This window comes from Crocodylus siamensis, chromosome 15 (genome assembly GCF_052110815.1).
Source record: "Crocodylus siamensis isolate JL-2025a chromosome 15, ASM5211081v1, whole genome shotgun sequence".
NCBI classification, from domain to species: Eukaryota; Metazoa; Chordata; order Crocodylia; family Crocodylidae; genus Crocodylus; species Crocodylus siamensis.
In genome coordinates, this window is record NC_143409.1 from 52,067,644 (window position 1) to 52,136,462 (window position 68,819).

General features: G+C 52.4%; 4 protein-coding genes and 1 pseudogene across 12 annotated transcripts in view; 3 read left to right on the plus strand and 2 right to left on the minus strand.

Annotated features, from left to right (window-relative positions):
- Positions 1 to 4,652: 4,652 nt before the first annotated feature.
- On the plus strand, positions 4,653 to 11,517 carry PATE1 (prostate and testis expressed 1). Its single transcript, XM_090029866.1, has 3 exons — positions 4,653 to 8,952; positions 10,253 to 10,372; positions 11,250 to 11,517. The coding sequence occupies exons 1-3, from the start codon at positions 8,898 to 8,900 to the stop codon at positions 11,414 to 11,416; spliced, it is 342 nt and encodes a 113-aa protein (XP_089885992.1). The 5' UTR covers positions 4,653 to 8,897; the 3' UTR covers positions 11,417 to 11,517.
- An 803-nt stretch (positions 11,518 to 12,320) lies between these two features.
- On the plus strand, positions 12,321 to 39,570 carry TRIM39 (tripartite motif containing 39). Of its 9 annotated transcripts, XM_090029766.1 has the most exons (13): positions 16,052 to 16,460; positions 17,644 to 17,772; positions 18,300 to 18,443; positions 21,648 to 21,727; positions 21,854 to 21,942; positions 27,661 to 27,753; positions 28,682 to 28,828; positions 30,117 to 30,535; positions 33,264 to 33,359; positions 33,989 to 34,219; positions 36,032 to 36,054; positions 36,610 to 36,725; positions 38,090 to 39,570. In XM_090029766.1, exons 8-13 carry the CDS (start codon positions 30,122 to 30,124, stop codon positions 38,635 to 38,637), a joined length of 1,428 nt encoding a protein of 475 aa, XP_089885892.1. In that variant the 5' UTR covers positions 16,052 to 16,460; positions 17,644 to 17,772; positions 18,300 to 18,443; positions 21,648 to 21,727; positions 21,854 to 21,942; positions 27,661 to 27,753; positions 28,682 to 28,828; positions 30,117 to 30,121; the 3' UTR covers positions 38,638 to 39,570. The 9 variants fall into 9 exon arrangements, with proteins under 9 accessions (XP_089885890.1, XP_089885892.1, XP_089885894.1 ...); XM_090029764.1 differs by lacking the exons at positions 16,052 to 16,460; positions 28,682 to 28,828 and adding an exon at positions 12,321 to 12,679; XM_090029763.1 differs by lacking the exon at positions 28,682 to 28,828 and having other exon boundaries at positions 16,056 to 16,460; positions 21,520 to 21,727.
- A 17,478-nt stretch (positions 39,571 to 57,048) lies between these two features.
- On the minus strand, positions 57,049 to 61,053 carry LOC149852809 (acetylcholinesterase pseudogene; annotated as a pseudogene).
- Positions 61,054 to 63,160: 2,107 nt separating this feature from the next.
- On the plus strand, positions 63,161 to 64,952 carry RPP21 (ribonuclease P subunit p21). The gene is made up of 5 exons (XM_090029847.1): positions 63,161 to 63,248; positions 63,350 to 63,450; positions 63,645 to 63,727; positions 64,126 to 64,257; positions 64,479 to 64,952. Exons 1-5 carry the CDS (start codon positions 63,192 to 63,194, stop codon positions 64,634 to 64,636), a joined length of 531 nt encoding a protein of 176 aa, XP_089885973.1. The 5' UTR covers positions 63,161 to 63,191; the 3' UTR covers positions 64,637 to 64,952.
- A 153-nt stretch (positions 64,953 to 65,105) lies between these two features.
- The window catches only part of LOC149852811 (uncharacterized), an 11,635-nt gene continuing 7,921 nt past the window's right edge, over positions 65,106 to 68,819 (minus strand). Inside the window, exon 11 of the mRNA XM_090029825.1 lies at positions 65,106 to 68,819. This exon is cut by the window's right edge and continues 2,223 nt beyond it. The gene's annotated coding sequence lies outside the window, so the exon portion shown is untranslated.

Sequence of the window (68,819 nt, forward strand, 5' to 3'; positions counted from 1 at the left end):
ATGGTTGCCTTCCCCACAAGAGGAGGAAAGTACACCCCCCCCACCATGCAGTGCACCAAATGTCAGCCGGCGTGGAAACAGACCCCGCAACAGTGGGGCACCACTTGTACTGCCCCAAACCTACAAGTATTCACTCCGGAAACTGGTCCATGGCTGCCACTGCCTGTGCTAGCTGCAAAAAATTAATTAAAGCAAATAATTTGTTTGGCATCTGTGTTACATTACGAGCTATCGAACCTGTCATGCACCGAAAGAGCATGGCAATCCCCCTACAGCAACGCATGAATTTCTCCCCCTCCCTCTGGGGGGCCCCCCAAACCCAACCAGCACAAATCCAGGCATTGCCTGGAAGTGACGAGAGGCACATTATAAGCGACTTACCACGTCCTGCACGTTCTTGGGTCTCGGTAACAGTAGGTGATGCAGCTGTCACATGGGTTTCTTCCATCTCCTCTGCTTCATCATCTGTGCTACTCCATGGAGCAGAGGGGCTCAGCAGCACCAAGTGTAAGGTGACCGACGGTGCTTCCCACTGCTCATGGTCAACAGGGAGCAGGGAGTAATCTCCGCACAGCTGAGACATGCTCATGGTTTCACCCCCAAAAGGGGCTGCCGCTGCCACCTCCTCCTCCAGCCCAACTCTGGTACTGAAAGTCCCCAGGGTGTCACCTGCATCCTTGGAGAGAATGACGGACAGCTTGTCATAGAATGGGGGCAATTGTGCCACCTGCCCCAGAATGAGAGTTCGCATCTTTGGCTCCATAAAATGCTGATCTCAGGGACTTGATCTTGCAGTAGACCTGGGTCCAGTCATGATTGTGCCCTCGCACCTGCATGCCTTTTGCAATCTCAACATAAACAGGCTTATTCCTCCTACTTTCCAGCCTGTCTATGATCCTTTCCTCCAACCAAAAGTCAATTAAGTCCTCCATTTTCTCCTGGGTCCAGTTGCGTCCACAGGCGTCGAAGGTATCCTCCTGGGCCATCAGCTCCATACTGTTGGCCTTGACTTTCTGCAACAGGATGAAGCAGCTTGTGGTCAACAGCCCAAGCAATCTGTGAAACGGGGCTAGCAGATTTTTGGGGGGTGCCGTTATACTCAGGCTGTGCTTGCATGAGGGTCTGGGAAAATTCCAAGGATTCTTGAAGTCATTACCTCTGAGTGTCAAAACACCCAAAGGTGATGAAGCACCCAATTATCAACAGAAAAGACCTGGTGATGGGGTAAATAAGGCCATTGTACGTTGGGATGGCTGCTCAATGGCCTGGAATGTCTACCTGCCTGCTTGTGGAAAATCATTTAATTACAGAAGCATAGCCTGTTTTCCCCAAAGGGGCAAAAGTTTTGAGTAGCCTACTACACATTACCAGGAGAGGAGTAGGCAAAACATTTTTTGTTTGCAAACTTGATTACACCAGAACGCCTGCTAAGCTCAGGAGGAAAGGATGTACAAAAAACCCAGTGCCCTGGGGTGCTGGAGTAAAGTGTTGAAAAAGCAGCTACGCCGAGCTCCAGACCACACCAGACCCTGCAGTGCCTACCCCTTGCTTGGTGCAGATGAGTGAGAAGCTGCTACTGATGGAGAGAGGCAAAATGGAGAATGAGGATGAAATACGTGATGATGGGAGGACATGGAGCAGGAAGAGGACATGGAGGAGGAGGAGGTGGCAGTACTGCTTCTGAAAAAGCTGTTTACCTGGCGATTATTGCTGGAACGCTTGAGAAGAATAGGCAATGTGCTACAGTGTTCAATGGCGGACGGTGTTCCTGCTTTAATAGCATTAATGACAATAAGAAGATGATACAGGTACCCAGAGGACTTGGAATAGAAAGAAGAAAGTGAAGAAGTGGAATCTGACTGGGCTCTGTTGAGAAACCAGAGGAGGACGAGAATCTGCATGGTGTGGGCCCACGAGAGCAGCTTGCACTGGTGGGAGCGAATGATCCTGACCACGTGGAACGACCAGCAGTGGCTGGAGATGTTCTGAACAAAAAGGGAGACCTTCTACCATATTGTCTCCACGCTGGGGCCCCACATCGTGAGGCAGGACACTAACATGCATCGGGCCATCCCACCAGATAAGAGGGTTGCAATGGCCATCATGAACTAAGCAGCCCACCCAGCCTCTGCTACATTGCCAACCAGTTCGGCATGGCTGCCTGCACGGTCAGGCTGGCAACTTGTGAGCTTAAGGAGATCGCTGCAAACAAAATCATCTGCCTGGTGAATCCACAGCAAGTCATAAATGGCTTTAATGAGATGGGGTTCCCGAACTGCGTGGGGGCTTTAGACAGCACTCACATCCCAGTGCTGTGCCCTAAGGGGATGGGGGGGACATACACAAACAGGAAAGGATCTTCCTCCATGATCTTGCAAGCTACGGTGGACCACTGGGGCTGGTTCACGAACATTTATACCAGGTGGACCAGCAGCATGCATGATGTGCATATGTTCAGAAACTTCCCTCTGCCTTCCCTTGTGGAGAAAGGACACTACGCACCAGCGTGGAGCAGACAGTGATCCGCGGTGTCACTGTTCCCCCAGTGATATTAGTAGATGCTGCCTACCCCCGAAAGCCCTGGCTCATGAAGGCTTATGGAGGGAGTGTGACTGACCCACAGAAGCTGGCTTTTAACTACTGCCTCAGTGGATGCAAGATGGCCATGGAGCGTGCGTTTGGCTGACTGAAAGGATGATGGAGGGTGCTTACGTGCCAGTGCAAGGTGGAGCAAGAAAATATAATGGCCTTTATTGTGGCAGCCTGCGCGCTGCACAATATCTGTGAGAGCTGCGGAGAGGTTTTCAAGGGCTCGTAGGAAGAAGCGCAACAGGCAGTGGCAAGACAACAATGTGGCAGCAGCTGCAGAACAGGACCAAGGAGATATCCTCAAGGAGAGGCTGGTCAGGCGGCCCTTGTGCGTGGTTGTCTGGCAAGATATACTGCTGACAACAACACCTAGCGCTTTGTTGTAACATACGTTCATTTTTTCACACTTTAAATCTGTATCTGTCTACACAGGCATGTGGTGTTGCTGACGGGGAGCAGAAGGGAGGACGGTCAAGGGGAGGAGGAGGAAATCTGAACTGGGCTAGGGGTTTGCTGCTTCCAGACTGTGAGTGATTTGGGAGAGGGGGGTATTACGCACCATCACCCGCATCTGAATGAGCCTTCCCCCTGCCACACTCATGGTGGGAAGGAAGGATAACTACATTATAGCTCTTGGCAGGCTAGGCAGATGGAAGACCAAGCCGAAGAGCCACCCACATTTTGGAAAACAGTCCAAAAACATGTATAAAACAATTCACAACATGCCTCCAAAACCCGTATGTGGCACTACACAAACAGATGGACGGTGTACCCGGGCCGGGAACGGGAGGTTTCCAATGGGAGCCCCCACTGGAAACCATAGAAAGACCAATGAGCTCGCAAATGCTGGGAAATATAGTCCAAAAAAAAAGCCAGAAGAGCTCGCCACCACCAACATGGATAGCAATCGCCAACCAACCGGGTGGCGACAAACACCCACCCACCCGCTTTCTTAGATCATAGCAGTTATCATAGCAGCTACAGTAAATGAAAAAAACCACACACACATATTTGTAACGTGGTGGGATGGGAAGGGAACGGAATGGGAGGGGAGGATTCACATGGCTTGTCTTTGGGATTGTGTAGTGATGGAGAGAGACCAGACTAACCGAGCACAGTGGATGCAAGTGACAAGGATTTTGGGGTGACCATGCCCGGGGGAGACTCCCAGTGAGAGTCAGGACTGCCCAGTGAGAGTCTGGGGGTGGGGTCTGGGGAGCCCGGGTGGCTCACATGCGCCTCCTGCTGTAATACATTACCAAAGACATTCTAGGGTGTCAATTGGTATTTGACTCCCTCTACTGAAATCTGCGGGGAATGACACACAAGGCTGAACGGGCTCAAAAGCGCCATTCGTGTGAACAACAAACGATGCGTTGTGCAAACAAAAGCACGTTAACATTTTCAGGTGCTCTAAATCAATGCCCGTGTTGTCTACACTTGCCCTCCTCCCCACCCTCACCAAAAAAAAAAAGATGGTGCATTGTTTCTTCCAAATGAAGCAGTTACTGGGTTCAATCTCCAGCACTGGGAAGTCAGCTGAATTAGAGCAGCAGGCTGGGCGCCGGACCGCCTGTGTTGTCTCCTCCTCCCTGGGAAGAGGATAGGGTCCTGTGGGTTAAAGTGGGGGACGGTGGGGATCCATAACTCCTAGGCTAAAAACAGACGACCAGTTTGATGAGACCTTGATTAGGCCTGGATATCTTGGCAACTGTCAACCCTCTAGATCAGGGTGTATGCACAAGAGGTCCATGCAATCATCACACCAAGATCTTACTATCACAGCAAGACCTTCAGTGCATCTGCCTAGGCAAGAACATGGAGGAATGGACACTGCCCTAGACCTACCATCCCCCCTTTAGCCCACTGAGACAGAGTCCAAAGGCCAGACCCAGTCTAGAGGGCCATCACCCCTGCAGTTTTCAACCCGCTGCGCCTTAACACACACAGGGACATCTATGTCACAAGTTTTGCCTGTCAGCAGCTTGAGGTGCAGTTCCCCCCAAAACCCTGCACCTATCATCTTGAAACTTGGCAGGATTTGTGGCCTCACCAGGGACCACCACCCCTGCAGTTTTCATCTCTCCCCCCAACCCCCCCCGTGGTGTAACACACACACATGACATGAGTTTTGCTTTCAAGACTTTGGGGTGCAGTTCCCCCCAAACCCCTGCACCAATCTTCTTGAACCTTGGCAGGCTTCATGCTCTCAGTAGAGGCTGCCATCCCTAGAAGTTACATCCAAAATCATACAAAAAACAACAAAGTTATAAACATTTCATTGATTGCCCATTTTACCCTGTGGCCGGATCTCCGAGGCGGCTCCAAAGCTTTGGAGCCGCTTCAGCCAGATTGAAGTGGGAAACCAATCTGGAGCTCCGGATCGGATCCCTGGCATCTGAAGCGGCCGGATCCGAAGCCGGATCAAAGAGCTGCCTACTCGCACGGGCCTAGCGGACGTAGGTGGCTGAGCGAAGAGATTGAGCAATGGGTGCTTACACAGAGCACTCCCTACCCAGAGGAGATCTCCAGGCACAAAGTGAGCAGTGGGGCCAGGACTGTGGGTTTCATCCTCAACTCTAACATGGGAATGGGATCTAGTTCCAGGGTGGGAAATGGGGCAGGGGTTGGGAGACAGGACTCCTGGGTTCCTTTGCCAGGCTTAGCATACAACCAGTATAGAGTCAGTGGTGAGTCAGATGCAGTTGGGGTCTACATCTCCAGCACAGCATCCTTTAACAGGTCATGGGTTAGTGCTCACAAGCCCATGTCATCTCCACATACAGCGTCCTTTAATATGCCATCTCCAGCACAGCATCCTTTAACATGTCATGGGTCAGTGCTCATCAGCCCACTGAGACTGCCGCCTTGCTCCTTGAGGAAGGAGGCTTTCAAACAATCTCAGGAAAGGATCACACAGAGCCCATTAATATGGGAATAAAGAGCCCGGCCTTAGAAACAAGCTCCTTTGGTTCAGTTCCAAAAGAGAACAGGGGGCAGAAACAGGCTTCACCTTTGTTTGATGATGTAAAATGAAAGAAAACAGAGGCCCATATCTTGTTGCAGCACAAAAGCTCAGGTTTGTGGTTGCAACAGGTAGTAATAAATTGGGCCACCTTGGGCTACTGCATCTCGAGCAGGTCCAGGGAGGTGATCCTCCCCCTCTATGCGGCACTGGTCAGGCCGCAGCTGGAGTACTGCGTCCAGTTCTGGGCGCCGCACTTCAAGAGGGACGTGGACGATATGGAAAGAGTTCAGAGGAGGGCCACTCGTATGATCAGGGGTCAGCAGGGCAGGCCTTATGAGGAGAGGCTTCGGGACCTGAACCTGTTTAGCCTCCACAAGAGAAGGTTAAGGGGGGACCTTGTGGCCTGCTACAAACTGGTCAGGGGGGATCAGCAGGTATTGGGGGAGTCCCTGTTCCCCCGTGCGCTGCCAGGAGTGACCAGGAATAACGGTCACAAGCTGGCAGAGGGTAAGTTTAGATTAGATATTAGGAGGCGCTACTTCACAGTCAGGGCGGCTAGGGCCTGGAACCGGCTTCCAGGGGAAGTGGTGCAGGCTCCTAGCCTGGGGATTTTTAAAAGGAAGTTAGATGAGCACCTTGCCGGGGTCATCTGACCCCGGTGCTCTTTCCTGCCAAGGCAGGGGGTCGGACTAGATGATCTACCTAGGTCCCTTCCGACTCTAGCTACTATGAAACTATTGTAGCCCGTGTCTGTGGCTTATGGTGGGACAACTTGTGCAGGTTGAAACGTGGAGCTGGAAACATGGAGGGGGCGCTCCCTTTGCTTCAGTGCTTGCTGATGCACATGAGAAAATCCCTTGGAAAGGGATTTCTCTACACATGTCTGCAAACATGGAAGGGGGGGGCCCTGTGAAAGTCCTAGCCCCCCACCCCCAGCACTTGCAGACACACATGGAGAAACACCTTGCAGAAGGATTTCCCTGCATGCACGGTGCTAGTGCAGAGTGAGGAACTCCCCAGGGGCCACCTCCCCGACATGGGAGGTGGTGGGGTTTTACCTTGTTTGCAGACATGCCCCAAGTCCAAGCTTCCAAGAGAAGTGGTGCAGGCTCCTACCCTGGGGGTTTTTAAGAGGAGGTTAGATGAACACCTTGCTGGGGTCGTTTGACCCCAGTACTCTTTCCTGCCATGGCAGGGGGTCGGACTAGATGATCTGCTCAGGTCCCTTCCGACCCTAGAAACTATGAAACTATAAGTCAGGGCAGGCAAGGCAACCAGGGACATATACTGTATAGACGTCCATGGAGCGTGATCAGCTGTGCCACAGAGTATCATGGAGCAGCTGATCAGGTTCCACCAACGCCTGTTTGTAGCAGGAGTGTTTACAGCTAACAGTGTGAGGCTAAGTACAGAAAACCTATTTCATGATTAACACAGCTTAGAAACAAAACCCAGGACTCCAGAGTGCCAACTCTCTGCTCTAAAGACACTAGACTCCACCGTCCCTCAAGATCAAGTCCCACCTCCCAGACACCCCTGTTCTGCCTCTATGGACTCAACTCCTGTCCCAGAGCTCAGGATATAACTCCCACTCCCTCTGCCCCATCGAACCCCTCAGTCTTTCCAAAGGCAAAAAGAGGAGGTTGCCCTTGGCAAGGCCGGGAGGCGGGTGGCGCTTACGGTATTCCAGTGGGTCCATGCTTAGGGGATGGCTGTGTCAGTAAGCGACTGCAGGATCCAGAACTGGAGCAATGGTTGTCCATCCACTGGTTCCTCTGCAGCTGCCCTGATCCAGAGTGGCTTTGTCCTCTCCAAATGAGCTGCCAGAGCCTCAGCTCCAAACCTTGCATTACTGTCAAGGTCTTTGTCAGGAAGGACCGACAGCCATTTTGTGTGGGTGGATGGGGTTGCTGAAAGGGGATTGTATTGAGTCCACCTGCACAGGAAATGGAGAGTCCTTGTGGGGTATGTAGGTTCAGTTGAATAAGTCCTGCATAAGTCCTGACAGATTTTGGTTCTGGAGAAATGGAAGCTGGACCTGACCAAAAATGCAGAGGTGCTGCATGCCCCAGGGCTCACACAACTTCCACTGCCCTCTGGGAACAATGCTTCTCATGTGCCTATCACCCACACTGTGGCTTTGCACTACACTGACCTGGAGCCACTTACACCTGCCCTACAGGGAAGTATAAAGCCTGGACTGCAGAGAAAGCACCCCAGCTGGTTAACTGAACAAATACATCAGCTCTATACCCACAATGTCACCAGGCGTTGGGCTCCTGACTATGATGATCACCCACCATTACCACCAATAGGCACCTGTTCCTCACAGGCCATCTCAACCTTGTTCTGTTCAAACACAGCAATAGTCCCATCCCTCACAGGACGCAGATCCACACAGAGGTTATTTACTTAACATAGCATTTCAAAGCATGTTCTCCACAACTGATGCAGCAAGGAGATCCAGCCAGCTCAGAGAAGCAGAATCTTTGCTGGTGTCCAGATGAGTCCTGAACCCAGCTGTGCCCTGGGTGGGCACAACATGTCTGGCTAGTGGACAGATGTATAGAAGGGTAGAGCCATGGTGAGCACACAGCAAAGCAAGGCCTCTTCCATCTTGTATGGAACAATGCTACAGAAACTCATACTGATGTTTTTCTGGTGGTATGTGCCACTACCCCATGCTGGCTACCTTCAGGCCTGCTCTGTTGTCACAGACTCCATACTGCTAAGAGCAAATGGGACAGGCTGCCTTAGTCCCAAATGAATGAGCCATAGGTTGTAAATTTGATGACAGCCCTGGGGAGAGGGAAGCCCCACATTGTGCCTCCCTCACGGGACAAGGCAGAATTGTCATTTTCCCCACAAGAGGGTGAGAACCATTACTGGACCTCCCTCCTAGGTTCCTATTCTAACTGGAACAAATCTGTCTTGACTTTAGGCCTTACTCCCCTCCCAAAGCCAAGGACAGAAACCAGGAGTCCTGCCCCCAGGCCTTCAGCTCTGATCTCCTGGAGCTCATGCTTTTTGTCAGAGTTGGGCATGGAGCCCAAGTGTCTTGACTCCCACCCCACAGTACTGACTCCATGCCTGGGGGGGATCCCTTCTAGGCAGGAACTGTTCTCTGCGTGGGCAGCTCTTGCTCAGTCTCTGTTCAGTCACCTCTGTCCACCCACATTCCCAAGAAGTTACCTGTGGGTGCCAACTCCCAGGGAATTCTGGGAGGATAAAGCTGGTCCATGACTCTCCCTCCCCTTTCACTTCAGACTGCAGTTTCTACCTGCTGGAAGCTGTCTTCTACCCTGCCCCAGCGCCTGCCTGTGACCCAGAGAAGCCCAGCATGGCCCGAGCCCTGCTCCTCACTGCCTGTGCTCTGTTCTATTTCTTGGTTGTAGGTAAGTCCCACCCACAGGAGCTGTACTTGGAGATGAAACACACAGGGCTTGTCCTGCTTTTGAGGCAGGGAGTGGAAGGCAGAGCTTCCGAAGTGGAGCATAAGGTCCAGGAGCTCTGATCCCCAGTTTACGTCCTTCTCGTAGGTGCTGAGTAAATAGGGGCCCAAGGGCTCTGGGCCCCTCAGGAAGAGGGTAGGGTGACCACCCATCCCTAATTGGTGGGACAGTCCTGAAATGGGAACAGTAAGTCCCGACCCCAGGCTGCATGCTTCCAGGACAGCATTTGTCCTGGATTTCCAGTACCATGCTGGGATGCAGCTTTTTCATTCACTGGGGAAAAACATGGGAAACAATAGGTTTCCCCTTGCAGGCTGACAGTTCCAGTCTGCAAGGGGCTGCGGGGAGTGGGACGCAGGGGGCACCACATGCACGTGTGTACATGGCCAGGAATACAGCCCTAGGCAGTGGTGGAGAGCAGCTCCCCCAGTTGCCTGCTGGTAAGTCTACAGCGGGGAGGGACAGATTAAGGACTGCATGGTAAAGGAGGGAGTGGGGTAGGGGCTGGGGGCACTGCCCAAGGCAGGGAGGTGCATGGGGTCTGAGGCTAGGGCATGGGGCAGCTCATCCAGGCGGCTGTGGTGTGGGGGGCTCCCTGCTGCTGTGCTCATTCCCAGGGAGGGCAGCGTGGGGGAGCAAGTGCCCCCCTGGATTTGTGCACTGGGGGTAGAAGCAGGTGCTTCCCACTGCTGCCAGCTCAGCAGGGGATGCTTCACCACAGTGGTGCAGCTGACACGGGGCTCCCAGGGGGAGGACAGCAAGACAGGGAGCCCCAAGCCTGCAGTGGGCAGCTGGTATCTGCCGCCTGCCATGGACTCTGATCAGCTCTAATCTGGCTGTGCTGCCCGGTGGGCATCATCTTAGGCCCCACAGCAAATAGTAAAAGTCAGCACCTATCCTCCTGCTTGTCATCTGCCAGACCATCCTCCTGCTCTCAGGCCAAGGGCAGACTGGAATAGGGGAGGCTGAGGTGAATGATGCTCAAAGCAAATCCCAGGGGCAGTAGCATAACTGAAGAGGGCAATCCCTTTGTATGTGACGGTGGTGCAAAGAGTCACTGCCGCAGCAGCAGCTAATCACGCAGCCACAATCCGCATGTCACCAACCCACTCTGTCCTGGGAGCCTGGAGCTGTCCCAAGTGCAGAGCTGCCCTGGTACGCCTCTGCCAGCACAGGGGTTTGGGGCTGGCAGGCAGTGGTGTCCATGGTGTGACAGATACTCATCTGATGCCTCTCCCTCTAGCTGATGCTCTGAAGTGCCGGCTCTGCAGCTCTGTGCTCCCTGGGAAGCCCTGTATGCCTCCTGAGAAGACCTGTGTGGCCCAAGCCTCCGGAGCCTGCCTGTCCGTCCTCACCCTCTCCGGTAAGGACCCAGGTGTCCCACTGCCATCCTTGTTTCCCTCAGTAGCTCTGCCTGCAGGTCTTCTCCCCCTCGCCTGCCAAATGAACCCAAGGGTGACAGCCCCTCCCTTGTTTCCCCAACATTATCATCTCACCTACCAGCTGATGCTGGTCCCAGTAGCTGAGAACCAGGGCCCAATTATGACATGCTGGGGCCCTAAACGATGTCAAATTTAAGAGGCCCCAAAGCATTACTGGCCCAGAAGCAGCAGGGGAAGCTTGCACACAGCTGCTGCTGCCTCCATTAAGCACCCCACGCCTCTGCTCTGCATGCAGCTGGTGCTCAGGGACTAGCCACCGCTACCCCACCACCTCTCTCCAGCTCCATGACCAGCTGCCGTGCCAGTTTTAAAAAAATGGCATTTTCAAATTTCTGGCACTTGCTCAGTCCTGAGCACGCCAGATTTGTGAGGTTTTACTGTGTTTTCTTTTCGTATCTAGAGGCCCCTCATAATGTGAGGCTCTAAGCTGTAGCTTACTTAGCTTGTGCCTAAATCCAGCACTGCTAAGCAGGCAATACCTCATCTTATCTTGGCCCCAAGAACAGGCAAATAGCAATCCCACAGCTGCTCCTACTCAGCTTCTCCTGCCTTGTTCTGTCCTATCCTGCCCAAAGGGTGGGCTGTGTCCCACCGCAGCCACTTTCGCAGGCTCCCTAGGTGCTGCTTTCCTGGCCAAAGCCAACCAGCTCTGCCACACTTCCCTGCCCTGGCCCCATCCCCCAGGGATGCCACCTCCTGCCTGTCTCCTCAGGCTTGCCCCATAGCAGAGAAGGGGGGTGGCAGAGGGCAGCCACATGCCCAGAGCTCAGCCCTGCCTCTCTCCTTCGGGGCCAGAAGCAGACAACCAGGTGCAGCTGAAGATAATGGGCTGCACCCCGTCCAAAGAGAAGTGCGACCGGACCTGGGACCTCAGCAGCGGGCGCCGCATGGTGTTCAAGTGCTGCACCACCCACGACAACTGCAATGAGGGCGAAACTGAACTTGCAGGCACCAGGGTTGAGTAGGGAGGCACTGGGCCCCCTGCATCTTCCACCTCTTGCCCCACAGCCCCCCGGGGCCAATTACAGCAGAACCCCCAGCCACTGCCTCCCCCTCTTTTTTCCACAGGGACTTTTCTTGCAGGAAAGGAGGATCCCTACCCCCCAGGCACTCCATCCCCCCACATCCCCATAGGCCACGGGTGGGCAAAATACAGCCCATGGGCCAGATCCAGCCAATGAGGCTATTCTATCCAGCCTGCAGGGCCCCTAAAATGTATTTGAAAATTAATATTTATCTGTATCAAAAATGGGCAGTACGACCCAGGGGAATCCTCAGCAGGCTCCTGCAACGGCAGGGTCCACGTGGCCCCACCCCCATGGCCAGAAGCCCCAACAGGAAACTAGTAGGGGGAGAAGGGAAGGAGGTGGTGCAGGGTGGGGAAAAAGCAGCTCCTCCCCTGCCTCGTGCCTGGAGCTCCCTGCTGCAGCACGGGGCACCGGCCGGGGCGGGCGAGGGGCCGCTTTTCCCTTATGCTCAGCACCAGCTTGGAACCCGGCCCCGCACCGGCTCCGGGCTTGCCCGCTCGGGCTGCACAGGGCGGAAGTAGCTGCGGCCACCCTGCTTGCCACGCTGGGCAGCGTTTGCTGCTGCTGCTGCGGCCTGCCCAGCTCCACAGACCCCTGCCAGTCGGCGCCGTGCTCTGGGCCCCACTGGTGCTGGCCCTGGGATATTCGTCCCAAGATGATGACCATAGGGCGGGGCACCTGTGAAGGGCCGGGGCTACCCATCCGGCCCTGGGCAGCGTGCAAGAACTAGGTAAGCCACCATCTACCCGAAATAATTGCCTGCCCCTGCCCTACGCACTGCATTCGCCCCCATCCCTCCAGACACTGCACCCCCTCCTCCCCCCGTGGGGCACCCTCCTCCCAAGGCACTCCATCCGTTTTGGGGACATCCCCTCCTCTCCTGTTGAGGCGTCAATTACCCCCAACACGTGCAACAGCGCCAGGGGCGGGGCTCATCTTGGTAACTTCCAAAAGGGGGGGTGACACTGCCCGGGGTGGTACGGCCCGCAGCAGGGGGTGACTGGGAAGCCCCAGGTGCGGGGCGCGGCCGCGTCCCCCGGCGCTAGTTTGGTCCGTCCCACGAGGGGCCGAGACTCGCGCTGCACTTGGTACGTTCCACGCGGAGGCCCCTAGGAGCTGGGGGGGCGACCCGTGATTTGGGCGGTTCCACAAAGGAAAGTGCGGGCAGCTTCAAGTCTGGATGGCGGGGCGCTCATTTTGGTACGGTCCAGAGAGAGGCGGTAGGATTTCGTCCTCTCCAGCAGGGGGGCGGGGCCCGCGCATGTGGTACGGTCCGGAAGAGGTGGGAAGGGGATGAATGGTATGGACCACTACCTCCGCGGTGCGGCGGGTATATGCGGGAAGACCCCGGAGCAGGCGGGAAATCAGTGAATTCCGTACAGCTTAGACAAGGAGAACGGGGGACTCAGGTCCGGCGTGTGTGCACCTGGTGACGTAGTTGGTCTGGGCGGCCGCGTGTGGTACATTCCAGGAGGGCGCGCGGCGCAGTCCGTACGTTTGGTACGTTCCACGAAACGGCCTTCGACAGGCGGGGAGAGGAGAGGACTGGACTTCCGGCTGGGGAGATGCCGCAGCCCGCGCGTGGGAGCCACTATAGGGCCACCCCACCCCGCCTGCTTTAGCCCCCGCCTCCTAGCTGCCGCGGAGAAAACGCACTTCCGGTGACATTGCGGGGAGCTTCCGGGCCTCGAGCCAGTCCGTCACTTCCGGCGCTAGGCCTCGGTTGGGCGTCCCTGCAGGGAGGAGCTGCCGGGCCAGGCCACGACCCCGCTTCCCGCGGCGCTCCCGGGCCCCGCCCGCCCTTGGGCTCACCTGCTCCAGCCAGTGACGGGAACACAGGCTTGGCGGAGAGAGCGGATCCGGAAAAGACGCCGCCTGCTCTGGTGAGGAGAGGAGACGCCCTAAGTGAAAGGGGACCTGCATCGCCAGGGTCTTTATGGAGCCGTGCCCGGGACACAGCTGCCCGACCCAAGCGGGACCAGGGGCTAGTCGGGCGACTCACTTGCTATGCCCCTGGGATGCCTGGGCCGGTGCTCATCTTCCCCCCCCCCCCGGACCCAGTGAGTGTTGGGCCTGGGGTTTGCCCTTCACCGGGGAAGTGAGAGCTGCACAGCCGACAAGGGGAGCTTGCTGGTAACTGCCCGGCTCTTGGGGCTGGAGAACCTTCCTTGTGATTGGTGGAGCCTTCCCACCAATCGGGTAACTGCTGGGGTGGGGCTTGCCCCACCCGTGCCAGGTTAAAGGAAGACCCCAGACCTGGTTGAAGTCTATAGCCCTTGAACCTGATTGGTCCGTTTGCAAATTGGCACAAATCCTCTGGAGGGAAGAAAAGCAGCATGTCTGGCACAGGGTGGCCAAGAAGAGAACAGGCAGAAGAAGAGCTGACCAGTGGGGTGGAGCTGTTGCCCTGAAGACCTCTTCGTTGGCCTGGTGCAGCAAGGAGTACAGCATCAGGGCATGGCTTGGTGCATGGAACAGGACCCCGGGAACTGCACGAAGTGGCTCAGGTCTGCAACCCCTGGCACAAGGCCTGGCAGTTGGTGCATAGAGAGGGCCCCTGGGAGTGGCAGAGGCAGCTTGGGTCCCCAGCCTCTGGCAAGTGGCCAGGCAGACAGTGCTGGCAGCATAGCACAGAGCAGTCTGGGAGGGATCAGGACCCTGAGAGCCACTTGAGGCAGCTTGGGTCTGCATCCTGTGGCACGAGGTCAGACATTCAGTGCATGGGTGGTGCACAGAGCCAGACCCTGGGAGCTGCATGAGACAGCTCGGGTCTACATCCTTTGGCACAGGGCCAGTGGTTCGGTGCAGGCAACACTACAGGAGTGTCCAGGTATGGACTGAGCCCCAGCGCTGCACTTGGCATCCTGGCCTCCAACCCCTAGCAGAAGGCAGAGCACTCGGTGTACGAGACAGTGCACGGGGCCTCCAGTGAGCAACAGCCCAGAGGGAACAAACATCCCTGGAGGCTCCATGTAGCAGGAAGCATCTTGGCCAAGGGGAATTGTGAGTTACTGGGTAAAGGGATCCCATGGAGGTGGGGAGATTCCTCCTGGCTCGTAAGTGGGGCTTCTGGAGGGAGGCCCGAGGGAAGGAGGTCCCCTGGAGTTTAGAAGTTTCTTTGGGTTTTGTGGAAGGCCCAAGGGTCACTAGGGATTTTCCCACTAGTCACTGGAACACAGCCAAGATCTCAGGACCAGATGGGCTTTGGGGCATTTAAAGGGTTAAGGTAGGGTTTTTTAATGCTTATGTGCCATATATTTTGGGCATGCTTATATTTGTAAGTTCACAGTTCATTAGAGTTTAGAATGTATGATCTTTGCTGGGACCCTTCCCTACTTCCTACCTGTACTTACCTGTAACTTACCTGCAACTCCAGTGGTGGTAAACGATTACATGTATAGAGAATAAGGTTTATAGTTATAGGTACATATATTATTATGTTTGTATTTATATTTATCTTTTGATGACCTGTAAATATTAATAAATTTCTATATAGTTAAGTTCCAGATCAGCCTGGCTCTGTAGGAGATAGAGGGAAACTGTTTTAGTCTGTAGTTTCCACCCGCAGCATACCTGCCCTGCTTACAATCCCCTTCAGTTGGAGAAGAGTACATGCCCAAGTACACCTGGGCTACAACTGGGCTCATACCGTGCCCTGAGTGGGGAGGAAAAACTGGAGATGCATGATTCCTCCTGTCACCCAGACAAGGCCCCCCTTGGCCTAGGGATTTAGGCTCCGTACTTGGTTCTGGAAGGGGAGTGGAATCCTGGATTTCAACCCCAGATTCAGCAGGCAGGTGGGTTCTAGTAGGCTAAAGCAGGGAAGTGGGACAGGATGGGGTCAGAGACCAGTTACAACCCGGAGCTTGATCACAAGGGTGACAGCCAAGCACCACTTTTCCCCAGAGACGAAAAGGATTTGGTGCAGATAGGTGGGGAGAACAGAAAGGTCAACAACAGTTAGCCTCTTGTTGTGACTGATGACAATAGACATGCACTTCTCTCCTTCCCTGATACTGTATTTGGAGATTACAGAGATGCAGCTGACATGGGGCATTTCCAGGTGACAATCTCTGCACACCAGCTAACTGTCTTGAAGGGAAGACAGGGTGGGAGGAGGGACAAACACAGTCCTGTCCCAATCCGCACAGGAAATTCTGGCTCTGTCTTCTTCCCCACCACCCTCCTGCTTGAGCCTGCTGGGCCCCACTTCCTTTCTAGAACTGAGCATAGTACAGGTCCCTCCCTTCTGCTCAGGTGGATCAATGAGTGTTGGAGACATTGTAATCACCCCTTAAAGTGATGTCTGTGTCTCTGTGAGGAGCCACCTAAGAAACAAAGATACACTGTGCTTTTTTTGGTTTGGTTTTTTTTTTTTGTGGGTGTGGGGTATCTTTTTTTTTTTTTTTTTTCCAAATGAAGCAGTTACTGTGTTCAATCTCTAGCATGGGGAAGGGAAGGAAGTCACCTGAATCAGAGCAGTAGGCTGGGAGCCACAAATATGTTCTGTCCTCCTCCCTGGGAGGAGAATGGGGTCTTGTCTGTGTTTTTTTTATTTATTTTTTTTTGCTTCAACCCACACATGCTAGCAAAACTCTTTGGCCAAACCAATGGGTTTTGGACCTGCCCAAAAATGCAGAGGTGTTGCACGCTCCAGGGCTCACAACCTCTACTGCCCTTGGGGACCAGTGTTTCCCATGTGCCCATCAACCACGCTGTGACGTTGCACTGCACTAACCTGGAGCTGCCTACACCTGCCCTACAGGGAAGTATGAAGCCTGGTCTGCAGAGAAAGCACCTCAGCTGGTTAACTGAACAACTGCTCCAACTCTGTATCCACAATGCCATCGGACATTGGGCTCTTGACCGTGATAACGGACCATTACCACCAATGGCCACCTGCTCCTCACAGGCTGCAGAGCAAGGGGACAGCCACACCTATTACAGAAAATGTGGCAAAAATTCTTTCAGGCAATTCCAGGTAACTAGTAGAAACTGCAGGGAAAGGAAAGAGACTGGATAGCATGTATAAGATCTCATGTGTCCCTTGGTTTTCTGAAGTTGGCGCTTGGTGCAATGCAAGGTACTGGAAAATGCCTATAATCTTGGTAGGCGCTCATGCTCACCAGGCTGCAATTACATTTTTCTGTCTCACCTCGGTCTCCTTGCCCTGATATCACCCATTCGTGGCTACATGGTGTTCATCTCAGCTTTGTTCTGTTCAGATACAGCAATAGCCCTATCCCTCAAGGGAAGCAGATCCACACAAGGGTGATTGCTCACATTGCTTTACAAAGCACATTCTCTGTAACTGATGCAGCAAGAAGATCCTGCTGAAGCACAGCCAGCTCAGAGAAACAGAATCTTTGCTGGTGTCCAGATGAGTCCTGGACCCAGCTGTACCTCGGGTGGGCAGAACATATCTGGCTAGTGGACAGATGTATAGAAGGGTCACTCATTTGGGTGTCACCAAATGCAGAGTCACGGTGAGCACATGGCAAACCAAGGCCTCTTCCATCTTGTATGGAACAATGCTACAGAAACACACTGATGTTTTTCTGGTGGTATGTGCCACTACCCCATGCTGGCTACCTTCAGGCCTGCTCTGTTGTCACAGACTCCATACTGCTAAGAGCAAATGGGACAGGCTGCCTTAGTCCCCAAATGAATGAGCCATAGGTTGCAAATCTGTTGACAGCCCTGGGGAGAGGGAAGCCCTACATTGTGCCTCCCCCACGGGACAGGGCAGAATTGTCATTTTCCCCACAAGAGGGTGAGAACCATTACTGGACCTCCCTCCTAGGTTCCTATTCTAACTGGAACAAATCTGTCTTGACTTTAGGCCTTACTCCCCTCCCAAAGCCAAGGACAGAAACCAGGAGTCCTGCCCCCAGGCCTTCAGCTCTGATCTCCTGGAGCTCATGCTTTTTGTCAGAGTTGGGCATGGAGCCCAAGTGTCTTGACTCCCACCCCACAGTACTGACTCCATGCCTGGGGGGGATCCCTTCTAGGCAGGAACTGTTCTCTGCGTGGGCAGCTCTTGCTCAGTCTCTGTTCAGTCACCTCTGTCCACCCACATTCCCAAGAAGTTACCTGTGGGTGCCAACTCCCAGGGTATTCTGGGAGGATAAATTATTCTGGCTGTCTCTCCCCTCTTACTTCAGACTGCAGTTTCTACCTGCTGGAAGCTGTCTTCTACCCTGCCCCAGCGCCTGCCTTTGACCCTGAGAAGCCCAGCATGGCCCGAGCCCTGCTCCTCACTGCATGTTCCCTGTTCTGTTTTGTGCTTGTAGGTAAGTCCTATCAGCAGGAGCTGCACTTGGAGGTGAAACACACAGGGCTTGTCCCGCTTTTGAGGCAGGGAGGGCAGGGATTTTCCCCTCATGGCAGCATGGCTGATACAGGGCTCCCAGGGCGAGGACAGCAGGGGAGGCAGCCCCAAGCCTGCAGTGGGCAGCTGGCATTTGCCCCCCAACATGGACTCTGCTCGGCTCTGCTGCAGCTATGCTGCCTGGTGATGGTGGTGGGGGCATCATCTTAGGCTCCCTGGCAAAAATAAGTCAGCACCTATGCTCCTGCTTGTCATCTGCCAGACACTCATCCTGCTCTCAGGCCAGGGGCAGATTGGAGTACGGGAGGCTGAGGTGAGTGGGACCCCCCCAGCAACATGCATCACAGAGACCAACTGGTGACTTTGGGAATGGTGTCTTGAGGTGGGCATTGGTTTCCTCAACAATGACCCGCACATCGTGACACGAGACATGCTCGGATGGGATGGGCTCCACCTTTTCCCTAAAGGTAAGCGTATGTTTTCTTCTAGGTTGGTGGATCTCCTCCGGCGGGCTTTAAACTAGATTCATTGGGGGAAGGGGAAGATGAGGGCGGAGGAAGCCTTGGACTGCCAAACCAAGCAATACCCACAAGTACAGCCCAGCCTAGACCGACGAGCGAAACATATACGCAGGTAAGCAATGGGCCAGGATAATGCTGAAAGTAGGGGGCCAGTGCACACATTCTCAGGAGGCCTCAAATGCCTCTACACAAACGTGTAGTATGTGAAACAGGCAAGAGGAACTTACCCTCCTGCTAGCTGACACCAACCCAGACATAGTGGGGCTCACTGAAACGTGGTGGGACCCAACGCATGACTGGGCGGTGAATATCAAGGGCCATAGGCTGTACCGGAGGGATAGGTCAGGGAGGAAAGGGGGGGGTGTGGCACTCTACATTAAGGAGGAATACACATCCTCATCAATTACATCCTCATCAATTAGCAAAGAATCAGAGGAGGGGCACTCTGAAGTGCCCTGGGTTAGAATACAAGGTGGTTGAGGGGAAAGAGATTTAACGGTGGGGGTCTACTACAGACCTCCCAACCAAGGGGAAGAGCTAGACCAGGAATTCTTAAGTCACCTCACGGAGGTAGTTAGGTCAAAGGACATGGTCATCATGGGGACCTGAACTTTCCAGATATCTGCTGGGAAGACCAATCAGCCAGGTGTGACCGCTCACGTAGGTTCTTGGCCAGAGTGCAGGACCTCCATCTAACCCAGGAGGTGCACAGCCCCACCAGGGGAGACGCCTTGTTGGACCTGGTGCTGGCCACGGGCGACGACCTGGTGAGGGGGCTGCGGGTGCTCGACCACCTGGGCGACAGCGATCATCGCCTGCTGGGATTCACCATCCAGCACAAGGTGGCAAAGGCATGCAGCAAGGCAGCAGCCCTAGATTTCAGGAGGGCGGACTTCAATGAGCTAAGGAGAATAGTTGGGGAAACGCTGAGGTTCCGGAGGGGAGGGGAGCCAGGTGTCCAGGAAGAGTGGTTGCTCCTCAAGGAGATGATCCACGATGCCCAAAGGGAGGTAATTCCAACATGGATCAAAGGGGGCAGGAGGGCACAAAAGCCCCCATGGCTCACCAAAAGCATCCAGGAATGCCTCCTAGCTAAAAGGGAGGTGCACACCCAATGGAGGAGGGGGGCCATCACCAGGAAGGATTATACTGCGGTTGCGCAGGGATGTAGGGGGTTACTTAGGAAGGCCAAGGCAGAGATGGAACTGGGACTAGCTTCCCGGATCAAGGACAACAAGAAGTCCTTTTTTAAATATATAGGGTGCAAAAAGAAGGTTCTGGGTAACATGGGGCCCCTGCAAAACATGCTAGGAAATCGTTGTCACACCAGACGACAAAGCTAACCTATTTAACGATTTCTTTGCCTCCACTTTCCTGAGCAGGGACCAGAACAGCCACCCCCCTTATGGGCCCCCCTTATACCCCAGGGGAGGTGCACCCAGGCCAAGGGTGAGTGAGGAACTAGTCAGGGAACTTCTGGAGGGACTGGATGTATTCAAGTCAGCTGGTCCAGATGATCTCCACCCCCCAGAGCTGAGGGAATTAGCTGAGGTCATTGTGGGACCCCCTGGCACGGGTTTACGAGCACTCGTGGTGCTCTGGTGTGGTGCCAGAGGACTGGAAGAGGGCCAATCTGGTTCTCATCTTCAAAAAGGGGAGGAGGGAGGAAGGAGGACCCAGGAAACTATAGGCCAATTAGCCTGTCTTACCTCCATTCTGGGTAGGCTTTTTGAGAGAATTATCCTGGCACATGTCCATGAGGGGCCAGCAGGAGAGGTTATGCTTAGGGGCAACCAACATGGGTTCATTAGAGGCAGGTCCTGTCAGACCAATCTGGTGGCCTTCTCTGACCAGGTCACCAAATCCTTAGATGCAGGGGTAGCAGTAGACATCGTCTTTCTGGACTTTCGGAAGGCCTTTGACACTGTTTCTCACCCCGTTCTCATTAAGAAACTGGGGGTTGTGGTATCAACACCCACACAGGCAATTGGGTTGCCAACTGGCTGGAGGGCCGCACCCAGAGAGTGGTGATGGATGGGTCATTTTCGACCTGGAGGGATGTGGGCAGCGGGGTCCCCCAGGGCTCGGTCCTTGGGCCTGCACTGTTCAACATCTTCATCAGTGACTTCAGTGACTTGGACGAGGGGGGTAAAAAGCATCCTGTTCAAATTTGCTGATGACAGCAATATGTGGGGGGATGTGGGCACGCTAGAAGGAGGGGAGGAATAGGCTGCAATCAGACCTAGACAGGTTACAGGGGTGGGTGGATGAGGATCGGATGGGATTCAACACAGACAAGTGCAAGGTGCTGCACCTGGGGAGGAACAACCAACACCATACCTACAGGCTGGGGAACTCCCTTCTTGTCAGTGCAGAGGCAGAAAAGGATCTTGGAGTCATCATTGATGCCAAGATGAACATGGGCAGGCAGCCAGGAAGGCCAACCACACCTTGTCATGCATCTACAGATGCATCTCAAGCAGGTCCAGGGAGGTGATCCTCCCCCTCTATGCGGCACTGGTCAGGCCACAGCTGGAGTCCTGCGTCCAGTTCTGGGCGCCGCACTTCAGGAGGGATGTGGACAGCATGGAGAGGGTCCAGAGGAGGGCACTTGCATGATCAGGGGGCAGCAGGGCAGGCCCTATGAGGAGAGGCGACAGGACCTGAACCTGTTCAGCCTCCACAAGAGAAGGCTGAGGAGGGATCTACAAACTAGTCAGAGGGGACCAGCAGGCACTGGGGAAGTCCCTGTTCCCCCAAGCACTGCCAGAAGTGACTAGAAATAATGGTCACAAGCTGGCAGAGGGTAGATTCAGGCTAGACATGAGGCGGTACTACTTCGCTGTGAGGGCAGCTAGGATCTGGAACCAACTTCCAAGAGAAGTGGTGCTGGCTTCTACCCTGGGGGTCTTTAACAGGAAGCTGGATGAACACCTTGCTGGGGTCGTTTGACCCCAGTACTCTTTCCTGCCATGGCAGGGGGTTGGACTTGACGATCTGCTCAGGTCCGTTCCGACCCTACCTGCTATGAAACTATGAGTGATGCTCCAAACAAGCCCACTGGGAAGTAGCATAACTGGGGGCGGGGGGACAATCCATTTGGATGTGGGGGTGGCGCAAAGAGCCACTGCCGTAGCAGTGGCTGATCGTGCAGCCACAATCCACATAACTAACCCTCTCTGTCCCAGGAGCCTGCGGTTGCCCCAAGTGCAGAGCTGCCCTGCTACGCCTCCACGAGCATGAGGGTTTGGGGCTGGCAGGTGGTATGGTGTGGTGGCCACGGTGTGACACATGCTCATCTCACGTCTCTCTCTAGCCGATGCTCTGGGCCTTGCGTGCGTCCTGAGACAAACCGTGTGGCAAAACGCTCCAGATCCTGCCTCTCCATCATGACCCGTAAGGACTGAAGTGTCCCACTGTCCTGTCCTTGTTTCCCTCAGTAGCTGTGCCTGCAGGGCCTTCTCCCCCCTGGCAGCCAAAGGTGACAGCCCCTCCCTTTTTCTCCCAACATTATCTTCTCAGCTACCAGCTGATGCTGATCCCAGTAGCTGACCAAGTGAAACCTCATCCCATCTTGGCCCCAAGAGCAGGAGAGTGACAACCCCTGCAAGGTACGTGCCCACAGCTGCTCCTGACCAGCCTCTCCTGCCTTGTTCTGTCCCGTTCTGCCCAAAGGGCGGCCTGTGTCCCACCGCAGACACCTGCGGGAGGGAGGCCACCCCCTGCCCGTCTCCTCAGGCCTGCCCCACAGCAGGGAAGGGGGGTGGCAGAGGGCAGACACATGCCCAGAGCTCAGCCCTGCTTCCCTCCCTCAGGGCTGGCAGCAGACAACCAGGTGGGCCTGGAGATAATGTGCTGCGCTATGCCCAGCGAGATATGCAAGGGCACCTCGGGGTTCAATGGTGGGTAGTACATGGTGTTCAAGTGCTACACCACCCACGACAACTGCAATGAAGGTGAGGATGGGCTCGCTGGCACCAGGCTGAATAGGGAGGCACTGGGCCCCCCTGCATCTTCCACCTCTCACCCCACAGCCACCGGGGGCCAATTACAGCAGAACCCCCCAGCCGCCGCCTCCCTCCCTTTTTTCCAGAGGGAATTTTTTTGCAGGAAAGAGGGCAAAAGGCACTGCATCCCCCACAATGTGGACACCACCCCAGGTACTGCATCCCCACCCCTGTGGGTGCATCCTGGTAATCACTGCATCCTCCCCTCCCCCCGCTGTGTGAGCACCCCACTAGGCGCTGCATCCCCCACCCCTTTGGGGGACATCCCCTCCCCCTTGTTGAGGCGTCAATTACCCCCAGCACGTGCAACATTGTGAGGGGCGGGGCTAATCTTGGTACGCTCCAGAAAGGGGCTGGTGTGAGGGCTGCCAGGGACGGTACTGCGAAGTCCCCGTTGCGGGCCGTGGCCGCGTCCCCCGGACGCCAATTTGGTCCTTCCCAGAAGGGGCCGAGGCACGCGCTGCTCTTGGTACGTTCCACGTGGATGTCCCTAGGATTGGGGGGGCGGGACCCGTGATTTGGGCGATTCCACAAGGGGAGGGGGGCGGCTTCAAGTGTGGGTGGAAGGTTGCTCATTTTGGTACGGTCCACATAGAGGCGACGGGATTTGGTCCTCTCCAGCAGGGGGGCGGGGCCCGCCCATGTTGGACGGTCCGGAAGAGGGGGCCGAGGGGCTGAATGTTACGGACCACTAAGAGGGGCAGGGCGCGATGGTACTCCCCGCGATGCGGGGTGGTTGGGGGTACGTGCGCGAAGCCCCCGCGGCAGGCGGGAAATCAGTGAATTCCGTATAGCCCAGACATGGAGAAGGGTAGGGGACGCAGGCCTGGTGTGTGTGCACCTGGTGTCGTAGCTGGTCGGGGCGGCGGCGTGTCGTACATTCCAGGAGGGCGCGGGGCGCAGCCGGTGCGTTTGGTATGATCCACGGAGGGACTTTGACAGGCGGGGAGGAGAGAGGATTGAATTCCGGTCGGGGAAGGCTTATTTCCGGTTGGAAAAGGCACACTTCCGGCCGGGGACCGGCCGCGGCCTGGTCACCGCGCCTCGTCTCCCGGCCGCCCTGTCCTGGTCGCTGCGGCCGTGGCTCGCGCGTGGGAGCCGCTATGAGCCTCCCACGCCGCCTGCTTTGGCCCGCGCCTCCTGGCAGCAGCATAGGAAACGCACTTCCGGCGACGTAGCGGAGGCTTCCGGGCCCCGACTAGTCTGTCACTTCCGGCGCTGGGCCCAGGCTCGGCGTCCCTTCAGGGAGGAGCGGCCGGGCCGGGCCGGGGCCGGGGCTCGCGCGGCCGCAGGTGAGTGCGCGGCCGGTGAGCCTGTGCCCCGGCCATTGCCCCGCCCAAGGGGGCGGGCGCGGTGCCCGGGGCAAAAGTCGCCCCTGAGACGCGGGACGCGGCGGACCCTCCCCCAGCCCCAGCGCCGCCGCGCTGTCCTCGCTGCTGCCTGTGACCCTCGTCCCAGGCTGTCTCCTCCCCACGGCTCCGGGCAATGTCCGCGGCCCCTGCCGGGTGCTGGTTGTGAAACTGCCGCCCTCCCCCGCTCGCTCCCCTCTGCAGTGTGTTCGTCCCCAGCAGTCGGCGGCTGTGCTCTGCGTGCCCCCCTTTCTAAGGGGCGTAGTTGTTTGTGGTGGGCCTCGCAGTTTCCTGCTCTCTGCCCCTCCCCGCAGTTTGGGGACTTGTGCGTTCCCCCTCACTTCCTTCCATCCTCACTCTTGTCTGGAAGATGGGTAATGCCGGGTGTTCAGTGCTTCATAGGGGGACTGGGCAGAGTTGAGACAGATAAGGGAATCTCTTGCTTGAAGGCTGCAGGCAATTGCAGAGGAGCCCAAAGCTATGCTAAGAGAGGACACCGGCTTCCTTATTCTTCCCCTTCTAGCTTATCACCCCTGCCCCCCAACTCAAGTCCATGAAGGTTCTGCATTGCTCAGACAAGTGCTTCAGAGTCACCAGCCCCCTACAGATCAACAAGTGTCATACAGCATGTAAGGCTTTCTTACCTGAAGCTGCTTTGATTTCCCCATGCAAAGCCAGACTGTCAGAGCCAAGCAACATGGGGAGAAGTTCACTATTTTTTAAGTTACACATCACCTGCACAGTTTTGATCTCATTCACTTTCTACCTTTAAATTAACATTCAGTGTTGCTCTGTGATGGCTGAGTGCTGCATCCTGTCCCAGAGACAGCTGCACTTCAGTGCTGGGCAAGCTCTAGGAATGTAAATATCACTTTAAAAAGTAGCCATTTAGACTCTTCTGATTACTGGTTAAATGGTTAACCATTATAACACATACCTGTGGGTTGGGTTGAAGGTCATACAACACTGGTTCAGTAGGATGGACATGTTGGGCTGAGGGACATGTGCTCTGTAGTACCAGTAAATCATGCAATTACTCGCCCAACGTAATATGAAAACATAATTCATTTAACTCCACCCTAGCAAACACCAACCATGTGTCAAAAATGTTAATTGTTAAATGTTCACTGTAATGCATTAATGGTATAAATACAGTTATTAGAGGTGCATCCATACATTGGTCCCATAGCGGATTGGCACCACTATAAGGAAAACTGGCGGAAGTGCCTGATAAGGTAGCCAATAAATGCCCTGAGTACATGCACAGCCACAGTGCAGCATGCAGGCAGCCAAGAGCACAGCCTGGCAGTTTGGAGAGCAGCCAAGTCTAGCTAGTAAGTCTGTTGTGAGGGAAGGGGCATGGAGGGGGGTTGCACATCAAGACCCCCATGGTGAGGGAAGGAATGTGGCTGGGGCAGAGGCACAGCTAGGGTAAGGGACAGAAAGCGACCCTCTGGGTAGGGCAGCTCCTGTTGCACGCATCCTGAGAGGGCACTGGGGGAATGTGCCCCCGCATCTGTGTGGGGCAAGAGCAGGTTGCTGCTTGGGGCTGGGGGTGGTGCCAGGCTCTTCCTGGTATGGGAGGTTGGACCGGGCTGTGCTCAGGGCAGGCAGTGGTGCTCGGAGTGGGGGCTGGTGTAAACTGAGGGGTGACTGCAGCCCGCCCCCCCCCCCCCCCCCCAGCTACCCTCCCAGCACCGCTGCTGCCAGCCCTGAGTGCAGTCTAGCCCAGCACCCTGTCGGGAAGAGCTTGGTGCCACTCCTAGCCCACAGTGGCAGCTTACCTTTGCCCCATGCAGATCTTGGGGCACACCCCCCATGCCCTCATAGGGTGCGTGCAGTTGCAGGAGCTGCCCCGGGACAAGATGCTCATGGCTTCATCCCATACCCCGCCCTGGCTGTGCAGCACCTGCCCCAGCCCCACTCCCACCCTCACTGTGGGGGCCATGATCTGCCCCCCCCACCCCCCCATGCCTCTTCCCCCACAACAGACTTACCAGCCAGGCACTGCTCTCTAAGTTGCATGGCTACATATTGGTAATCAGATCTTTCTCGGCCGATATGACTTGTTAAAAGTCTGCCATTGGTATCGGCCCAAAAAATCTCCATTGGTGCACCCCTAATAATGATAGTCTAACCACTTAACCTTCCTGTCCCTAGCAAGCTCTCCTTATGCTACGTTCTGGTAAGATGAGTATCTCCACCCTGCCCATGCCAGAAGCAACTGCATCTCTGTGTTGTGATGCTGATCTCTGTTGCTGCTGACAGACATGGGGGTGGCATGGGGGTGCTTTACTAGAAGAAGCAGCGAGTTAGTTTGACCCAACTCTGCAGCGTTTGTATAGATTGGGTGCTTCAGCAGAACTTTTTGGCACTTTTATTTAAAGCTGATTCAATCAGCTGCTAGCTAAAAGTAATAAAAACGTCCCTCTAAAGTGCCCAAGATATACGGACATTGGGCAAGCCAGATCCAGCTCGTGCAGTGCCTCTTCTGGTTATGTGATGTGCTCAGTGTGGGAGTACGCAGAGTTTAAAGTAACACTCTGTTTTTTGGTTTGTCTTTTTTAATGTCTGCAAGCAGCCTATTTGATTTTTACTCACTGGTAAACTTGTAACAGTGGGAGTGGGAGAAGTGTCCCTGAAAGTTATGACATAGTATGTGCCTGGGCTGGATTTGGATGGGGCATTTAGAAGCAGAAGACTGTGCCATCCCTTCAAAAAACCCAAACAACTGGATTTTAAGTGATCAAAAAAAATTCTGGATTTCAGTCATCTCACTTTCGGGATCTAGTCATCTCACTTGGATGTTGGGAGGCAGATAACACTAGATTCTGTGTAAGTGTATGTTATTCCCATTTTACAGCTAGGAAATGAGAGGTGGGAGGAGAGGCTTATGCTTGTTTGTTGACCCAGGAGTCCTGGCTCTTAGTTCCTGTCTTTTAACCTCCACGTTTCCTCTGTTCCTAGCTGTGAGAGAACCCAAGGATAAAAACAGACAACTGGCTTAATTTCATGGCTAAGCTTTTGTCTGCAGCAAATTTCAGACCTTACAGACTGATGGCTTAAGTCTGCTGTCCCACATCAAGTACTATGACCATGGTCTCCTTTCTAGGGCCTTTCCTTTCCACCGTCTTATTATAGAAGACATATTATTCAGGGCATGGGCTTGTTCAGCTTGGGTAGGTTTGTTGACCTGGGGCATGGCTGTGCTAAGAGGCATTAACAGCTTCTCTCTCTCTCGTTGCATGAGGTATCAGATAAAGACATTTCAAAATGTAGAGTCTTTTGTAACTTGTGTCTGCTGAGCTCCCAGCCTGGTGCTGTTTTCAGAATGGAAGGAGGGAGAGGTAGCAAAGGGAGTTCAGCAGTGTTCCCTCTAAGCTGTGTGGCAGGCACACTCATGCCATACTGCCAGGCATGCCTGCATGGCCCTGGATGCTGTGCAGCTTAGAGGAAATGCTGGAGTTCAGACTGGGGTCTTTTCAACACCCAACCCCCACGCCCCCAAGCTGCCGCTTTGGGAGTGGTGGGTATATTGTAGAGCCCGGGGGGGGGGGGGACAGCCTCCAGTTCACTCACCCCACCCTCCAGCAAGGGCTGGGGAGCCCCAAGAATGAGCTCCCTCCCAGTCTGAAAACAGTGAGCATTAGCATAGAGCCCTGGCCATTGCTATGGGATCTGGTTGCAGGCTCCCAGCCTGCAGCTAGATTCCCTTCCCCCTGGAATCAACAGTGAACTTCTGCTTGGTCCTAGGTAACCTTGTATCGCTGAACACTTTGCAGAAATTGTTCTGAGTTGCAGCTGGGAGCTGCAGTTCTGCCTGCACCAGTTATTTCAAGGTCATCCACCATTGCATATCTCCCTCTGAAGTATCTGGTGCGGACCTCCCTTGGCAATAGCTGAAAACCTGTTTTAGTTGCACCATTTCTATCACCCACTTGTTTTTATTTTTCTTTAACTTTTCCCTCTGTAGGATGCTTATCTATTGATGGTAAGGTAGTCTCAGAGAATCATCTTGGCTGTTAGAAAGCGTCAGAGACCTGTTAGTTTCCCCAGGACTCAGAAGGTGAGTTCTCCATTCTTTCCCATTTACCTGTGGTCCCATTAATCTTCCACTAGTTTAATGACTCATCAGTTAAATGTGAACTGCGTCATTCCATCAGGACCCTAACAAAGAGAATGGAAAGTACTGGCTAAGGAGTTGTAGGCATTCTTCTGCTGTGAAATGAATACTAGAGACATATTTACATAGAAGACCTTGAAAAAATGCATGAAGTGTCTGACTTGAGCCTTACAGTTGCCTCTGTGTTCTTGCTAGCACGGTAGAGAGCCTTGTAGTGGAGATACGGAGGGTATTTGTACCCTAAAGCTTGCAATGAAGAATGTTTCCAACTATTTTAGTTGGTTTAATAAAAGATGCCGGATTTACCCAAAGAACCTCGTCTGCCTAGTGGAGAGATGGGCAGGCAAGGTTCTTTGAGTAGATGTAATATCTTTTATTAGACCAACTGAGTAGTTGGAAAAAAGTTCTTAGTAAGCTTTCGGGAGCAGTCACCCTTCATCAGACATAGGGAGTCATCAGGCATAGTGGAGTGATGGCATTTGGTGCAAAAGCCTACTGTATTTTGGCAGAGGAGGCTTCTCTGTTATGTAGAGCAGGTCTGAGTCCTCAGAGCCAGAGGCAATAGGTCTGAGAGCTATGGCATGTTCAGGTCCTCCTAGTGGGAGCTGCCATTCCTTCTAGTATGAGCTAGTTCAGATGCTACGATGGAGACTAAGTTGTTAATGTTTTGACAAATGGTAAAACAGTTAAGGAAGGAGAGGAAGGTTCAAATTGTGAGGCTCTGCATGTGGATACATTGAGTGAGGGTTTAACTTTTCCTGGGGTGAGGCTCAGCTTTCCAAAATTAGGGCAGCATTTCCCAAATCTAAGGGTAGAGGGCAGGATTTTGAATCTGTAGCAAAGAAAGATTTTTCTCCCATTTGTTTGGCAGGTGTTGGAGTCAAGTAAGGAGATGAAGCACAGGGGAATGTGATAAAGGGATACAAAACAGTGAATTGTATTGATAAGGGAGGAGTCAGGGTTTCTGTTCAGCCTCTCAGAAGATTAAAGAGGATGTTGCATGAAATATAAAAAAATGGTAAGAAATGGTGAAAAGTGGTAGATGTACTTGAGATTACAGAATCTTTAAAACTTCTCTGGCCCACTTTCTTGTAACATTTGACCATGTCAGAGTTTTGAAATGATGTTATCTATATACCACTTCTGTAAGGAAGGAGCTGTTAATGTCTTATTTGAAAATGGGGAAATTGATTGATTTTTTTTTTTTTAATTGTTTGATCCTTTCTGGTCTTTTTCATGCCAAAAGAAGCAATGCATCCCCCATGTTTCCTTTTTCACTGTTGAAATAGCTGTCTAGGATTAGGGGCAGAAGGAAGGAGCAGAGAATCTAATTCCAGCCAGTTCTAGGGTGGCCTTCAGGGCCGATGACATGTTTGACACCTAAGAGTATCCTCGTGTCATGCAGTTTCAAGAACCTTGTGATGTAAAAGTTTTCTGCATAATGCAGGCATCTCATGCCATCTTTCACTTACCGGGCTGTCCAGGTTTTGAGAGGGACTCGGTTCCAGAGGCAGGGAGACCTGTATCTTATAAATAGGGCCCTACCAAAATTGTAATGTTATGTTCATTTACAAAAAATGCAAAATTGGTAGGTCCGCCTGAAAAAGGACAAAAACAGCAGGTGGGAAAAATAAAAAAGTGTGTGTGTTGGGGTGGGGAGTGTTGCAAACAGAAAACAGTGGGAAGCCCTGACATCTGGAGGCAGGGGGCAGTAATTATCGCAGTGGAGTGTGCTGGGCATCCCACACCTATGGCTGAGGGGCCCAGGAAGTCTCATCCCTCCTCAGAGATTGACAGATGGCCATCTGGCCCTGGAAGTCCCACCCCTTTGTATAAAGATTGACAGATGGCTCTCTGTCAATCTCTGGGGAGGGGTGGGGCTTACCAGGCCTTGCAGCCAGTCAGGCACTGGATTTGGAGGAGGGGGAGTTGCCATGCCTCACTGCATGCTTGGGCTGCAAAGTCAGGAGGCAGCTTCCCTGATTTTGATAGGCATCTATTCCTATGTTTAGCTGCCCTGCATGACTGTGAGAGTCTAACAATTGTGAATGTATTTATCTTACCACTTCCACTGTGAGGCAGGGGAGCACTAGTGCCCATGTTTCACAGATTGGGAAACTAATGCAGAAAGGCTGTGCATCATTCTCTGACCTGGTCAGCCCCCCTAGTCTGCTGCTGGTTCAAAGCAAGTGCTTCCTGGAGGGGATGGTCCCCAGGGTCTAATTTTTCTTTACTAGCCAGTCCATCTGCCAAGAGGCAGAGCTTTGTAGTCCATTCCCATGCAGCAATTCTCCACTGTCTCACAGGAGCCATGGCCACCACCAATCCTCTGGAGAACTTGCAGGTGGAGGCGAGCTGCTCCGTGTGCCTGGAGTACTTGAAAGATCCAGTCATCATAGACTGTGGCCACAACTTCTGCAGGGCCTGCATCACCCGTTGGTGGGAGGAGCTGAACCGAGATTTCCCCTGTCCTGTCTGCCGCAAGACTTTCCGCCACCGCACCTTGAAGCCGAACCGGCAGTTGGGGAACATGGTGGAGATCGCCAAGCAGTTGCAGGCCACCAAGCGCAAGGTGCGGGATGAGAGTCTGTGTGAGAAGCATAATGAGGTGCTCAACCTCTTCTGCAAGGAAGATCAGGAGGCTGTCTGCCTAGTCTGTGAGATATCCCACGACCACCGCTCCCACACCGTGGTACCCCTGGATGATGCCTCCCTGGAGTACAAGGTGGGACTTGATTTAGTGGAGGGTGAAAAAGAGACGGGTCCACAAGGTTACGCATGGGACTTTCCCCAAAAGGGAGGCCATACAGCATTTGTTATGGTGCAAAATGGAGGTTCTCATCCAGGTTAAGCCACTATCTTGAAGTCTGCCCTCAGTCAGTCCAAGCCATGTGAGCCACTGCTCTCCATCAGTATCTTTCCTTATGGTGGCTGCACGCAATCTGAGGAGAGTAAGGGTGGACTCCTGATTCCTAGAAGGGCTCTGCTCAAGGTATGGAACACTTCATATTTTTTTAAATGGAGACTTCCTGGGAGTCGGTCTGCCCATTGTAGCGTGGCCACTCACTGTCTGTCAAGGGTGCTGTGACCCGGCTTTTATAACCTGGATATTGAGGTACCACATGACTTCTACACTGGGAAGAATCACCCTCAGAGGCCTGCCCTTGTTCCATGTCCTAGGGCTGGTTTCCCCTAGTAGTCATTCTGGTGTGTTCACTAGGTCTTGGACTGGGGAACCAGTGGGTTGCTGAGGGAGACTGCTCGAGACACAGGAGTTTCCACTCCACTATAATGTAGGTTTATTTCGCAGATAGTGCACAAGCTTTTATGCTAAGAAATGTACTAGTTGTCTTGTAAGTGAGCTTTGTTTTCTCTTGTGTTGATCAGACACCTGGGCCTGGGTTCTTGCTGGGACTGCTAAACTACACCCCTGAGCATCTGACAGTTCGATAGTCCAGTGACCTGGGCTAAGTACAGACAGTCAAAAAGCCAGAGGCTGAATCTATTTCAGCCTTTGCAGTTTAGTCTAGGCTGCAGAGATTAAACTGAGAAACAACTGGATGCACATTTACTACTTATTCAGGAGACAGCCACATGCCTGCAGTGGCTCAGGCCAGAAGCCGGGAGGCAATAGAGCATGCCTGTAGCCAGCGTGTTCTGTGTGTTTGCTTCCTCTTCCTGCTGCCCCCAAGGTACCTGGCATTTGCAGTCCAGAATCACAGCAGAAAGGCTCTCCAGGGTGCTCATCACTTCCTCTTCCTGTTTCCAGGTACCTCCTGGGATTTGTAGTCCACAGTCGCAGCCAGCAGTAAGTTTAGCAGAGCAGGGCAGGGCAGCTCTGTACTTGGGGAAAGGTGGGTTTAACCCCCCTCCCCTCCCTACACCCCTTCCCCCATCCCCCCCAACCCTTCTTTGCTGGAACAGGCAGCACAGCCCAGCCTAGGGCTGGGAAGCATGCTGGGATGTGGGGGCCCTGTGATTTAACTTAAACTAGGAAGGGGTCTGGGACAGAAGTTGAATAAACAAGTTTGACCCAAATCATTTAAGTCTGATACCATGTTCAGCCAGGTTTATCTTGAACCAATTTCAGCCATTTTGAAACTGGTTTATGTGCACTGAACTTCTGTTCTATTACAAGTTTAAACTAGTTTCTGACCACTTAAACTGGTTTAGATGTAACTTCTGTCCCTAGCCTTGCTGTTCTGAAACTTTTTTATACCTTTTACTTGCATATTGACCCGTGGTTGTGGTTCACTGGTAGAATCTGTGTGTGCCATGTTGGGGATTCGGGTTCAATTCTCAGATATGTTTATAACTACAGCTATCAAGGCACCAAGTGTCCAGACGTGGTCTAGCCTTTGAATTCTGTCTCAGTGGGGGATGGAAGGTCTGGAGATTGGAGGAAGATCCAGGACAGTCAGATGGTTGCCTACTACTTGCATATAAATTATTCCTACTCTTGCTATTATTACACCGATTGGCTGCTTATAGGGTATTTTCATAATTAATTTTATTATGTATTCTACATACGCACCCATACTCGCATATTCTTTTTGATTACACTTTTTCTGTGCATTTTTACACTGTTCTTGACGCCTCTTTCTGCTTCAACAAAGTTTGCAAGTGCTTTCTTTAGCTTTCCAGTGAGCTTAGTTGCTATGCAGTCCCTGGCAGTAATGGACACGAGCAATTTGTATGGTTATAGGCACAGAAATGCAAGTCCCTTATAGTCCTGTGTTGTCTGTAAGAGGTCTGGGTTGGTACCATTCCTCCACACTAGTAATATCTCTGACAGCATATTCTCTGAGGGCCTTGCCCCTGGTACTGGAAGATCTGATGTCCCATCTTGTCCCTTTTAGCCAGGGTGGCTTTATTGGAGGAAGAGAAAGCAATGCATTGTGGAACCTTGAGGTGTTGTAGTTGGAGCAAGGTTGGAGTTTATCTCTAGCTGTGGTCACTTGGATTTTTTTTCTAGTTCTAGGAAAAAATCCAGTGGTTCAGTGAGAGCTATGGCAGCCCATGTGGGACTGAGTTCCCCAAGGTCCTTGATTGTGCCTCCTGGCAGTGGCTCAGCATTTGCTCTGAGCAGTGAGGGTCTGAGCAGCCTTCCCAAACAAATGAGAACAAAACTCATAACTGCTCTTAAGATGAAGCTTGATCCTTTCAGGGATTATAGGACATGGTCAACAACCTGAGCCAGGAGGTATCTTCCAGTCCTATGTTCCCATGTAGTCTCCACTGCCAACTTTTGCTGACACAGCTCCATCTGCTAGAAGTGTGACAGGATCACAGTCCCTTACTGGTAAATTGCTGGTTGCAGCTCTCACCTGACAAAGCCCTTTTTTGTCTGGGCTATGTTGGAAAAACCCATTCTCCTGTTCTCCACTGTCTCTGCTGAGGTACTGTGCCCCAAATTGTGCTGCTTATTCATTGTTTCTCTTTTTCTCTCCTAGGAGAAGCTGCAGCAGTGTCTGGAGCCACTAGAGCGGAAGCTGCAGGACATTGCTAACTGCAAATCTCGGGAGGAGAAGAAGCCTGGGGAGCTGAAGGCAGGTGGCATGGACTCAGTCTTACTGGGTCACTTGCTAGAGTTCACAGATCCCTCTGTGAGAGGCTGAAAGGAGTTGGGTAGGATCTCAGCTGGGTGAGGGGTGTGCAGGGGGTGCTTCCTCTAGCAAACAGTTCTGACACCAGTGCTGGAGCCCTGGGGTGCTCTGCGCTGCAGGAAGATGTGCATGGGGGCCACCTTCTCAGAGCACTGAGCACAGTTCCCTAGTGGAACACAAAAGGAGGCAGTGCTTCAGTAAGGGGCACCCTCCCCTTGAAGTCAGTGCTCATTCTAGTGTGGCGAGCAGGGTTCAGCAGTCCTGGGCAGGTGTCATCTTTGAGACAAAATGGAAATCCTGATACCCCCGAAGTTCTTGATAGATCTCTGCTCTAATCTAAAACTCTGACCACTAACCTTTAGTGTCTACATGCTGGGGCTCCCAAAGTCCCATTGTGGTTGGTTCTTTGTTCTTCTGCCACTAGCTTGGGGTAAACGTTGATGTTCCTTTCCAGCCCTCCCTCTCCCCCTACCCCTTCCTTGCTCCTTAGTTTGTTGCCCAGCAGGGCTTTTTCACTGCTGACTCAAGTGTGGTCCCTCCCTTATTCCCTGTTGCCTCTTCCCTCCTTGCAGAGGAGAGTGGAGAACCGACGGCAACTCATCATCAGTGAGTTTGAGGAGCTGCACCAGTTCCTGGAGGAGGAGCAGCAGGTCCTGTTGCGGCACCTGGAGGAGGAGGAGAAGGAGATCCTGCAGAAGCTGAAAGACAACGTGGCCCAACTGTCGGACCAGCGCCTCTCCCTCAACCGCCTCATCACTGAAATTGAGGAGAAGTGTCTGCAATCGGGCATAGAGATGCTCAAGGTGAGGCTTGATGCCACAGAAGATCACATCCTGTTTCACAACCTTTGGGGAGTTCAATCTACCCAAGAAGTTTCTTACATGGAAAGTCCCAGCTGTATGTGGGGCTTCTGCAGGATAGCTGCTAAGGGACTTCTGTCTCCAGAACTTCCAAGCCATTCCCAGTTGTTCCTCAGCCCCTTTCATCCCTGCCATGGGAAGTGATGGTTGTGGGAAGTAGCCCAGCCTCCCATCTGATCCCCAGAGCTCCTATGTAAAGCACTTTCTCACCTACCTAGACATGGTGGGTGGGTGCAGAGATGTTTCATTGGACATCTCCATGTGTATAAGGGTGGAACCATCCACTGAGGCCTGCCAAATCTCCACCCATCCCCTAAGGCCTTTTCCCAAAAAGACTTCCTTTGTCCACTCCAAGCTTGTTTCATAGGGATACAAACTTGGATACTCAGATATAACTTGACTGGAGTTCCAGGGGCTTCCCTTAGAAAGATCCTGTGTCAGAGCAGGGCCTGAACTAGAAGGTCTCTTTAGATTCCTTCCAGCCCCATGTTTCTATGAATGTATAAACCAGTGATTCTGAGCAGTGGTTTTCAAACTGTTCCACAGAACCCTGGAGTTCTGCTGTAGTTTGCCAAAGAGATTGGGATAATGGTGGAGTAAGCCATGAGGCAGTGCGCCACCATTACTGAGCCGGGTTCCCTGGCTCCATGTCAGCTATTAGGATAGTGGCAGAGGTTCTGTGGCAGAAATGATGCGAAAGGTTTCATGATTAGGAAACTGGAAAACCACTGATTTAGAGCATGTTTGCATTGCCTCCGTGCCGTGTCTCCGACCTCAGCTGAAGCACACATCCCATCTGCTCTGTGGGAACCAAACCTTGGTTATGAGACAAAGTAGCCATCTCAGGTATAAGCATGTGTACAGAAGTTTGCCTGAGGCTGAGGGGGTACTAGGGCCACTCTGGGCTGAATGCTTAGACCTGCTATGAGGCGACTGCATTGTAGGGTCTCAGTTCTACAGTTTGGCCAGTGCTGGCACAAACAGTTCTACAGTTTGAGCAAGTGGTGACACTACTGGATGGTGCAGCATAGATGAGCTGCCGGGTGTGTCTGTCTCAACTTCCTGCCCTTCACCTCAGGGTTTAGCTGCTTTGGCTATGCTGGTGAAAGTCCTACTTTGTAGGGCTTTGTAGATGGTTTTCCCCCTTGCTGCAGAAGGCAGGACACCAAACAGTGGTTTTGCATTATAGCATGAAAAAGTTCCTTGCTGCTAGAAAAACAGGATTTTGGAATGAACTGCCCAGGGACCTTGGGAGAGTGTTTTTCACTGGAGGCTGATGAGAGGAGTCTGGATAAGTATTGGACTGGGATGACTGAGGAGTAGCCCTCCTGCTCCCATGGAGCTAGGGGTTTGAACCAGATGACTCTTGTACTCTTTCAGCCCTGTCTTTCATTGCTGCATAGTGAGTGATGCACCAAGGTGACCCCAGCTCAAGATGGGCTGTGCCTATTTTGGCAAGGAAAAGGCTAGGAAGGCCAGCTGGTCGAGGAATCTCAGCTTAAGACTGCTTGAAACTGCCTGGCTGTAGGTGGGGGGGGGGTGTCTACAGTCCTGACCTCTGGCAGTGAGCAAGATGGAACTTGAGAAGGATGTCTCCATCTTTTGGACAGGGAAAGACCTAAGGAATAAGCTGGAAGGGATGACCTTGCCCCAGGTAGGGCTCAGAAAACAGATTGGAGGGGATGATCCTGTGCATGGATCAAGGCTGTTAAAACACGGGCTGAATTTTTAACCAGTTGCTTTTTGTCTCTACAGGATATAAAGAGCACCCTGGAAAGGTAAGGGCTTCATTTCCCTCTTCTGTTTACCCCAGCAATTCAGCAGGATAATGCAAATGCATCCCTGTCTCCTATGTTCAGTGTGGGAGGGGAAACTGATGCCCCTCCTATCCCTATAGTTTGAGACCAGGCTGGTGCTACAGAGGAGGACCAGCAGCACAGCCAGAATATGGGAGTAAAGTGGTGTTATGGCTATAGCAATACAGCTGGGAGCCAGGATTCCTGGTTGCCATCCGGAGTTCTGGAGGGCAGTAAGGCCCAGAGCAAGGGGCCAAGGAGGAATCAGGACTCCTGGGTTCCTTTTCTACTTGTTTTGCTGTCCCTACTTTCCTTTATCTGCTAGTTTCACCCTTCCTAAGCCTGGGGAAACCTTCATTCCTTGTGGTGGGTGGAGGCTTGCAAGGGAGGCCTGGTTTGTTTGTCTTTTTAAATATCCCGTGACCATGGGGTTGAAGCACAGACCAGCGTTGTTCTTCTGTATACCTTCACCTCCCAGGAGGTGTCCCCATGTCTGATGTAGAGCTAAGCATGTCCACCTCATGTGAACCCTGGTAGGTGTGAATTGGTCCAAACCATGGAGCTGGCTTCGGTCCCCATCGAGCTGGAGAAGAACTTCTGCAGCTTCCCCCGGCAGTACTTCGCTCTCCGGAAGATCATTAAGAGATTGATCGGTGAGTTGGGGCACTGAGGCCCCTGGGAGATGGAGATCCCCTGCCCTTCCTACCCCTTTCCGTCACAGGACTGGAAGTGTCCTCACCTTCCTGAGGAAAGGGTCTCAGTTGCCAGGAGCTATGTCAGGGGACACTATTCATTTATTACTCCTCTTTGTGATTTCAGTGATGTTTGGTGGGAGACTGAAAGGGCTAGTGAGGGGTGCTATGAGTCTCATGAAGGAAGACAAAAGGCTTGGGTGCATGGACAGGATGTCATTGGGAGGAGAGAAGATTTTTCAAGTGTGCAGGCTACTGGAGGATGTAGAAGGTCTTTGTAGAGGAAAGAATGTCCTGATGGATGGTGATAGAAAGATATTAGTGTACTAGTGTTCTGCTTGTGGACTTTAGAGAAAGGAGGTGCTTTGGGAGGCGCTGGAGGTTTAGGGGGCTGGGAGTATGTTACCAGACTTTCATATTAGGCTTTAGGCAGTGGCACTGAATTAATGAATGCTTGAACAAAAATAGTCCATTCTCTGAAGAGAGCACTTGAGTACAGCAATTTGCAATTTCAAGTGTGCAACAAAACAACAGAAAAGCTTTGCCTAAGCTAAGACACCACAAAATTAAAACACATCAGCAGCACACAACTTAGACACAACAGAAGTTTTGCGTAAGTCTTGTGTAGTTCTGAAGATAATCTGTAGCCAGGCTTCTCTGGGGGATTGCAGGTCAGGTCATCTTAGCTGGTGAGGGTGGTCCACAGGCCTCATTTTTGTCTGGCTTTGTATAGGGATTTGCACCTTCTTCTCCCCCTTGGGTTCATCATGTGTCCCATGTCTCTCACACATCTGGTGTTGCTGTCTCTTGCCTCTTCTCGTGTATTCCAGTCTCTCACCCCTTACAGGTTCGACTTTGAAATATTAACATAGCTCCATGATTTCTTGTATCGCATCAGAATGTTTAAGCAGTCTGACGCCCTCCCTGCTACCTCTGGTTATGCATGTAGCTTCAGAATCTGTTAAAGAGCCAGAGACTGTTATGACTGTGCCTGGTCTTTGCCAACAAGTGTGCTGAGAAGCAGTTCTGAGTTGGTTGTGTGGGGGAAGATCCAGAGGTGACTCCACTTGGAGAGGCAAATGAAAGGGTTCTTGGCATGGGGGCAGTGTAGCTAAGCATGGACTGTTGGGTGCAAGACTGGGAAGGGGCACCAGAGCTGGATGGATAGTAGGTGGATTGCGGTTGAGGTGGAGGGTTTAGGGGTATAGGATTGACATGGGGGGTGATAGTGGAGAGAGTGAGGACAGAGGGCAAATACAGCTTCTTCCCAAAGCGCAGTTACCCCTCTGGAATCTAACTGCCCAGCTTCTTCCCTTGCACTTTAGGGGATGTGACCCTTGACCCTGAAACAGCCCACCCCAACCTGGTACTCTCAGAAGACCGAAAGAGCGTCAAGTTTGTGGATACCCGACTGCGGGACCTACCTGACACTCCACGGCGCTTCACCATCTACCCCTGCGTCCTGGCAGCTGAAGGCTTCACCTCAGGCCGCCACTACTGGGAGGTGGAGGTGGGTGACAAAACCCACTGGGCTCTGGGTGTGTGCAAAGACTCGGTGAGCCGCAAGGGTGAGCTGACGCCCCTGCCAGAGACAGGCTATTGGCGTGTGCGGCTGTGGAATGGGGACAAGTATGCAGCCACCACCACCCCCTTTACCCCACTGTACCTGCGTGTCAAGCCAAAGCGGATTGGTGTTTTCTTGGACTATGAGGCTGGGAAGGTCTCCTTTTACAATGTCACTGACCGCTCCCACATCTACACCTTCACTGACACTTTCACTGAGAAGATTTGGCCCCTCTTCTATCCAGGCATCCGTGCGGGGCGCAAGAATGCAGCTCCCCTCATCATCCGGTCTCCAACAGACTGGGAGTGATGGGACATAGGGGTCCTGGGCCAGGCTCATCAGCCTGCTAGACTACCGACAGCAGGGTATGGGTTGTACCAGTCTGTATGGACTTGTGGAGGGGGAATCATGCCACCCCTCCCTCTACCCCATCAGATGTGGTGGAGATGTGTATTGAGCCCAACCCTGTAAACTAGGAGCCTTGGGTTGCTGTGACCCTCCATGGATTGGCAATCACCCTGAGAGCTTGGATCTTGTTTCTCCCATTCAGTGGGCCTTGGATGGGGGTATAGTGCTGTCTGCCTTCCAAGATGCCCTGCAGGTTACCATGGACTGGGGAATGTTGGTAAGGAGCTAGAATGGATCACAGACTCCCTTTTGTCCTATAAATAATGTGTGGGGCGCGGGGAGGGAGGGTGAAATCCCACAGTTCTCCCATTCCAGACCCTCCTCCCAGGTGGGCTCTTCTGAGCTGACAGGAGGTCTTGGCCCAAACACATGGGATAGATCAATCTTGGGCTTCCTCTGGGCCAAGTGTGAACAGAGCCAGGGATTATACCCTGCGCAAGCTGTCTGGGACAATGAGGCAAAAAGAAACTCCAGACTCTCCTTTTCCTTCTCGTGATTATCCAGTGAGTCCCATTATCCCTGCTGCAGTGCTGGCAGACCACAAAGATTAACCGTCTAGTGTTCTGCCACACCTCCCTGCCAGACCTGCGAACAGAACCAAGAGTCCTGTCTCTCTCCACTTTTGGTACAACCACTAGGTGTCCTGCCTCCAGGTGGGGAATAGGTTGTGGACCCCAGGGGCCAAAAAACTCTTTCTGTCCAGAACACAAGAAAGAGGTGGCAGACTTCGAAAGGACTTACCCAGAGCTGTTCTAATGCAACACAATTTTATGAGATCCAGATGGAAACAGGAGCCAAAATATTAGGTGTTCTACATACACACCCATACTCTCATACTATTTTTTATGACATTTTTCTGTGCATTCTTACGCTGTTCTTGACACCTGTTTCTGCTTCGACAAAGTTTGCAAGTGCTTGCTTTGCCTTCCAATGATCTCAGTTGCTATATGCAGTCCCTGGCAGTAATGGACACTAGCAATTTTTATGGTTATAGGCAGAGGTATGGAAGTCCATTATAATCCTTTGTTGTCTGTAAGAGGCCTTGTTTAGTGCCATTCCTCCCCACTAGTAGTATCCCTGGCAGCATATTCTGTCAGGGCCTGGCCCTGGGAGTGGAAGATCTGCTGTCCCGTCTTGCCCCTTTTAGCCAGGGTGGCCTTATTGGAGGAGGTAGAACCTTGGAGGACTTTCTAGGAATCCATTATTTTCCCTGAGCAGCATTGCTCTTATGGAGGAATTACGGGGCAGTCCCAAGGGAACTGTGGGATTGGGCAGGACACTGGGAGCCTTGAGAGTTTTCTTCTCCTATTTGAAGCTGTTTGCAGTTCTCTGGGGTATGGAAACTACCAGGAGCTCTGGGATGCTTATGTAGCACTCTTCCTCTGGAGCTTTTTAAAGAGGAGAGGGGACCATGGGATGAAAATAAAACAATGCAGGAACAGCACAGAGCACTGATGCTGTCTCCACAAGTTCATACAATGGGGGGAAAGAACCACCCACAGGGAACAGGCAATTTGAGCGCATGGGGAGTACCTTGTAACTCTGTTGGATTCAGGCCCCCTGTTTAGTCAGTGAACCCAAGAGTATGTGGCCATGCAGACCCCCAACCCAATCCTTCCCAACTCTTTACAGCTGTATCCCCAGTAAGTCCCCTACCTCATTCCACTATCACAGCTGGTTCTTGATTATTAGCATCTGTGCGCTCAAGGGTTGTACTGGGGAAGTTTGCCTCTTATCAGACCCAGAGTGAAGTTACCAGAAGACCAGAGTTAGAGTTAAAACAACATCCTTCAGGCCTGCAACAGAGTCCAGTATCTGAGGTGGCCCTGCTGACAAGAGCTGGGGGTGGCAGTCCATCTTGCCAGACAAGAAAATAAGTCAGACATGCTAGAAGCTTGGGAGTCTTTTCCCTCTCCCCCCAATAGGGGTGCAGGCAGAGGTTTTGGGAGATGGTTCAGCTCCCCCAACCACACCCCACCCATGGGAGCTGGCTTCTGTTGTCCACCACACCCCCAGGGGAGAGGAGGGCAAGCTTAGGATAAAAGTGCCTTCTGGACCCAATCCCAGTCCACTGGATAGAGCCAGAAAGCTGAATCCCTGGTCATGTGAGGTTTGGAAATCTAGTTGGTGTTTGGCCAACACTCTACCCAGTCCATTCCAGACCAGATGATTTTGCTCTTTTCTTTAAGAGCGCGTTACCAATAGCAGATGGTGACCCAAAATAGCTATTCTTTCAGTAAAAACCATGGGTCAGATGCTATTCAACCCATCGGGCACCTTTAAATGCAATCCTACCTAACCCTAAAACTGAATTAATGCACCTACTTTCGTCATGTGCCTTTAACTTAACCTTATGCCTAAGTCACAGAAATAGGTGAGGATGCTTAGCTGCCTAGTAGGGGGCCAGGATATAGCCTTTTGTGTCTATACTTGAACCACTTCACCAACATGGGAATACCAGCAAAGCACTCCTAGCAGAAGTGTAGCTGTAACTGGCTGAACTTTGCTTTGTAATGAAACCCATATGGCAAAAACAGCTCTTGCAGCGAACATGTAGTTTGGCAGTGTGACTTAATCATAGATTCTAGGGTCAGAAGGGACCTCAGTGGGCCATTTAGTCTGACTTTCTGCCCCTGGCAGGCAAGAAAAGGGTCACCAAACCTGGGGTCAAACCAACCCAATCCTTCCCAAAGGGTCAAACCCCAGGTTTGGTGACCCCTTTCTAGCCTGTCAGGGGCAGGAGGTCAAGACTAAATGGCCCACTGAGGTCCCTTCCGACCCTAGAATCTATGATTATAGATTATGGGTCGTGATTCCAGCCAGGTGCCTGTCCAGTCACCTCTTGAAGACCCCCAAGAATGGGATAAGCACCACTGACCTTGGAAATCCATTCCAGATCCTTGCAACCCTGACCGTGAAGGCCTTTTTTCTAATGTCCAGTCTAAACCTACACTCCAGTAGCTTATGGCCATTGTTCCTTGTTGTTCCAGGGGGTGCCCTGGTAAACAGATCATTGCCTAATTCATGTTGCTCTCCCCTGATGAATTTGTACACCGCCACAAGGTCCCCTCTCAGCCTTCTCTTGGAGAGGTTGAAGAGGTTAAGGTCCCTTAGCCTGTCCTCATAGGGCCTTGCTTGCAGGCCTCCAGTCAGACAAGTGGCTCTTTTTTGGACCCTCTCCAGGTTGTCTGCATCCCGCTTCAACTGCGGCGTCCAGAACTGGACACAGTGCGCTCTATGCAGCACTAGTCAGGCCGCAGCTGGAGGGTGAATCACCTCCCTGGACCCATTTGTGAAGCACCTACAGTAGCACAACAAGGTGCGATCGGCTCTGCCAATTACTTCATCACATTGACGACTCATGTTCATCCCAGAGTCATCTTCACTAGGGACTAGAGATTGCACCTCTCCACTCCTGATCTACACAGCTGGTACCAGGGTTACTAAATCATATGTTCTAGTCCATATGCCAGTTTCTGGGCTCCAAGCAAGATGTTAAGTAAGGTTAATGTTCATTTCCTGGGAGTGACTAGAGTAGAGATCAAGGCCAGATTGAACGTGCTGCTTCTATAACAGTCTGTGTCCCAACTGCTTCCAGTATCAGTAGACAAGATAAAGGGTGAGAGAGCAATCAGGGAGAGGGAACAAGCCAGGTGTCACCCAACATGGCATAGACAAAGCTGGGAATAGAATTCAGGTGTTGGGAATTGCAGGGAGTCATGTCTCCTAGGTGGTACCACCTCTTAAACCAGGACCATCTGAGTGCACGCCTCTGCATGTATGGGCAGCAGCTCGTTGCTGCTAGCCTAGGCACACTACTCCGCACTGTGAAGGACTGCAGTGCCATGCCTGGCTGGCACGTGTGTGCACATGCATGCATGCACACCCCTGCCCTCCCCCAGCTCTCGAGACCATCCCCTGGACTTCCATCCCCTGCTCCCCATACACTTAGCTGTGTCCAGTGGCTGGGGCTGCTCCCACGATCTGACCTCGCTGTAAGCCTGCCAGATGCACGTGCACCTGCTGCCTCCAATTGTTCCACGCATCCTCTTGCAGGCTAGAAAGCTGCCAGCCTTTGGGGGAAACCTGCACTTTCACAGGTTTTTTCTGGGACTTCCTCATAACCCTTTCAGATATTCTTGCAACCCATTTTTGGGTCGCAACCCACTGGTTGAGAAATGCTGATCTAAAGAACATGCGGCAAGACAGGTGAAGGCAGCCATTGCTAGTACAGCAGAGTAACAGCAGCACTGTAGAGTAGTTGCTCACTGAGGGCTGAAATGCAGCCACCTCTAGAGTGGAACATGGCAACTCCTTCCAGTGTTGATAGACGAGGTCTCATTTCATAAATGGGGATTTTTACAGCAGCCAGGGTGCCTGTGTTTGTATCTTCTGTTCCTTCAAGGAGTGGGGAGGATAAGTGGTCCCTGTTCGTATGTGAGAGGGGTATGTGTAACAAGCAAACCAGAGACCCAAGCTCAGAGCATTGAATTCTCCTTGAGCATGCCTCTTCCAGGAAAAAACAGCAACTAGAGAGCCTAAGCTGGGTGGGGGACTTGGCAGCAGGGAATAGGATATAGGCCTTTTCCCTTCCAGGGCCACTGGCTCCATCTCCAGCTGTCTGAAGTCAAAGTGTGTCCCATCTGGAGGCTACTACATTTCCATCACCTTCCTCACCAGCAGCAATCAGCTCCTATACGGGCACCCACTGCTGAGTGTGTGGGGTGAGGCTGTGGTGGGCCATGTAGCCTCAGCCCCCTGAAGTAGGACACCTCCAGATGTTGAGCAGAAGTGTATGCCCCATGGGGGCCACTGCATGTGCTAGGAGGGAGCTGTCCCTTCCAAAATGTGAGGGTTAATGTCTGCACTGCTCTCGTTCCTAGCTGTTTGCGCTGGAACCTGTCTCTGTGGCTTGTATCATATAATGTCCTACAGCTCTCATCAATACACTTATTTCTTAGACAGCCTTGTGTGCACAGCTCTTCCTCGCCATATGTGGAGCAGGGAAGGTTGGGGTGTACTGCTTAGAGCAGGAGCTAGAAGCCAGAGATTCAGAGTTTCCTTCCCCAGTTGCCGGAGGGGTGTGGGGGTTTACTTGGTTTTAGCAAGAGGTCTAGAAATAAGGTTGCCTTTTTTCCCCCCAACTCTCCCCAGAGGTGGCAGTGGGGGTTTGGGTAAAATGGGTCAGGAATTCTTTTCCCTTTATTTTTATTAGAAATTACTGATTTCACTGCAGCAAGTTTGGGAAATGGGCACTTCTCACAAAATGGTGAGGTGGTGGGGGCAGGAAGAAAGAGAGAAATGCTTAAGCATGCAGTTGAATGCAGTCAAGCCAAGTGGTAAATGCACTGCTTTGAATCCGGCTAGCTTGCGGGTCAAATGCCCTCTACATGGAAGCTGAGCTATGCCCTTGGCTCGGTGGTTCCCAGACGAATACCCAGTTCCCAGGCTCTGGCCTGTTTTGGGCGAGGCAGTTGCACGCGTCTGCCTTCACGTTCCCATGTTTCAAACTCATCGAAAGCTTCCTGCTGACGTTCGGAGCCAGTACAAGCACGTTGCTCTGAAACCTCCACCGCTTCCAGGAACGTTGGCATCCAGCTGCTGCTGTATCTGGGTCGTGTGCTTGGGTCTGCGGGGCAGTGTGATTTCAGTGCCTGGTCACAATCCAGGATCCTAGCCTCTACGTGCCCCACCTCCCCATTCCTTAGGACATGGTTTTTTCCTCTGGGATTTCACACATCAGCTCTCCTCTGCACAGAAGAAGTTGTAAAAAAGGAGGGGTGGGGGGAGCTCCTCTGCTATCACTGTGCAGGAAATCCTTGCAGAATGATTTGACTTTAGGGCAACAGTAGGGAATAGGGGAGGTTTAACTCTCAGCTGTACGATTCATTAGGATCCTTGTTAATGAAGCAGTAGATGCTGTGGGTGTTCAAGGGAAAACATTCCCTTCAGTGTGCAGGCAGGGCTCTTTGCCAGGGGATGGCCAGGGCTCTGCTCTTCTCCCTGCTCCAAGCTGGCCCTCCCTCAACCTCTGCCTGTAAGACAGAAGCGAGTTGCAGTAACTCCTGTACTCGTGAACCTACCAGGGCTTGCTTTGGTTGGAGCTGGGCTGGGGGATTTGCAGGGTGCTCTCTCCCCACAGTCTTCTCTGATGGTATTGCTGCCTGGCTATAGTGCCAGATGCAATACCGCTGGTTCCTGGTTACCAGGTGAGGCAGAGCCAGGTCCTGGGCCCCCGAGGGCCAGGGTTGAACTCCAGTGTGCCCGATTCATTTCTGCCTTCCATGAGATCCAGGCTTTCCAGTGATGGACTTTCCTTTCCTTCCCATCCTAAACTGCTGCACAGTGCCTGTGCCCTTCCCCTTCTTGAGCTGTGTTTCAGTCTTTCCTCTGTCTCCTTCCTGGTCCTTCTGGGCCCTCTGTCCAGATCATGGCTTACGCCCCTCCTCAGAGCTCATTGAGATGTCTCTGCCTGCACAAGTCAGAGTGAGTGCCTGTGTGGCTGGGCTGGGAGAGGCAACTGGGCATTATGGTCACACCCAACAAGCCCTGAGCAACCCAAAGTGGGGCCCAGAGCCTAGGGCTTCCTGCAGCAGGAGGGCTCTGAAGGCCCTGGTGAAGGGGCCTGGGCAGCAGTTGGGAGCATCTCAAGGAGGCTGCTCTGCCGTGCACTGATGGAAGGAAGGACTGGGTTTCATATCATGGTCTTTCCTCTTTAGGGGAGCACTAGCTCCAGAGCTCTGTGCCATCTAAAACAGCTCTCTCACAATACCGGGGAGACTACCTGTCCTCATCCTGCCCAGTCCAGACCCCACTGCAGTGCCATGAAGCTGGAGACAGAAGTTCCTGTGCTGCAATGTGGCCGATGAGAGCAGAGAGTGTTCTGGGCTCATGGATGCAGAAATGCCCCAACTAAGTTACTTAACCATCCCAACTGGTTTCCTGCAGAGTGTAAGAGTCACATTTCCCCCAGTTGCCCCTGTGCTGAGTTGTCTCGTATCTTGACAGCACATCTCTCGGAGGCAGCTGCACAACTGGGGAGCTGCAACCTGCTTCTAAGAGCACTGCAGGATGTGTGCAGCTGCCTTGAAGTGGCCCAGTCTGTCCACACCTTGCCCTGGAGTCTCATGGAGCTGCTTGCAGTGGGAAGACTGGCTGAATCAGCCCAGCCTAGACCAGACTGTGCTGATGGCCCCCAGTGTGCACAGAGAGGTATGGGGAAGACGAGCCTGTGGAAAAGAGGCTACAGGTGCTTGCAGGGAAGTAGCACAGGGGAAAAAGAGCAATTGTGGAGTGAGCAGGAAGCTGACACAGACACCCAGAGCTACAAGGCTGTGTTGGCAGCAGGCATGGATCTGGTGCTTGGGGCTGCATCCTCACTGGAGCACTGCAGCCCCATGGCCTGTCCTCCCACTGCCCCCAAGCATACATCTGCTATGCCCAGCTTTGCAAGTAGGCTTCAGTAGTCAGCCCCAGCAACCAGCCTACCACAAAAGGAGCTTTGCTTGAGGTCTTACAGCAAACATCTGGCTTCCTGTACTGCTTGTGTGAGACTGCTGCCGCCAAGCTGAGGGCCCAGCTGCTCCACAGGTAAGGAAAGGAGGTTTGTTTCTCACAATCATGCTAAAAACCTTGGTCCCAATCCTGCAGTCAGACCCCTGGACCCACGTTCCTATGGAGCTGTGACCCTGACAAGTTTGCATTTCTTGACTTCTTGTGGACCCAGAACATCTCAGCTGTAGCACAGCCTTAATATGAGTGTTTCTGCTTTATTTCCCTGTGCTTAAATTTAAAAAAACAACATTAATAAAAAACAACAGAGGTCTAATCTAAGAGACAAAAGATTTCAGAAAAAAAGCTTTCATGCCCTACATCACGGCTTATTTTTAACTCCTACCTATTCTGAAATAGGTACCAGTCCGTTCAGAAAAGTCATGGCTGGGAGCCTCGAGTGTGAAAAGGGTGAGAACCCCTGCCAAAGAGTAACAGAGTCCACGGTGACTCCCAGGAGCTGCACGGCCTATTGCAGGAAGATATCTTGCAGAGGTGCAGCAAATGTTGAGTGGGTAGGACTGTGGGTTCCTCGGGTGGTTCATTGAGCAACCTGCTGTCCCCCAAGTGGGCGGGGTTTTTTTGGGCAGCTTGGCTTCGGATGCTGAAGGGATCTGGTAGTGCTATGATAGTGGCAGAGGGGTCGTCCCAAAGTGTGGCCGATTGCCGGTTGTGGCCGTGGTCTCCTTCAAGGCTACCTGCAACACAGGACTTTGAAATGGCCCTTTGGGGTGAAACTTTGGGAACCCCTGGACTCTAGGGCAGAGCCTCCCATAGGAGGGGAAAGGGGAGCTCAGAAGATCCCACTTCCCATTGAAATGGGCCTTTTTTCTTTCAAAGGCCCCAGCACTGATTCAGCTTTCCCCTTTCTTGGAGGCACCAGTTGTAGCCGCATCTCGGTGATGATGACGAAGTTGCTCGGAGGAGCGGGGGTCTGGCACTGAGATGCAGTGATTTTCCCTTGGGAGGGGGGTGCTGATTGTGATCCAGCCCAGATCAGTGCCACCAGCTGACTCACAACAGGCAGATAGGAAGGGGACACAGGCCCTGTTCTTCCAGGGCTGTTGCACTGTCAGATCCCAGCGGTCACCTGAAGAGCTCATCTCCATTGTGAGCAGCGGGTCCAGAAGACGGCAGTGCCGGGCAGGTGATGAGCTTTCCACCTGGGGCTGCTCCGTGCTGATGTGCAGGAAGCTCTGCTCTGTGACGGTGTCGAGAGGCTGCTAATGCACACTGCCATCCTGTCCTGCGGGGCTCCTGGGGAGGAGACATCAACACAGCCTATGGAGGTAAGCAGTTGCATAATGAAGGCAGGGGCAGCAGTGCCGACTTTGTGGGAGGCACAAAAATAGCCACTGCTGCAAGCAGCGTAGTGGCAGCCCATGCTCCTCTGTATTGTGGCTGCCCCCAGGCATGGAGCTGCACTGCTAAAGGGGAGTTCTAGCTGTTCAGTTAGGGGAGGTGATATATGGTGTTATGCGGTTGCAGAGTAGGATGGATGCTCTCTGGTTATTTCCACACTTCCGGGCTTTGCTGGTTGCCACATGGAGCTAGGAAGGATTTTTTCCCCTTCCTTTTGCAAAGGATTTTTTTTCACCTTCCCCAGAAGCAGCGGATGTTGGTTGTAGAGGGTTAGAGGGCTTTGTTCTTCCGCTCAGGGGCCTTGTCTACACATGGCCCTTTTAAGCAGGATCAGCCGAAAATCGCCATTTTTAAGGCACATTAAGGGCATGTGCCCATATGTGCACACCCATAACGCCTTAAAAATGGCAATTTTAGGCTAATCCAGCCTAAATTTGATACCTGCTTAAAGCAAGTACCAAATTTAGGTGCAATTAGCTAAGTTGCATTAGCCTACATGTAGATATTTAATACACATTCACGTGGTGTGCGTCAATGGATGCATGCTGTGTTAATGCACATTAGCGTGGCTACATGTGGGCTAACGTGACTTAGTTATGCGAGTCTAAATTGAATATGCCTTAATGCGCATTAGCTCGTCTATGTGTAGGTGCATGGCTAAATCACCTCAATGTTCTTTAAACAAAGGCGCATTAATTTTAGGCATGCGCAGCTACACATGTAGACATGCCCAGGCTCACCCACCTTACCGCATTTCGAATCAGCAATAATTGTACCCTGTGGCTAGATTGGTACAGACTGGGTGGGCACTTTCACACATGCTTCAGGGATGGGAAGGTGGCACTTTAATTAGACAGGCTCCAAGAGCTGCTTCAGTTAAAGTGCCACCACATCTCACACAAGCGTCCCTGCACTTAAAAATAGTGGTGGGGGTGCTTGAGCTAAAGTTTTTTCAATGAGCTTTCGTTTAAGCGCCCCTGCCACCATTTTTAAGCACAGGGACACTGATGCACACGATGCAGGAGGCTGCAGGAGCACGGTAATTGCCAAGCTCCAACAGACTTGATTAACCAAGTCTGTGCCGACATGCACGGTACATGGGAGCAGCCGCCATTCTCGTGTATAGACGAGCCGGTGAGTCTACATGTGTGCTTTAATGCACATTAGCCTATGTTAATGCACATTAAAGCATCACTAAAAATGTACTATTGAATGCACATAAAAATAGGCTAATGCGTGTTAAGTGTCACTAAAAAACCTGGGCTCCTATAGACTGGAGTGAGGCTGCTCTGATGTGCTGTAAATTCAGTACCTTGGAGCAGACTCAATCTAATCTGGTGTAGCGTGGAAAATAATGTGGCCCAAGAGCCGCATGCATCAGAGTCCCCACACTGAAAAATGGCAGAGGCACTTTAAACTAAAACTTGTTCAATGCACTTTAGTTCAAAGCACCCCACTGCCATGTTTCAGCCTGGGGATGCAGATGCACATGACACTTGAGCACTTTTAATTAGCGCAGCTTGCTAACTAAAGCAACCCCTCCCCCCCAGCCTCCTGGAGCATGTCTATGAACACCCACTACTGGGGGCTTTAGTTAATGCACGTTAAGACAGGCTAATGTGCATTTTCCTAGTACTTCACCATGGAAGTACTGAATTTAATGCACTTTAACTAAAAAATATTAATGCATGTTTAGACATGCCCAGTGGACTGTGCGAGGGTTTTTGTCTTCCCCTGAAGCAGGGGGTATGGCCCTTTTCTCTGGATCTCTTGAGGGCATTTAAACTACCCCAGCAGCAATAAGATGCTGACAGCCCTCCTCACGCTGAAAGGTTAGGCAGCAGCAGTGCCCGGTGTCTTTGGGCCATATGCCTTTTAGTTGTGCAGCGGGATTGATTGTGTAGTTTTAGGATTAGGTTAGACAGGGATCTCTATGGGACAGTTTGAATGAGGATGGTTCTGGCCCTCCTTCTCCATGACAATGTGAAATCACTTCGAAGAAGAACACATATCATTCTTCATTTAATGCAAAAAACATCCCTTCTACATTATGAATATAGTCCAAGGCAGGTGAACTCCCAAACCTAGCACTGGTGGCTAAATATTTGTTTTATATTTGTTCTGGCAATAGTAGAATTCTTGGAAAGCAGCAGATTTAAGTTTTTTCAAAGTTCAACATGTTTTCAGGTCATTAGGGGCAAGGCCAAAGTAAATACTGATATGAAGAACTATGAAGTGGAGAGTGTGTTTATAAAGAGCATGTTCTAATCCTTATGTGAACTTATGCAGGATCTATATTTCTTTTAAAAAATGTTGATCATTACCTAATAATATATCTTCAAGATAAACAGGTGAAAAACAATCCTTTTTTGTAAATTGGAGGGCTAGGTGTAGGATGAGTTGAAGATTCTGCAGTATCTTAGCTCTGCAATTATAAAAATTTAGTATTTTAAAATAAGACATCATCACAAACATATCCCTTACAATTTATTGAATGTGATACAGCTGTTCAAATAAAGCAATATAAATCACATATAATCCTAAAATCTTTCCATTTTAAAGAGAGAGTTAGCCAAAAGTAACCTCTTTCCAGATAGCTATAACGTAGGATTCTCACGTTTTCAGTCAGCAATTACAACACAAGTCCTGAAAGCTTAAGCATTTGAACAAAACTCCACCAGTAGAAATACACTTAAATAAAGTGATGACCTTTACATTGCAGTTGCTGGTATGCAAGAAGGTACTACATGAAGTGCACATCTACACGTCTGCACATGATGCTATGTTGCTGTAGCAGTGTCCTACGGTGACGTAGCAACCACGCGTCTACACGTGACCCGCAGCTACATGCCGTAGCAGCATGCTCCCTCGTTACAGCATGCAAAGTAGCAGCTAAAAATAACCATGCGCCCAGCATATGGTGCAGTAGTAATGTCACCGTGTGCGCACGTGAAACTTCAGGCATGTCTACGTTTCAGTTGTCTTTACTTTTTTTCGTGGATGTACCCAAATCCAAGATGACTCTGAATTTGAAATGACTCCCCCCACCCCCCCAATCCCCCTCCCCGCACGCAGTTTGATTCTATACATGGAAAAATTATGATCTCATAAACAATATAAACGACTCCCCACCACCACCCTCCGCCTCTGCCTCTGCCTTCACCTTCTCCCATGGAGCAGGAGGCGGTGGCACTGGCAGGGCGGTGGGGCTCCTGTTTTAACTCAGCTGGCCCCACCTACAGCTGCCAGGCCAGCACAGGCACATGCACAGTTGGGCAAAAGCATTACAGACAGACAGATGCATTGGAGACATGGAGGGGATGCACACAGGTGCACGTACACCCCCTGAGTTTGGTGGTACACCCCCTGAAAGAAGCACCAACAATACTGCCAGCGGTGCCTGTGGGCCTCACTGCCGACACCGCCGGTGGCATCTGTGGGCGATTGCTGCTCAATGCTGCCGGTGGCATCTGTGGGTGGTCGTCGACAGCTGCTCGGTGCTTGCCACCTCCCTCCGCACCCCCGCCACTGCCGTGGCTGCCTGCGGGAGCTCCCTGGTCATCATTGCTATGCCACCGCTGCGGCTGCCTGCGGGCGGTCGCTGTGCCCCGCCAGTCTTCGGAGGCATGCATCGTTCATGGACAGACGGACAGACTAAGCCTTTTATTATATTAGAATGACATTCAGGGTCATCTTAGATTTGGGTAAATACGGTAACTTTAGATTCACGAAGTCAGATTCAACACAGTCACACATCTCACGCTACCTATTAAACAAAAAGACTAATTCGGGGTCTCTGTTCTGCTTTTCAAAGCACTGCCTAGGGTTGGTCTTAGCTGTTTGAGTGAGTCTTTCTCCACGACCAGGACCTTCCAGTGGAGCAACGCAACCTGTGGCTATCCAAATTCTGGATAGTTTGGGGCCACACACCCCACAAGCCATAGACCACCCCAGGCCACACACCCCATGGGGGCCCCATTTCAAGCGTCTCCCTGGCTTCCCTTTTTGGCCAGGCACGCAGCACGAGCAAACCAGCCCCTTTCTCACCACATGGGCAGCCTGGATCTCCCCCTGCCAGTGCCCAGGCCCACTCCAGGGTGGGGACAGGAACCAGAAATTGAAGAAGGGAGGGAAAGGCCAGAGACTCCGGCTGCTGCTGCTGGACAGCAGCCAGACGGTCCTTATACAACCAGTCAATCACTAGCGAGAGGGTCATGACGTCTAGAGACACAACCTCTCTCTCCACAACCACATGATAGGGATACCTGACACATGGAAAGGAAAAGTTCTTCCCCGAGAGTATTCAGAACTAATTGCAAAACCTACCACTTCACTCCGGTTTTCCCACCCACCAAGAGCTCTCTCACCAGAGTTCAAGATCCTAAGCTTGACCTTTTTCAGGTAAGAAGGGATATAATTATCAACGTTATTCTTGGGAAGTAGTCAGTTGTTCTTATTATGGGTGCCAAAGAAAGAATTTAGACTGAATGATGGAACCCTCAAAAATGCAATAAGACGATGATTACCGAAGTGCAATCTAAGCAGAAACCAGAATATTTTCATTCTGAAAAATAATTGTCATACTACTCTCAGCAGCCATGCCCTAAGTATAAGTCAGAATGTCCTGGCTGCCACAATGCCGCCCAGGGCAAAGAGGAAAATGTTTGGGAATCTGCATAAGAAACAATATGTAGTGACATCTGCCAGTAATAAGACGGTAGAGGCAACTGTCAGGGGAATCCTTCCAGCACTCCTCTAGCAACCCTATGATCTAATGACACAGTTTCAACTGCCGTACCCTCTGTTCATGACTGGAAAAAGTAATAATGCATGTTTACTGGCCTCCTGGGGATGACCCTGCCATGGCAGGGCATCGGACTTGATGATCTGCGCAGGTCCCTTCTGACCCCACCAACTATGAAACACCCAATCAAATTCAAACTAAACCATGTGATTCAAAGAAATAAAGTATAATTTGAGACACCGTCTTTACCTTTAAAAAGATGCTTGCTAGCTGAGTTGCTTATGCTTATTTGCTGGTTGCTTCCCCCCCACAAATTTTTGCACTGTGTAGCAGGGTGTGTTTAAGTCGTCCACAGAGGCATTGTGTGTTGGCTGTAGCCAAGGACATGGCTCTTCACTGTGGTGTGCCAGGTGGAAGTTCCTGGCTACAGGGTTTTGGAGCTCTGCTCAGGGTGAGATGGAGCCTATATTTGGGATCAGGAAAGACTTTTCCCCCCCATGGTCAGACTGGTATGGCCTAATTAAGTGCTAAGTAGGTGTAGTGGAGCTTTACTCTGCATCCTCTTGCTCTGTGTACCAGCCAGGCTACTCCAACACCATGTCCTCTCTTTCCCCTTAAAGTAGGGTAAGCAGGATGCCAGGGGAGGAGGCAAGAGAGCAGGGTTACCAATCCAAGAATGGTTTTCTTACGGATAATCTGAAAACTTTTCACTGATAACCAAACTTTTTACTAACGTGTTTTTACCGATTAATGTTTTTCATAATGGAAATATAACTCTTCTGCCAGGCCCTGCCATGCTGCTAGGCCTCTGTTAGAAGGACTGTGTTCAAATTCAGGGTCTTAACACCAACCACAGAAAAAAAGTTTGTCAGTAAAGTGTCCTTATTTTCTTTTCTTGGGTCGGCAGCCCAGCTTTACTGTAGCAATGTTTTTAGATCATATTGTTGGTGAAATAGTCAAGGCTCTTACACCTTCAAGAGTAAATTGGATGCTTATCTTGCTGGGATCCTATGACCCCAGCTGACTTCCTGCCCTTTGGGCAGGGGGCTGGACTCGATGATCTCCCGAGGTCCCTTCCAGCCCTAATGTCTATGAAATCTATGAAATCTTTGGGCAGGAAACAAGCCCTTGCTCTTACACAGGTAAGGCAGCGTTACCCATCAGGAACGTGGGCTGGTGACCCACTGGGGCATGTATCCCACAATGGGGAGTGGGGGCGGGGCGGGGGGAGTGGTACTGTTCCCTATCTGTCCTGGGTAGGAACTGGTTTAAGTTCTGCCTAGTACGAATGCCCCGAACTGTGACAACTGAGTGCCAGCTACTCACCTCCTAGTGCCTGTGCTGATAGGATGTGATTTCAATTCATGTCCCAGTATCATCTGGTACCAATCTGCCTCTCAGCTGTTCCCCCTTCTGCAGAAAAAAATGATTAAAGTGTTTCCTATAATGCCATGAATGCAGGAGCCCTGGGGGTTCATACAATGATGGGACCCCTCCCATGGATGAACTGCCCAGGCAGCAAACAGCCCATGACCCACCCTGGGGCTCCATTCACACCCTACATGGGGGCCTCAACCAGCCACCCCACAGCTCTTCCCTCCCCTGCGCCCCTTCCCATCCATACATTTACTTGCTGGGCACTGCTCCACACACGGCCAGGCTGGGCTGAGACCCCGGTTGCCTGCAGGCTCTGGCTGCTCGTCTGTCTGTGCACAACCCTCCCCTACCCTAAGCTGCAGGCACCCAGAGCATGCACCTGGGCTGCCTGCATTCGGGGGGCTAAGACCCCTTAGCCCGGCCTTCTGCTGCCTATGTCTCCACTCTACCTGCTGTGATTTGCCCAAGCACCGGGCTGGCAGCACGTTCCCAGCCTGACTAGTCCTGATCCTGTCTAGGTGCCACTGAGAGTTGTCATACCCGTAATTGGGTCGAGTGGATGAGGTTCTTAAAGTAGACACGCAGATCTCTGAGGCAAGCTTTGTTAAGAGAGAAAGACTAACTTAGACTAACATCCAATATAGCATGTTCAAGCTTTGTTGCCTCTTACGTGCAGTTTCTAAAGACACCCTTACAGACGATGCCTGGAGCAGATCAGCTGAGCCATGGGTCCTGCAGCGCCCGCAAAGCTTCTTAGGTCACCTGTTCCCCCAGCAGCCCGCTTCTATGGGAGCCCGAGGATCTACACACTTTGCTCAAATTTTGTCCCAAATTTATTGGCATTCAAGCACAATTTAGAACCAAATTTGGATTAACCCTTACTGTGATTGGCTACGCGGCTACCCACCTGCGGTTAGGAGACCTTGGATGCTCCATGCAGCCAAGTTCATATAGTAGCTGCCGTATCCTCTTGTGGTTAAAATTTTGTCAAGCTACCTTGAGCAGCTTCTTTGTTGGGCGAGCCACCCTGAGCTGCCACCTCGGGCGAGCTGCTCACCTTTTGCCACGGTTTTGTGGTTTACAGCACACTGCAGCACGGGTGTTTTATTATCTTGACACTGTCATGCAACCACGTTCCCCTGTTTCGGCAGCTCTGTAGCACCCGTGCAGTCAGCACACTTAGGTTTCCCTTTTGTCAACTTCATGTCTGCTTTCTCTGCTGACAGCAGAACCGAATACATGGGTACCACAAGGGTGGACACAGACACTGCTGGTTGTGATGGGGCTGGGAAGGGAGGAAAGGGTGCTCTCAGCTCATGGACTCAGAGACTCCCAGAGCAAGGCCAGAGGGTCAGTGGCTATCTTTGCTGGCCTCGTGCATGATAGAAGCTGGAAAACTTCACTAGGTTGCCCTTGCACTAAGCCCAGTCTCTTCTATGTCATGACAGCACATGTCCCAGAGAGGCAGGCACTGCTGAATGGAGTTGGGAGAAATCTGGGACCATTTCTCAGCTCTGCCACAGACTCCCTGTGGGAGCTCAAGCCTGGCCCTTCTTCTGGCAGTGCCTCAGCCTCATCCTCTGCAAAATGAAGATGATCATCTTTTCTTGTTCAAGCAGCTCTTGGTGGTGGAGGCTGTCTGTTGAAACGTGAGTAAAAAGAGCCCTGCAGTGGGCTCCTGATTTGGCTTGGTAATATGTATAATAAATCATCACCACCATTAATGACATCAGGAGTGACTTTGGTAGGTCACACACTCAACCTGAGTCTGCAGCGTGATGAGGGTCTCTAGTTATGGAGGACGATGTGCAGAATCCTGCTTGCTGTCCCCAGACACCAGAGCAGTCGAGGGTATTTGGTACCTCCCAGGCTTTTGAGCTGTGCTGTTTGCTGCATGCATCCCAGAAGGAATTTTCCCCCCTCCTGTTGCTACAGGCGTCGGGCAGGCTGCCTTCCTCCGAAGCACCGGGGGTTGTCTACAACCAAGCGTGGAGATTTTAACTAGGATGTACTGATGCTCCTGCCAGAACCTGCAAAGCTCAGAGGGTCTTGGCTGGAGGGTCCTGCCCCTCGGCATGGAGTCAGACCAATTGCCACATTTAGGATCAGGGAGAAATCTCACCCCATGGTTGGACTGACACGTGCTGTGGGGAAGGGAAGTGGGCTGATTTCCTCTGTGGCAAATGTTGTGTTCTTTGAATCTCTTGGGCTTATTTTAGCACCTTGCTTTCTGTCCCTGCAGTGGCAGGACATTATCTGTGCCCTTCTCCCCTGCTTTACCCTTGGCAAGATAAAGGGCATTTTTCATGTTCCAAGTATTACACCTGGCAGTTCTGCATGGGTTGTTCCCAAATGTTGTCCTGGATGATGTGGATAGAGATACTCCTGCCTAAAACAGGGGTTGGACCAGATGATATCCTAAAACCCTTTCCAGCCCTACTTTTCTATGATGCTATGATGCTATGTGTCTCTGACAGGTAAGTTTATTCAAAAAAAGAGATGCAGACATAAGCAGACTCCCACACAGCTCTGTACCAGCACGGTTAACTTTGTCAACCATGGCAAGCCACTCTCTACAGTTGCACATAAACCACATTGATATCCAGTACTGCATCATATACTGCAAGAAAGTGTGTGGATGAAACAAGGCGAAGCAAAATTCAGAGTGAACAGGACTCTAGCTGCCTCCAGGGGTTGATAGAGCATCCTCCTTCTGTCTCCTTAGCATGGAAGGGAAAGGGCAGCTTGCCTGTGGATGCTGAAGCTCACCTGATCCTATGTGGGTCTCAGTTCTCCACGTTTCTCCTGCCCTGGGCTTGCAGAGGGTCCATGGAGCTGAGCTGCAAGAGGAAGCACAGGTATGGGACAGGCTGTGCCAATGGAAAGGCCCAAGAGACTGAAGATGGGGCTTGAGTTTGGACTGGCTCCAAAGGCTGGGTTTGGCCCCGTAGAGCATGGGAGAGCTCCCACAAGTGGGAAAAGCGGAGCGCAGAGGATGCCACTTACTTCTGAACGTGGGCTTTTCCATCCGAGCAGACCCCAGAGCTGGTACTGGTCCGGGGGGGGGGGAACTGCCTGGATCAGAGGAACGGGGTAAGGGGCTTTTCTCACCCTTGCAGCCACCCGCTGGCAGGGCTGTCCCCCCTCAAAGGAGTTCTGGCTTTTATCCAGCCAAGACTACCACTGGCTCGAGGCAGAGGGTCCTTCAGGGCAGCTGCGCTGTCTCCCTGGCCAATGCTCACCTGTGGGGGCTTCCAGTTGTGTCGTGATCAGTGGCATCAGGAAGCCGCAGCGCTGGGCGGGCGACGGGCTTGCAACCCGGGGTCCTCCATGCTGATGCGCAGGAAGTTCTGCACGGTGGGGGTGTAGGGGGGCCACTGCCCCCCACTGCCGCCCGCCCCTGTGGGGGTCCTGGGAGGGAAACAGTCGACACAGCATGTGAGGATGAGCATGAGGTAGGGCCAGGGATGGGAGAAAACACCAGCAGGGGCATCATCCTTTAACAGAGCAGGGGCATCTAAGTCCTACAGTGTTTTCAAAGTGCCGGCTGTTCCCTCTAAGCTGCCTTTGGATAAGAGCACAGCTGCCTCCCAGGCGTCTTCAGTGTGGGGAAGACTCACCATGGCCTCACTGAAGGGGCCATCCTCACCCATTGGCTTCACAGAGACCAAAGTCATGGCCAGTCCAGGATGCGATGGCTGGCTGCCTTTGGGGCACGGGCTTTCCATGGGGTGTCTGGACCAACACGGTAAAGACTCCCACGACCTCCCTGGGTCCTATCGGGCTGCCCACCGAGAGCAGCATTTTGTGTGGTCAAGCAACAGCGAAGGGCAGTGCTGGGAGCAGAGGGATGTTGGGAAGTGTGAAAGTCTCCCTGCTGGACTCTAACGTTTCCACATTTTTCTTGACGTGAGGGCCCCAAAGGTGGACATGGTAGTCCAGGTGAGGCCTCGACAGTGCCAGACAGAGCAGGAGGGGGGGTTTTTATGTATACTTTTTTTTAATAACATATTTTGTGTCCCACATCAAATCAGCCAAGCCATCACATCGTCTGGGCAGAACTCAGTCGTTCCAAGAACCGTATTGACGGAGCAGGCAGAACTCAATCGCTCTCAACGCCACGTATGGCACTACAACCGGTTCCACCACCCAATACCAAAAAGAATCTGCTCAATATAGACCTCCTACGGAGGACATATCAGAGACAATTACCCTGGGGAGCTCGCCTACGTGGTCACGCTGCTTCCCCTGCCAGGTAAGGCTCCCCACTGTAGGCTTGGGGCCAGAACCTGTGGAAATGGAGCGTGCTCCATCCACTCCATGCTTTGACCTGGTATTGCAGTGCTTCCAGGACCAGTGCAAAAAAACAGAAAAAAAAAAACCAAAACAACAACCGGGGAGCATCCTCCATCCCAGAACTATCGGCTTGGGACTTCAAATACTCCCAAATCCATTGGGAGGCATCCATGTGGAGGCCCAAGCCTGGAGGTCTTGGGGTTCGGATGCCTCCAGGTACTACAGGAAAGCATCCTCCATCCCAGACTGTAGTCCGGGACTTCAGATACTCCCTACTTTTGATCTTAGCCCACAAGAGGCTAAGAAGCAGCCAATGCCAGACAGAGCAGAAGGATTACTTCCCTTAATCTCCAATTTACATCCCTACTAATACAACCTAGCCTGCTACTGGCCTTCTTGGCAACAAGAGCATGCTCATGGTTCATAGCTTACAATCCTGTATAACCTCCAAGCCCTTTTCTGAAGTCTTGCAGCCCCACTAGAATTCTCCAGTAGTGTGTGTGTCATTTTTCCATCCTAAATTAAGTATTTTGTATTTCCCCTTAATGACTTTCATCTGATTCATTTCCAAATGTGTCCCTAATACGTCTGGGTCATTCTGGAGCTAAGCCTCCCCGCCACCCTCCCGCCATCCAGCGTCTGCATCTCTATCCAGCTGGGTGTCACCTGCAAATGTAATTGAAAGGATGTTGGTGGTGCATAGCCATGGGGTGTGGGAATTTGAGAAAACACATTCCCGGCACCTCAGAAGCAGTGGATCCAGAGGTAGACGGGTTTTCAAAACTCCCTGTTTGGAGTCCTGGGGAATTTTATCCCATAATCAGATTGGTTTGGACAGTGGGGATTTTTGCCTTCTTCTGTAGCAGGAGTGGGGGGGTGACCCTCTCGCTTGGACCTCTCAAGTGTATTTTAACAACGCCTGCAGAAGCAGGATGTTGGCCACCATTGCGTTACCTGTGGCAGGTTAGGGAGGTATGCCCTATGGTATGATGGGGTTTATCACGTATTTTTGTAATAGGTTAGAAAAGCATTTGTACAGGATGCATTGGATAAGGGTGATCCTACCTCAGGCACAGGATTGAACTAGATGACATCTGGAAATCCCTTCCAGCCCTATGGCTTTATGATTCTCTGGCAAATTTTAAGGAAAGGACACTTAAGTGTTGACAAGCATATCTGATGCAGCTACTCCAATTGCTCACATCCGCAGTCAGGATGGACTATGTTCATAAGTCTCTCTGGTCATTTAGACCCAAGGAAGAAGCAGTCACTGAATATAACCTATGTGGTTGAGGGGTTTGTGCCCCAGAGCTAGAACTTGGTAGGGTTTTACACCAGAGGAGCCAGATGAATGGGTGGTTTCCTGTTAGCAAGCCCTCGGTCTAATTGGGTGCGTCTACACTGTGCCATACGGTGACATTGCTACAGCGCCATGCTTTCATACTTCCTTTTGGAAGTACTAAAGCAGAGCACAAGATGGGCAGTCACTGCACTGTGCACGCGGCACCCGGTTAGATTTCATCGCTATGTCACCAGAGAGAGGCGCTGTAAGTGGGGAGCGCGCTGCAATGGCCCCACAGCTGGTGATCACACGCAGATTTCTACACCGCCATCAGGTGCTATACAGTGACACAGTGCGTTGCTGTGCTGTCGGCAGGCGCCATGTAGATGCCTCCATTGATTCCGGCCTTTGCTGCTGCTAGAAACATATGGCTGAATGGTCTTAGCTGCCTTGGTGGCTTGGTTGGGGATGGAAACCATGGGTTGGGGACAGAAACCGTCTTGGAAGAAGGATGTACTTGGGGCTGTGAGGGCCTAGAGAGAGAGGAGGTGGGTTGCCCAGATGGGGCGCTCTTACCCAGTCCTGGCGAATTGTGCCCAGTACCACATCACCCTGCAGCTTAGCGCTGCCTCGGCTTCAGTGAAGTTCTGGTTGCCTGCGGCCTGGGTCCCAAACAAGAAGAGCACCTCCGAGCCGTGTGGCACCCCAGTCCACTCAGGGGATGATAGCTTCCTGGGGTGATAGGCAAAGGTATAAGCGTACAGGGGACTTTGGGCCTCTGACTCCTGCTGGGCAACGTCAACTACTCCGCAGGCAATGAGCATGTCGCTAACAATCTGCTCCATGGCCCATTGGTACCGTGTGGTGCCCTCTTCTTCCTGGCTGTACTGCACTGCAATGGCCTCAATAACATGTTCTAGTGTCCCCTGTAACATCTGCCCCAGCACTTGCAGGAGCTGATCCCAGCCAATCTGACTTGCATCCTCCAGGTCAAATTGGAAATAAGAAGAGAGCAGAAAGTTGGATCCCTCATTGGCGGTGAATCCAGCCAGGATGGGCATAGACTGGTTGTGCCCAGCCTTCAGCAACATCCATGGCGCATCTGGCAGGAAATCCCCATCCGTGGTGGGCACAAAGCTAAGGTGAATTAGTGATTGAGGACTCCCAACAGACATCTGATGCTTGAGGATCTCCCGCACCTCCTTTCCTTGTAGGCACCCCACCACGGCAGTGTCATTTGCGTCAGGGCAGCCCAGCAGTCGGCCAAGGGCCTGGCCCCTCTGCTTTGCCTCCTCTGGGTCAATCCAAGCCCAGGTGGAGCTGGAAGATCCACTCTGAATAACAGCCCGAGAGAAGAGGGGACGGCTGCTTGGAGAGAGGAGGTGGAAGTCAATGGAGGCACCCCCAGCACTCTGGCCAAAGAGGGTCAAGCGCTCGAGATCCCCGCCAAAGGCAGCTGCATTGTCCCGCAGCCAGCGCAGTGCCAGCTGCTGGTCCCACAAGCCACCATTTCGTGGCGTTTAGAGCGATTGAGTTCTGCCTGCTCCGTCAATACGGTTCTTGGAACGACTGAGTTCTGCCCAGACGATGTGATGGCTTGGCTGATTTGATGTGGGACACAAAATATGTTATTAAAAAAAATTATACATAAAAAACCCCCCTCCTGCTCTGTCTGGCGCTGTCGAGGCCTCACCTGGACTACCATGTCCACCTTTGGGGCCCTCACCTCAAGAAAAATGTGGAAACGTTAGAGTCCAGCAGGGAGACTTTCACACTTCCCAACATCCCTCTGCTCCCAGCACTGCCCTTCGCTGTTGCTTGACCACACAAAATGCTGCTCTCGGTGGGCAGCCCGATAGGACCCAGGGAGGTCGTGGGAGTCTTTACCGTGTTGGTCCAGACACCCCATGGAAAGCCCGTGCCCCAAAGGCAGCCAGCCATCGCATCCTGGACTGGCCATGACTTTGGTCTCTGTGAAGCCAATGGGTGAGGATGGCCCCTTCAGTGAGGCCATGGTGAGTCTTCCCCACACTGAAGACGCCTGGGAGGCAGCTGTGCTCTTATCCAAAGGCAGCTTAGAGGGAACAGCCGGCACTTTGAAAACACTGTAGGCCTTAGATGCCCCTGCAAATAATAATCAACTGGAAGCCCCCACAGGTGAGCATTGGCCAGGGAGACAGCGCAGCTGCCCTGAAGGACGCTCTGCCTCGAGCCATGAACAAAGCATGTTGTTTCTTCAGTCCTGTTGTCATTAGAAGTACACGTACGTGTCTTCCAGATTCTTAAAACAAAATCAAGCCTTCTTGACTATCTTGACAGTGTCTCCAGTGCCCCACTGCTGAAAGTTGTTCCCATGCCTGAATTAACATTTTTAGCTAAAGTCTGTAGGGCTTTGAAACAAGAGCGACATTAGGAAGAGCAGCTTACAGACAGCAGAATTGCAGAAGAAAGGATAGCTGAATCATTGGAAAAGACCCTTAAAAAGGAGAGAGGGTTGTTAACACCCATAGAACGAAGAGTTTAGAAGGAGTCAGACAGAGTATGAGCCTGAAATCAACTGACTCCCTCATTGTCACCTGAATAGAAATGCTGCTGCCGCTGCCAGGCAATTGGTTTTAAACTTTGGGTGGCACGGGAATCGAAGTGGGGTGCAACTGCACCACTTCACTCCCCCTGCATCCACCCCGGTGTCATGATATTGTTGTGGATTACATTTAGTAACGCTGTGTAATGGACTGTAATGCCGAAGCACGAACTATAGTTTCCAGAAGGCTGCTGGAAAGGAGAGGAAGCAGAAAAGCACGGGACTGTAACGTTGGAGCATGAGCTGCACTTCCCTGAAGGCTTCTGGGGAAGAGAGGAAGCGGAGAAGAGCTGGGACAGTGTGCGCAAGGGTTCGGCAGCCAGAGAGTGGCAGTGCATGGTGGCAGCCAAAGAGACGCATGGCAGAGACAAAAAGCAGCAGTCAAGCTGAATCTGCAAGCCACTGCAGTGGGGCCCAGGCCTGGAGCCTAGGTAGACACCAAAGACTGGTTTGGAGCCCCCTCCGGCGCTGAGCGAGGGTCTGAGGTTTCTTCAGCGTATATACCACGTTGTTAATGCTCCCTATCCGTTACCTTGCAAAAGGGTTTCACCACCGAGCCACTATTTACCTGTATGTATCTCCTAATGTCTATTCACCTGGGCTTTCCCCATCTCCTCAGCCCCTTGGCCTGTGACCCTAACCCCCCAGCATCCCCTGTACAAAAACTGGGAACCTCCTTTTTAGCTTCCCCAGGTTTGGGGGCTTAGTACAACTGTGGGGTCTTGATCGGTAGCTCGTATTAAACTGCCTTTCAGTTCCTTTTTTTACACAAAGCCGAATACTGGGCGGGAGCACGCCTCTCTGCATCTCACACGGCTGCGGGCGCATCTACACGGGGTGCGCACAGCGCAGTAACCCAACAACGCTGCGCAGCCGTGTATTAGCACGGGTTTTGACCGGCGCGCTCCCGCGCAGTAAGCGTCACAAACCCCTGTGCGTGGACGCCAGGGTTCAAATTACGGGGGAGCTCAGCACCCCATAAGAGACGAGAGCCCCCGAGGGGTCCCTCTGATTTGATTAGGGCATCTTGATGGGCAGCCCAATTTTTTTGCTGCCCCGAGAGTCAAAGTGTCATCTGAACCCTGGCCTGCGCATTAGTACTAAACTAAATGTGTGCGCAGTAATGACCGTGTAGACTCACCCTGGGGCGAGTCCATCCAGCAAGTACTGATGAGGCCATTTGAGCAGAAAACGGGGGGCGGGGACTACACTTCCCGGCGGCCTTTGCGGGCGGAACCGGAAGCGGCGCGGCCGGGGGGATGGCGGCGCAGGTGAAGGACAAGGAGGCGCTGCAGCGGCTCAGCTTCCTCTACCAGGTGCGGGGGGAGGGCGGCTGGGGGCCCCGCGTCCTGCCCGGCCCCGGGGGGCTGCCGTGGGCCGCCTGGGGCCCCCGCCTGAGCTCCGCTCCCTCCCGCAGGCCGCGCACTGCGTCCTGGCCCGCAGCCCCGACGGGCAGGGGCTGGCGCGCTTCTACTGCCACACGCAGCGCAGCGTCAGCCGCCGCCTCGTCCTCCGGCAGTGAGTGCGGGGCCGCGGTGGGGGGCGGCGCCTGGGCTAGCCGACGGGCACACGGGGCCCTTCCCCCCGGGGTGGGGGTCTCCTCTGCGCCCCCTGCCCCTGTGGGGGTCAGGGGCGTGGGGGTCGTTTGAAGGGCCCCTCCTGCAGGGCGGCCACGCAGCTCTGACCCCTGATCTGTGCTTCCTCCCCCCCAGGGACCCATCGGTGAAGAGAACCATATGCAAAGCCTGCTCCTCCCTCCTCGTCCCAGGTGTCAGCGCCACTGTGCGCCAGAGAAGTGCGTGCTGCTGCCCCTGTGTGCAGCGACTAGACCTGCCTGCTGGGGCGGGGGGCTTGAGGTGCCAGCCCCGCTCTGGGAGGGGCCCCGGGGCCTGCTGCTAGTGGAGACAGAGCGGGGGTCCCACATGCCTGCCTTTTTTTCTCCCAGCTCTGGGCAGCAAGCGATGTCTAGGAAGGGGCAGGGGCTCTGAACTCCTGGGTTCGTAGCCAGTCCCGTGAGGGGAGCGGGGCTGGTACTTAGTGTAGGGTTGAAAGTCGGGACCCCTGGGGTGTGGGAGGGGTGCAGGGACGTGGGGTGAAGTGGGGAGACTTGGAGCTGAGACTGCTGCGCTGTGTGAGAGGAGTGGGTGTCCATGCCTCCCTGTTTGTCTTTGACCCCATCCTCCCCTTCCCCAGGACGCCGCCGTCAGCGCTGGACGATTGTGCGATGCCTCAACTGTGGCCTGACCAAGCGCTTCCTGAACAACCCAGAGTATAAGCTGTGGGCAGAGCAGCCTGAAGCCCTACTGGAGAACCAGCCTCAGTGTGGTGAGAGAATTGGGCCCAGCATCCAAAGTATGAAAGGGGGGACAGGGAGGATTACTCCCTGGCAGGGGGAAGTAGGTGCCAGGCCTATCTGGAGGGACTGGTTGGGATGGGGCGGCTCAATGAGTCAGGAGGCAGTCAGGGATTAGTGAGGGGGTAACATTTTGGGGATGTGGAGCAGTACTACAGGGATCTCTGATGCCACTGCCTCTTCTCTCTTTCAGATCAGAAGTCCACAGGCCTCCAGCAGCCACCCCAGGAGCCTCCAGCACAGAAGGGCAAAGCTTTGAGCGGGACTTCGGGCTTCCAGAGCCAGAACACCTCGGAGGGAACCACAGAGGCCACAAGGCGGAAAGGGAAAGGAGATGCAGGTAGCAGATGATGCCTGCACCCTTGAAGCAGCCATCTGCAGAGGGCACTGACTTTCCTGTGTAGTCCCAGTCAACAAGGCCCATGCTGGGATCAAGAAAACTCCAGGAGACTCATTATGAATGAGGGCCAGAGACTGATTTGGAGAGGGAGTGAAACAGACTTTGTTCTTTGGAGACTGGCTGGCAAAAGGGAGGCAGGACACGGTGTAGGGTCTGTTCCCTGTAAAGGATGCCAGCTGCAGTCCAGCCCCAGGGCCAGTGGAAAGAGTCTGATCTTGTGGTGGAGGAGGTTTTGCACCATTAAATAAAATTGTCTAGTCACATGCAGCATTTCCCAGCCCTTCTTGTTTGGCTTTAAATTAGGACAAAAGTGAAGGAAAGGACAATGGGGGAGAGGGAGCCCTCTGTCCCAGGCTTAGATCTGTGACAGAATCAAGGGAAGACGGGAGCTTCTCTCTCTGCCCATCACACGGTAACTTGAACGCTGCATCTGCTCAACAGCAGGATTTCAAGGAATGGTGGAGGCATCCAAAAGCAGAAGCTTGTTGATTCTGGGCTGAGGGTTTCGGAAAACAAGGCGAGGGGAAATGGAAGATATGGAGAGCCCCTGCTGTCCTGTTTTGTCAGAGCTCCATGCAAGGGCTGAGAAGCATCAGCAGAGTCTTGCCAGAGGTATGGCAGAGGCAGGGACAGGGCAGCACGTAAGTGGATGGTAAGGTCCACCCAAGGAGACTCAGGAAAGAGAGGGAATGTGTCAGCATAAGAAAAGAGCCCTCCCTGGAACAGGAAAACTATCCAGGCTAGAAAGGCGGCAAGAAAGTCCCCCCTTCCCACCTTGTTGTCCCTCCCCACAGCCATGGGATCCTGACAGATGGGCTTATTCCCTTGTACTTGCTCATTGTGATGACTGATGAGCAGTGTGGAAAATCCTTGCTCTCTGGGAACAGCTGCCCCTGACTGGCCAGCTGCATCTGAGTAGCTGAAGGAGAGGACACTGGCATGTGTAGATGCCCAGTGTGTCCTCTGCCCTGCCCCTGCTTCCACATCCAATGGTGGCAGAGGGCCACAGCAGGGCCTCTGCCCAGCCCCACCAATTGGGTGAATGCTGGGTAAAGATAGAGCAATGTCATTGTCACTCCAATTGTAATATCATAAAAAAGTAGGGTTGGAAGGGACCTTGGGAGGTCATCCAGCTTAGCCAAGGGCAGATTTGGGTTGTGGGTAGTATGGGTGCAACAGTGTGGTTACACCCCTATTGGTCTGCTCAGCAGGTAGTCAGTTCTGACTCCTACCAGAGCTCTGCGTGTATAGGGAGCTCTGACCTCACCAACTGATTGATGCAGCTCCGGCAGGAACCACCCCTTTCACATGACCTCAGAGCTCAGTGGATGGACATGGCTACTGTTTGCCCTCTCCACCCGCTTCGCAATTCAGCAGCAGGGGAAACAACAGGATGAGCAGCAGCATGAAAGCCTGGTCTCCAGGATCCCACATCTCCCTGGTACCATTTAAAAAATAGGTAGTTATCCACTAGGAACCTTGTTCACTATAGTCCAGCTCTGCCTTAGGAAAAGGGAACCAGGAGGTTTACATGTGGGGTCCATGATAAGAAATGCATTAGTGATGTCAATTGTCTTCCATTGCTGGATCCATTTTCCTTGATATCAAAATGGCCTTCCTTGATATAAGCCTTGGTCTATGGGGGTCATTAATAGCCTCAAAAATCGGTAGTGAATTGATCCAGAAGCAGTTGCTTATAGAATCTTAATCTAGCCTATTTATGTCAAAGATGAGGAATAGGAGGAGGGGTATAATTGCAGCTGCCTAATTACACACCTGTCTCAATTCATAGTACAAATCATCATCATCCAGTCATTGGCTCTGTATGTGCAGGTCCATGACTAGGGGAAGGTCCGTGACCAGGGGCTTCTGGTAATCACACGTGACTTCTCTCATTGCCATTCCCCCATCACTGTGGGACTTGATTTAAAGCAAGAGGCCTATGCATGTCTTCTTTTAATGTGGGAATGATCTTGTGCATCAGGAACGAGACACTGCTTCACAGGAAGGAAACCTCGTGAGGATGGCTTGAGAGGACAGACTTCTGCCTATGAGAGAGAAAAAGAAAGCAGAACAAAAAGCCTGTATGAGTGAAATCAATCCCCTGTTATTTCCACACCAAGAAAATGAAGACCCTTCCGCAAAGCACTTGGACAGGCTAGTTCTGTCGTACCCACTGGTAGTAGCCAGTGTATTGCAGACACTTTGCCTATCGCTCTAGACTTTGGGAAAGGATGGTGTGGGGTTGGTGCTTGGGGGAGGAGAGGGAAGAACTGGAGCAGGATATTCAGCAAAAGAGAAAAACACAAGCTCGTCTGCCACTCCAGCCAGAGCCTTTCAAATAGAAGCACAAATGGTGTCCCAGCGTCCCCCGCCAGCCCATTCAAGGGATGAATGCCTGCCTGTTTGCAGAGAGGGAATGAGGGCTGCAGGGCTAGTTGCCAGAGCCAAAGCTTTAGGCCTTGAGTTGCAGTGTCCCACTAAGATTGAGACTTCCACAACCTCCTGGTGCAGCAAAGTGTGTATTCAGAGAGAGCAAAACTCAGAGCGGTTCAGCTTAGCCCTGCTGTGATCATTTAAGCTCTCCAGGATCCTACTGGGCAACATTGCCTCACTCCCAGCAGATCATCTCCTGCAGGATCAGGGGCTTCTTTAATATGTCAGCCTGGAAAGTATTGTCTTTTTCAAAATACAACAGACCCCTTCCTTGAAAAAGAACGCAGTGCTGGAAATCCCATTACCCATTCCACAAAGACAGCAAGTAAGAGTAGTTTCTGCCAGGTCCTGGAAACAAGTCAAACCTTCATGTGATCTCCAGGGTGCAGAGCAATGAGCTGGCTCGGGTGCCTTGCTGCTGCTCCCCATTTAGGTACTACATGTAAAGAGCTTTTTCCCTCCATTCTGTCTTCCTCGAATGTGGTATGTATTATGTTGTGGGACATGCTGTATGCGGGGCACTATGAAAGGCACCAGAAGAAAAAGGCAACCCCAACCTATGTCAGGCAGCCCTCAAGGCATTCTCCTACAATTCACAGAACATGGAAAGGTTTAAGAGAAGATGTACCGTGACAGCTTGATTCTTGGCCCGGGAACACAGGGCAGCTTTGGATGCAATGGGAAGTCCTGCTGGACCGGATCAGGCATCCTGCTGTGCCTAAGCCAACTGCACAGCGGGTCTGTAGTGCTGCAGCATCCTCACCCCTCTCCGGTTCTCGACTAGGATCCCACTGCCAACACCAGACCTCACTGCAATCGTCCTGGGCTTGACCAAGTGTCAGAAAGGGGAAGGATAAATTGATGGAAGATACTTTTACTGCAGGGTGGAGTGGGTTTGTGACAGACTCATGCTCAATGTATTTGGCATTTGGGCTGCAGGCCCGTCCCACACCTCTGGGTCACACCACACCACAACTTTATTGTTTCCACTGGGTGAACGTTCACTTGCCTGGAGGTGGGGATCAGTGGTTCCCTGGGGGTCCAGGTGTGACAGCCTGTTTGACTTCTGTGGGGCTTCTCACCTACACCTCACCCCTTTCTACTCGGATCTTGGAATTAGCTGTGGTAACATCTCTGCATGACGACATTGCCTTTTTTTTATGCAAGGTGTCTGGCAAGAATTGTGACCACAAGGATTCTGCTTCTGCCTTCTGTGTGCAAAATCACAACTAAAAAGGTCACGTAAGTTGATTGGCTCATACTGCACAGTCAGGCAAAGCCGCAATGCCCCCTTGCTGTGGGATCCCTTTTTTAGGCCTGGGTTGGTCCCATGCTGGTGCTCCCCTCACTCACCCACCATCGGGCCCATTTGTTTCCAGGCCTGTTGCCATTCTTGCATGAATTTTTCCCACCCAGGCACTAGGCCAGTATGGCACCATCTCATAGTTTCAGTTAGGAGGGTTGGAAAGGACCTGAGCAGATCATCAAGTCCAACCCCCTGCCATGGCAGGAAAGAGGCCTGGGGTCAAATGACCCCAGCAAGGTGATTGTCAAGCCTTCTCTTAAAGACCCCCAGAGTAGGAGCCAGCACCACTTTGCTTGCAAGTCGGTTCCAGATCCTAGCCGCCCTCATGGTGAAGTAGTGGTTCCCTGAGGGTCCAGGTTTGACAGCATGTTCATGACTTGGCTGGCGCTCCT

Coding starts and splice junctions, on each gene's coding strand:
- PATE1 (XM_090029866.1), top strand. CDS start 8,898: ATGGCCCGAGCCCTGCTCCTCACTGCCTGTGCTCTGTTCTATTTCTTG. Junction 8,953..10,252: donor GTTCTATTTCTTGGTTGTAG/GTAAGTCCCACC, acceptor CTCTCCCTCTAG/CTGATGCTCTGAAGTGCCGG. Junction 10,373..11,249: donor GTCCGTCCTCACCCTCTCCG/GTAAGGACCCAG, acceptor CGGGGCCAGAAG/CAGACAACCAGGTGCAGCTG.
- TRIM39 (XM_090029764.1), top strand. CDS start 30,122: ATGGCCACCACCAATCCTCTGGAGAACTTGCAGGTGGAGGCGAGCTGC. Junction 33,360..33,988: donor AGAAGCCTGGGGAGCTGAAG/GCAGGTGGCATG, acceptor CCCTCCTTGCAG/AGGAGAGTGGAGAACCGACG. Junction 36,726..38,089: donor GATCATTAAGAGATTGATCG/GTGAGTTGGGGC, acceptor CTTGCACTTTAG/GGGATGTGACCCTTGACCCT.
- RPP21 (XM_090029847.1), top strand. CDS start 63,192: ATGGCGGCGCAGGTGAAGGACAAGGAGGCGCTGCAGCGGCTCAGCTTC. Junction 63,249..63,349: donor GGCTCAGCTTCCTCTACCAG/GTGCGGGGGGAG, acceptor TCCCTCCCGCAG/GCCGCGCACTGCGTCCTGGC. Junction 64,258..64,478: donor GGAGAACCAGCCTCAGTGTG/GTGAGAGAATTG, acceptor TCTCTCTTTCAG/ATCAGAAGTCCACAGGCCTC.